This window comes from Melospiza melodia, chromosome 14 (genome assembly GCF_035770615.1).
Source record: "Melospiza melodia melodia isolate bMelMel2 chromosome 14, bMelMel2.pri, whole genome shotgun sequence".
NCBI lineage: Eukaryota > Metazoa > Chordata > Aves > Passeriformes > Passerellidae > Melospiza > Melospiza melodia.
In genome coordinates this window covers 11,772,246-11,844,334 of record NC_086207.1, presented here as the reverse complement: position 1 = coordinate 11,844,334, position 72,089 = coordinate 11,772,246, and the positions used below count along the sequence as shown (strand labels likewise).

Here is a 72,089-nt window from a genome sequence, read left to right as displayed (position 1 = left end):
CACTCAGATCTCTAGAAATTCATCTCAACACACTGACCACAATGTGAGCCCCTCAGAACTGTGTGCAGATATTTTCTCTGCTTCCCATGACCAGAGACTGACTCCGCCTGACTCCACAGTCCAGCTCAATGGCACACCAGTAATGCTCCTTGAGGTCTGCCCTTCCACGTGGTCCTCTTGGCCTTAATTCAGGTGGATTGTCCCTATATGTGGCTGGGTGAGACAGTTATTCACTGCCTTGGATGGCACTGATGATGCCAGTGAAGCCTGGCCCCATTGTGCAAAGGATGATCAGAACTCGCTCCTCCAGTGCTGTTCTCAGTGCCTGGGAGAGGAAGCCACAGGCATCCTGAACAGTTTAGAGTCTTCATAAAATGAGAGCAATTAATTTTAATCCCCACTAGATGGTGCAGGAAGTCAATAAATGTCAATCGTCCGCTAACACTGGACTTGTCTTTCAAGTGCTTCCATATTCTCCTGAAATACCTCATCAGATGGTTTCTTTCATGAAGCCCTAAGCAGGGTTTGAACCAGAATCTGAGCAGCACCTGAACTCCCTGCTGTGCACCAGAAAGAGTTTTTAAACACCTTCTGGGCATAGCTCTGTGTTCGTACATTATTATTTTGAAAAATAATAAAAACAATATCTATCATTAATAATAATATCCATAGAGGAGTTGCTTGCAAGACTTAGCAGAAATCTATTTAAAATCTAATCTGCTGACATTTAAAAATTCTCCATGGGATTTAATAGGCAACTGCATCCTTATTCTATATTAAGGTGATTTAATGTATCAAAGGACAAGATCTGTTATTTTATAATTCGATTGTGAATGATTTCAAAATACAGACTGTACAGCTTCTTGTACAAATGCTCTAATTCATGGTTAAAGATCTCCAGGATGCTGGAATAACATAAAAATATACATAAAGATAATAAAATCCTGATGTATTTTATAATTATTTCTGTCTTTCAAGATTATAATAGCTTCATACCTCCAGTTCAGTTTTTGGACTCTCAGGCCATAAACCAGAGGGGTCTTGCAGGATCAATATGCAAGTTATTTAGAGGACTGTTTGATGCACATATGATTTTCTGTAACACTGACACATGGCAGCACGTAGATCTAAACCCAACAACCAAACATGCACACATTGGGGTAAGGATGAAAGAGAGAATGAGCATGGCAGATGTTAGTTGGATCACATAATGCTTGGCTGGAAGGCACTCAGATACTCTCTGGTGATGAAGGTGGAATAACATCCTGTATAGATGAGAAAGCAATTTACCCAAGGAACTTGCAAGCAAATAAAAAAATGCAGTGCCATACTCACAAAATGAGCCCTCTCTCTTCAGTCCTAAATTCTGCCACGAGGCAGTGCTGTGAAACATCTAAATCTATATGGATCAGATGAATTTCCAGCTCTGAACACAAATCAAATCCAAAGAGATAACGAGCCAAACAGAGACATTAATTATTTTTTATGCTGTCATTTATTTTGCAACATTTAATTAATGCCATAAAAATATATACTATACATTTTCAATAAAGAATTTAAAGTACCACAATCAAAGATCACATGACCCTAGTCTCATTATGAAAAGTACCTGGATTCAATAAAAGGAGGACATAGCTTTATCCAAGACATAAATTTGGTTCAGGCAGCAATATTGAGAAAGGTTAAATGGTAAAGAAAACTAATCTCTTAAAGCAATATGAATCATAGAAAAAGAGGTGGTGGTAAGGCGCTAATAAAAGTCAGAGCTGTAATTTTCTTCTCACAGGAGCCATGGCTGCTAGGGAATGTGCAGCCCTGTGGGTGCCTTCCCAGCACTGCAGGAACTGCAGGGCCAGCAGGGAGCAAACACACAGTGTTAGGAGCCACACCTGGGAGAGGATGATGGGGGAGAATTTGGAAACACAGGCTGCTTAACAGGGCTGCTTTGCCACCTTCAAAGTGCCACTGGGGTTAAATACCATGGGCATGTTGTCTCCTGGTGTCAAGGGGTGCAGAACTATCATTTGTGTGGAGCTGTGCCAGTTTACCCCAAACAGACAGCTCAGTGCCAAATATTTCCAATTAGTATAATTGCTTATTTATATTTTTGAAGCCAGTTTAATCAAAGACAGTTTAAAACTTCTTTACTCTTCACTGCACACTCTCTTTGCTGTCAGCCTGAAAATGTAACCCCACCAAAGTAAGTTGTTTTCATTGCCATTTGTCCTAGAGGTTTAGACTTTGATGAGTTCAGAACTTGGAGTCCAGCTGAGAAGATCCACCTCCCAGTCAGTACATCTGGCCAGTCACTAAGATTTGTTAGCATCCATTTAGACACATGCAGACCCTTCATGTTGTTCTGGTTTGCTTCTCACTTGTTTCCAATATTTAATGTAAACTTTGGCATGTTTTGAGTTCAAGTTTTTAAATTGTCTTTTTGGAGGGACAAATTTGGTCTGACTTATTTTGGTTTACTTTAGTCTTCCTGAGCCCAAACTGGAAAAACACACTGATGTGGCAAGGCTGTCAAACCACAGTGATTTAAAAGCCTGTGTCTTGAAACCATTGCTTCCTGAAAGGTGGAACTGCAACGTGTCTCCTCAGATTCACTCTCTCATTAGGAAAATGCAGTCTGGTTTCTCTCCTGCCATCAGAGAAAGGCTGATTCTGAAAGCCAGTGCTCGCGAAAGTATGAGAAGAAGACTTGGATTAATTCTGCTTCTTTAACAAACCAGTATGTCCCTGTATTTTCCTGACACCTATCTGAAAATCTTTGCTGCACATTCATTATCCTGCTACCAGCTGCCTGAAACCCTAACAAGTATCTCTGGCACCAGCTCTGTCTCCTAGCCAAAACTCTTTGATGAAAACTTTAGATGCACAGGCTGGAATTGAGTTGGCTCATGAGGGAAGGCTGATACTTCCCAGAAATAAAAATCCCAGCTCTGTTACTCACCAGCTGGATGTAGATAGAATTTGCTCATATTCCTAATAATTTCATATATGGGCATCAACCAAACTGTGAAATGGCTGAAACTTGAAACCTCCTGCAGTGAAGCCTCTCTGGATTGAAAAAGAAAAAGAGCTGAGTGGGTCTCAAGTATTTAAGCTCTTGATCAAACCAGGGAGTCCCTGGCATGCTGGCTGTGCATGGCACATGACCTTCTGTCATGCCACTCTCCCTCTCATCCACCCTTAAACTTGCAGTAAAATATTGGATATGTTCATAATATCTCTAACCCTCTTAGTATTTATTGCCAGACCCTGAGGAAACTGTTCCAGCATCCCTTCATTTCCATTTCCCTGGCAGCTCTGTAGCTACATTCAGGATTTATTTCTTGAAAGTACAGACTAAGTCCTAGACACAATCACACTACATCACTGCCCTGTGCAGAAGTTGTCTTCACATTCTGCTACATTCCCTGCAATTTTCTCTATTATCTTAACACTGAATTTTTATTTAATTACATTAATTCTTCTTTTATAGCTGAAAGCTGCTCTGATAGCCAAAATAGAGATATTTGAGTTGTACATTTAAATGTTTTAATATAGTTCCATGTCTCCTGTATGCCTTCTTAAGAAATAGATTTAGTGTCCAATAGTGTCTGGATAATGGAGTCCAGAAGCCAGGGAGAATGAGCTCCTTCAGCATGTTTTACACAATCCAGAGCACGGACAAATAGCATTATAAGGCAAAATAATAAATACCTCATGTGACACACTGCAAGTACTGCCTAAAGAGAGATACACATCTTTAGGATGCACATCTGACAGAGGCCTTTATTCGATAAAATCACCAAACTCTTTTCTGATGAACCCTCTTGCAGCCTCAACAGCTCAAATCTGCTTATTCCAGCTGCAGTGTTCTATTCCTTTGCTTCCCATGCTATAATCCCCTCCTCGAAACACTCAATAGCAATTCCTACACACTGCAAACTGACCATAACCTCCTCATTTTCATTCAGTAATTACCTCAGTCAGAGAGCAAAAGCAGGGTGCCCTTTGCCTTCTGAACAACTGCTTTCACAGCCGTGGAGCTGATTTAAAGGAAGGAGCGTGCAAAGCAGAGCTGTGTGTGTTTCACAGCAGCCTCCAGCTCAGCCATCTGCAGGGAGCTGCACTGGGGCATGGCACAGCCACAGGGACCACACCATTTGCAGCAGGAGGGGGACATTTCAGCCTGAGGAGAATGCCCTAAAAAAAGCAACAGACCTTGACAAGCTACTATAGGTATCCTGAATGCTTAAAGCTATATGATACGAGAGCAGACTACACAGAAACAATGGTCCTTTACCAAGAAATAATGTTTCCTACAAACCAAAGTGATGATCTCCTATAATCCTCTTCCACGACCATTTCTCCACCTTAGATTCCTCCCTCTTTATTCCCTCTGTCTGCTAGAAGTCAGCAAAGACCTGATATTAATAAAACCCCCGCTGTCTGCTTTGTTTTCAAACTGAGGTGATGGCAAGGATCTCTGCAGAAAACAAAGCCTTGCTGCTGATGAAGTCATTTTAAAACCATCTGTCGTAATTTACTGACTAATGAAGTGAAGGCTTGCTCTCCCCAGCCTCACTGCAATTTGCCATTTTTTGGCACATATATAGAACAACACTTGCCTCCTCTAGCAGTCTCTGTGACAGTCTTGAGGTGACTGTCCAAATATTCCTCAACCCTGGCAAATGTAAAATCACCAAACATTGTTTGACCCTCACTGAAAGTCATTACAATAGAGTTAGTTTTGCAATACTCTAACTGCAATTTTTCTCCCAGAGGCTGTGTGTTGGCAGTGAAGGACAAGATCACACAGAATACACAGCAAATCCAAGTAAAACTGGAGTTCATTGCAGAATTGATTGACTGAGGTTCAGATGCAACTCAAAAGGTGAAACTATGTGTTACCTCACCATCACCTCTTTTATCTTGTACAGCAATTTACCGTCCTTGACTTTGAATCCTTTCCTCTTCTCTTTTTTTCTTTTCTTTTTTTTTTTTTTTTAATGCTTGTTCATTTCTTTTGATGTCTGAAATAAAATCATTCTGCTGGAAATACTGCAGTTAATATGTGGGAATCCAAGCAGCATATTACTTGTGGAATCCCATCTGATTTCAGGTACATCCCACTGACCTCATACCCCATACACTGGCAGTTAGATTTTGTTTAGAAAATGAAGAAAGAAAAATAATACAGAATCATAGAATGGTTTAGGTTGGAAAACACCACTAAGATCATCGAGTCCAACAGAAATATGAGAAGAGTTTATTCAATTAAATAGAAATAGCCTGATCTTGGCAGAATTTTCCCCTTCTAGTTCAGGGAGGTTTATAGCTTGCCAGTAGCTCAGTCTTTGTCCTTTGCACATTTTTCTTTCCTTATGTCTGTAACTGCCTTCGATCCTGGCAGGTAAAATGATGTTGGGACTGTAAGCACTGAGGTACACAAGTATGCTGACACCAGGCATGAAGCATTGCACCAGGAGGCTGAAAACCGTGTTTATAGTGTATCATTTCAAGAGTGGAATGCCATATATTTTCTTTGCTTTTTGTAGCTTTCTTTAAAAAGTCTTCATGGAGTGAGCTGCTGATTCAGCATTGCCTCCTGGTGAGCCATGAGAGGGTGATGATGTGAAACTGAGACCCGAGATCCAGCGCTGGAACAGATCCTTAGATCGGCAGAGTCAGCTTTTTGCTATGGCAGGAAGCACATCATGCAGGCCTTTGGATGGCTGAGGTTTTCTGAGGTGGCAAGCAGAACGCTGTTGATTTTTGCAGTTGGCGAGACAGCAGGAATAAGGCAGGGCAGGCTGTCTGAGCCCACCCAGGCAGGGCTGACCTGGCCCTGGAACGCTTCCCGCCGTTATTTACGACAGCCCCGTGGCCACGGCCGCCTCCTTCTCCAGCATCGGCTGCCAGCTTTCCCTCTTTTGGCACTTAGTAAGGAGAAAATTCTTTTTTTTTGCCAGGTGAAATGTATTCACTGAACTCAGGGTATTTAGTAGTAAATTCTGGCTCTGGCTTTGTTTAATGCTGCTTTGGTCTAGTGCAGTTTGTCCATCTGCTCCCCTGGTGCTGCATCCGTTATGGGTGCTGAGATGCTCATTTTATAGCTCCTGGTACTCCCTTCTCTCTCCTGAGGTGTTCTGCTGACTGATTTCAGAATACTAGCACGTTTTCAGATTGCAAGGATCTGAAAATCATTTCAATGCTTCCAAACATTGTCTGGACATTTTCTAGAAGGTTTTTCCAGCCTGTGTCATCTGCTTTGAACATGATTTTTGTGGTGCTTTGCACCTCTCCTTTGAGTCCTTTGTCACAGGTTTAATGTCACTAGTTCAGGACAGACATGGTTTAGATAAAAGCAGTAGTTTTTCAGTTTTTCTGTAGCCTCTACAACTGAAATTTCAGTCTGTATAATTTACTTCAGTGTTTTGCCTGTAATTCACATTGTCTCTGCAGCAATGGAGCTGTGTCATCATGTGCTTTCAATGGCTGCCAATTCCCTTTCTTCTCCTGCATAGCTCAGAGGAAGTCAAGGTAACCTGGCAGTCCCTGATCTGCCCATCTGGTTTGCTTTCCCTTTCCTCTTTGCATGTTCCTGCCTGATTTGTGTCCAGTAGTACTCTGGATTTTATAGACTCCCTTTTAATGAGGTTCTGCAAACCACTCCTGGCCAAAAGGATGCAACTTTTAAATCACCACAGCACACTGTAACCATTTTTTTCCTTAAAAATTGTGACATAAGGTCTTCCCTGGATGCCAGGTCCGCTCACAACTCTATTAACCAAAGCAATGCCTGCATTGTTTTTCTTCACAGTCTTACACACCTCTTCCTGGATAACAGCAAAAGCTGCCTCCAGAACAGAGTAGCTTATCACAGCAGCATTTACTAAGGAGTTCCTGTCTTTAACCTCAAACCAGAACTCACAGTGCAAGATAAAGCGATGCCAGACCACAGAGCTCATCTCTAAGATTGAGGTATAAGCCTTGGAGCCTGGCTCCATTCCCAGGCAGATGCCAGCCACAGCCATATCCTGCTCAGAAGGGTTGGCCAGCTCCAGTCTCTCTTGCTTGGCTGTTGTTCAGCATTAGGTTCATAATAAAGCTCAGTGACAGATGCAATAAACCTTGTTCTCATCTACCTCCCATTGCTACCAGTGCAGTGTTATGATTTTTGTCAGATACTTCTTGACTCTTCCATCTCTTTCAGTGCTTAATGCAGCTTCTAGTGAAGCACTGCCATCAAATCCTACACTGAACCTATTCTAATCCTTTTTTTTTTTGCCATTAAGGCAAAAAATAAAAGCAGCTTAAATTGGGAATTCAGTTCATCTGAGTCCTCCTTCTCTCCTCATGTCTGTTTATGTATACATAAAAATGACAGATTAATTTATTTTTTTAACACATAATGACAATTATTTAGCACTCCTCCACATTACTCCAAATTTGAGGAAAGCAAGTCAATAAACTGCCCATGCCACCTTCACAGCAGCAATGTGGTCTACACTTAAACAATCTGACAGGCAACAAAACATTCCCAACCCAAAGCTCTTCCAGAAGTGTCCCTAAGAGGCATTTCCAGTAGCACAGTTTCAGATAAACCTCAATCAAAGTCTAAAACTGCTGTTCAAATGCAATTTAAACTCCACCTGCTGGCTGAGCTCCTTAATGGCATCATGTCTGCCCATACAGATGGTAAAGGGGCTTAAGGATGCTCCCCTTCCAGTGCTAAGGGGCTTAAGGAAGATCTATGATACATCCCATTAAGAAAAATACCAGGCAAGACTTTCTAAAGTGATTAATGATCTCTGTAGCTCTGTTTAATAGAAACATGTATAACAGATCTCATTTGCAAAATCACTAATCACATTTGGCAAAACCAACCCTGAAATACTCTGAAACACAAATGGGTCTAAGGAGAAGCAACAAATGTCCTCTCAATTAAAAAAATGGAATGTATTTCATGAAGAAGGCTTGAAATAGGGGTTTGATGACCAGATGTTTTGTTTCTCATATCCAGTTTCCAGAGATACACTACAAGTAACTAGAACACTAACTGTACATACATACACACAGAGAACACAATGCACACATGTGACAATGAGGGATTTGTGCAGAGAGTTCACTTTTAATTCCATTGGGACTCCTATATGCCTGTGTTTTTACAAAACTATACATTGAAAGAAAATTAGGATATTTTTTTATTTTAGTACCTTGAAATCAATTTCAGTGGGAAAACAATCTGTAGAGCAGTTTAAGAATATGAGGTGCATTCGGAAAAATGTTGGGCATTAGTAAATTTTCCATGTGTGATAGGAGTAATTTAGCACAGAACTATGCATCTTCTATTTTCTTAAAGCTAGCCAGACTGTAGAAAAATGTTATGGCACTAATGAGAAAGAAATCTCTGAGAATTCAGTGCATGGCATACAGGGAAATAAAAAATTAATTTAAGAGGCATATTTCCTAGCTATGAGGGTTATTGACAATACTCAGTACAATCAGGAAGTCATCAAACACTGACTAGATTCTTTTCAAAACAGTGCATAAAAAGATATTCATTTTGTTTCGTGTTCATATTTCATATTAATTTATTATCCAATAAACAGTTTATGTGACAGTATTTATATTGCATGAATTGTTTGGAAAGTATTCACCACAGCTATCACCCAGAGAACATTTTACTTTCCATAGCTCAATTTGTGGGGAGGTCAACTGACACTTGAGACTAATTCAGCTTGCCTGGTTAATCCACAAGCTTCAGAATGACCCTCTAAGCACTTCCAAACAAATACCCTGGCTCATTTCTCTCTGATATTCACCCCAGTGCTTTCCATAAGCCATTTTAATGGATAAAAATGTCATCAGATAAATTAGCAAGAAGCAAGTAGACAAGAATAACATATTCTGACATGAATTGTAGGGCTTTATGTAAACACACATACATAACAAGAACATATATGTTACAGGCACCTGCTGATTCTTACTGTGCTTAGTGACAGAATCTGAACATGACAGAAAGATGGAACTGCTCAGTTGGCAATACCCTGTTATGCTGATGCTGCTTGCCCCTTCAAAAATAGCATGGGAGGACAACCATAGTGCAAAGAAGGGAAGGAAAAAAAGCAAAGCAAGGCAAAACTCAGCAATAATCATAGGGTTTCTCATTAACATGTGTACTCTTTAAAAGCTCAGGTCCTGAGTAGCTGTCAAGAAAACAAGACTTTAGTTAGAAATAATAAGTTTGGTTCATACCCTCAGCATCTGCACCCCATCAGCCCACCCGGCCTGTTGGAATTAGCAGGAGCAGCAGAGGCTTGGCCAGACAGGTAAGGCACTGCAGGGGATTTCAGCTGCCCAGAGCCCGGGGCTGCAGTACAGGTGATTCCCATAGAGGGAGATGTTGCTTTGTTTCTGCCTTACTTCAAAATTTTTCTGTCCATGTCATGGGAAAAACTCCATGTGCTCCAGTCACAGCACAGACACTTCCCAATATGTAGATTTTTAAGATGAGCAAAGCATTCATCAGAACTTGCCAGTCATGTCTATTACTGAATTAAATTTTTCCATTGTCCTGCCATGTGGCTTTTTTGAGTCAGCATTCCTGAATTTACAATTCCTGATTGTTTTCTTAACCTGCCCAAAGGAGCCCATGAGGATGCTCAGAGGGCTGGAGCATCTCTGCTACAGACACAGGCTAAAAGAGATGGGGCTGTTGAACCTGGAGAAGAGAAGGTTCCAGAGAGACCCACTGTGGACTCTCAGCACTTAAAGGGAGCTGATTAAAAATGGATAGAAACTTATTTCAAGGGCAGATGTCCTATCCTCAGTGATAGGACAAGGGAGAATGATTTTAAACTAAAAAAAGGGAGATTTAGATTGGATGTTAGGAGGAAATTTTTTTCCTTTTAGGGTGATGAGGCCATGGCACAGGTTGCCCAGAGAAGCTGGAATTGCCCCATCCATGGAAGTGTTCATCTGGGCTGGATAGGATTTTGAGCAACCTGGTCCTAGTGGCAGGTGAGTTGGAACGAGATGAGCTTTCAGGTTCCTTCCAACCCAAACCATGCTGAGATTCTATGATTCCTAAAAAGGGATGGAGATGGAAACTGTTCTTACAAAGCAATGAAGCAGCTACTGCATTCCCAGCACTCTTTGGATCCTTCAGCAACAGACAGGCTGACCACATCACTTGGCACTTTTGCCATGAACATATTTCTGTGTCCATCACAAATAGCTGGCACCATCACTTCCTCATTCTGTACCTCCACACAGAGAACTTCAAAATAAGCAGAAGGAATAATGGGCTGTCTCTGATATAATGAATTATGAAACTCAGGTTAAACTGAGGACATCACCCTCTGGTAAGCGATGGTTTGCTATGACAGCCAATGATCTTTGCATCTTCAAAAGAAGTTTTGTTTAATTCAAGGAGTAGAGTTTGTCTGATGAGATGGATGTGAAGGCACCTGGTTTCACTGCTGCCTGGTATTATGGTGGACTCTAGTTCTCTTGCCTCCTTCATGAACCATATTCTATATAATGTCTGCTGTCCAGCACAGGAGCTTTTTTAATTAATATTCCTCAGAGAGGTGATCTGATTTTGCTTTTTCAGGAAGAGAAATGGGTCTGCTTTAAAAATAACCTCTTATATGAAATGATGCATCATAGCAATCCCATGCAGAACAGCAGCAAGGAAATTATTCCATAGCAATGGCCACATCTTAATAGAAGATCATCTCCTGGACATCTCCCCCTGCATTTCTGCAATTATCAACTATGTCTCCTACCATCTGCAATTATATAAAATCCCTCTGGCAAATACAGCTATTGCTTACATGGAAAATTAATGTAGTGGAGCAATGGGACCTAATAACTAAATATAAGAAATGTGAGTTATTACTACATTACTATCTGCCAAGCTTTACACCAGCTACCAGGAACCATTGAGATGATCATTATGTGAAGTAATTTTGAATTCTTTGACTTAATAATATAAATCATAGCTCTTAGATTTAATATTTTCTTTGCACCATAATGCAGAACTTTCCCCTGCCACTTGCCATTAAAAATGCAGCAATGCAAGAGGCTGTTTTCAAAATCAGGCAGGCATAAATTGATCTGCTCAAAGGACAATGTGGAGTCATGTTATGTTGGCAGCAGCTGTGACCACAGGAGCAATGGACAAGTGTTCCTGCTCCCTGGTACTCCAGGGTGCATCAGGCTTGTTTCAATGCACACTTCTTCCATATTGCTCAGAAAGAGGCATTTAAGTTTCCTGATGCCCCTGTGTCCTACTGCTGTTGGGCTATCTGTTTTATAAATCAAAAAGCACTTAGATTCTATTTAGAAGAAGCAGGTTTTGAGGTGTGTCATATTGCAGGTTAATATTATCCCTAATCTACAGATTAATAATGATTTTACAAACTTTGGCTTTTTCTTTTGTCCCAGCATTCATTAACTCTGTGAATGACTTCCCAATCTTAAAAAGGTGCAGTTATTATAGTAGCTCTCATTTTCATCTTAAAAATGTAAGACATTTGCCTTCTTTTTTAAAAAAGTGACATTTTATTTAAAGTATTTTCAAAGCAATTAAACATTTTCTGACAGTGGGTATAAACATTGATAAAAAATTTCTGTAACTGACATTTTTCTAGAAGAAAGCAATGACAAATGGCATACATGTTTGAAAATTTGCACAAATATCATCTTGGGGAAAACAGTAAGAGATCGCCTGCCTGAAAAGATTTGGAACAAAGTAAATTATTGGTACTAACTTATCTCTGTCTACCAGCCTAGGAAAGAAATCCTAGACATCCACTTTTTGTGCCCTGGAAGTATTAATCTCACCATAACATATCAGCACCAGTCAGTGCTTCTGCTACAGAACAACATGCCTGGCAAATTAATAGAGTCACCAGTGCCTTGACAATGTCAAGGCAGGAGGAAATGTTCTGAAGAGGGAGGATATCCCAATTGTCATTACTTGGATGTCAAAACAAAGATTGACTGTTTGAAAATGGAATTAATCCTGTTCACCTGTGGCAGATACAGAAAGGCTGAGTGTAAAACAGCAGCTCAGTTCAACAGTCAGCTCTCAGGTTTTGAACTGTGCTGAAACCAAACTGCAATTCTCTGGTGGTCTAGATAGAGATAAAAAGGGATCACTAAAGTCAATGGATGTGACCCTGAACCAAACAGGTATCAAACATACCATGCTTCCAGCACCAGTTTGTGGGCAACCTTAGCTGCAGAACTTCCTGATCTTGATGGGCTAATTTTGAATAACAGGGAAGCTGAGTTTCCTCAGAGGGGCTGGAAAATAGAGGGAAGTGAAAACAAAGGCCTGGCCCACTCTCATTCAAGTCCTGTGGTGTATCATTCCTTGGGATGGTAACGACACCAGTGGATTACAGCAATCTGCTGGAAGGCCAGGGGCAGCCCTCTGGGAGTCACAGCTAACACTCCCCAGGGAGCAGGGGAGCTACTCTGCAAGTCACAGCTAAGGCAGTAGGTCTGTGGGTCACATCAGGAGCGTGAGCACTCAGCGGATTCAGTACAAAGTCACTGTGCCCCTCTGATGGTGAAGGCAAGAATGGCACTAGCATGATGCACAGCACAGGTATATTTATCTGTGTCACTGTAACCTGAAGTTAAGAAGCATGGATTAGTCACGTGGCCTGCAAAGAGAGAGGAGGCTGAGCAGCTGAAGGAGGTTCAGATAACCCTTTCTGAGAAGCAGGTCATGTCTGAGGAATCTGTACTTTCTTTTCACCATGTGAAGGTTGAAGGAAAAGAGCAGGGATGTGCTGGTTAGGCACATAACATCCTGAAGGGATATTTCAGCAACCTGCAGTAACCTAGGACATGTATTCTCACTAGCCAATAAACATACACAACAAATACCACCGTCACAAAGAGGTGGCACATTTAGAATTCAGATAGCTATCCCAAAGCCAAAATGCTTACCTAAATTTAAGAGGATTACCCCCAGCAACAGCCCTTCCCAGCTGCTCTGCCCCCTCCCAGGTGATATTTCCTTCTCCACCACCTCTGCTGCATAAACAAGTTAAGTGTTTGTATTCTCAATCACTCAGAACTGCAAATAGTCCCTTGAGGTTCTTAGAATTGATTATCGAATCAGAGTGTCAAAATAAAATAAGAGTAAATAAATGTAAGAATATGAACTGTTTATATTAGAAATAAAGGCAGTGGAACCCTGGAAAGGTGCTTTTTATCATTTTATAGATAAATAAATATATCACAACTGGCAAAAAAAACCAAAATCTAAGCCAAGGTTTATTTTAGTGAGGTAGTTCATGTAGTGTAGTTTCACAGACTTTTGTAGAAATTTCTAGACAGTCATGATACATTGTGTGCTTTCAAAATGGGCACTCTGTAGATCCAGCAGATGTTCCATATTATAAACCTGTGTTTGGGTGGGAGGTGAGCCAGTCAATGCTAACATTACACATTATCAACAGCAGTCTTCATGCTAGCATCCTATTCCATGGACAAATTGTTCATGCCCTCTGCAAACTCAGGCAACTCCCACTCCCAAAATTCTCACCAATTGAGAAAGTTTTGAAAGATAAAATTGAAAGTTCTGAAGGCTTTCTTCAAAAGTATAAAATCCATGGACTCTCTTTCAAACCAGACCAAATGAACAAGATTAGTAGAACAGCATAGAAAGCAACCTTTGGGTTCTAAGGGACCTCAAAGATCATCTAATTACAACCCACAAGTCCCTATCCCTTGCAGCCTTCCATCAATCCCATTAGACAATGTTCTTTAATTTTACACAGGCCTTTGCAGCTCATATCAACAGAGATATTTGGGGGAGGGTTGGTTTTGTGGTTTGGGTTTGTTTTTTTGGATTTTCCTTTATTTAAATAAAGATTGTGTGGGTGCCAGGAAAACAAAGAGTGAAGAGCCAAGCACTGGAGGACCAGTTCTGTTGGGTGCTTTGCACAGCATAGGGAAAAGGCTACTGTGTGGGCAGCACTACCAACAAGGAAAAAGGGAGTGGGGGAGGAAGAGGAGGAGGAGGGGGAGGTGGGAAGGAGATGATGTGTGTGGATAGAACACAGGGAAAGCAGAGTGTGTCCTCAGCTTCCTAAGAAGAGCCACGGCAGATGGCCTAGTAAGGACTGTATCCATACCCTTGGGTTAAGGGCAATCAGGGTATTTACCCAGCAGGGAGCCTTTGTCAGGCAAAACTGCCCCACCGCAGGACAGGCAGGGTACAAGCAGCACTCAGGGAGTGCAGTCAGGACTAGGCTGCATTTGACAGTGTGGGGCACTGAGACGTAATGAGAGATGGCTCAGGAGACACTGAGTTTAACTGTGTTAAAAACCAGACCAGGTCTGGCCATTTAGATGGACCACAATTATATTTTTTTTTATTTTTGAAAGGATTTTTTCAGACCAACCACACATTTTACATAGGCTGTTGCCACTCCCCTGTTTTTTCTTTTCCTTTTAAACCCCCTTCTTCATTTCTGCTTTCTGTTTTGTATGACAAAGGCCCCGTGATGATATGCTGATATTCAGCAAAATAAGGAGAACTGGAGCTCAGAGTGGTTGATGAGTAGAGCAGGAGAGAACCTCCTTGTAAACCAGTAGTAATGGCATTATGCCCCTTCTCACCTAGTACAGTTCTACCCATGAAAGAACAGCAAGGGACACTGGGGAGGAGGCTAGGGGCTGGCATTCTGCTTTGGGTACTGAAGAAATAGGATGCTCCTTTCAAATGGCAGTGGCAAAAGTCTGGGAGCATTAGCAAGCCAGGAATATTCCAGGACATTGAAAACTCCAGCTGCTTCTAGTCCCACCATTGTAAACACAGAGGCAGTCTGTTGTGACTTGTCTGTCCTGCAGCCAAGATCCGCTGTGGCAGCCGGTGAGCGAGGCAACTGGGGAGGCAGGAGAGGAGAGGTGGAAAAGGGAATGAAGCCTCGGTCTGGCACAGGGCGTGGGGGCAAGGGGCAGCAGCCACCCAGTGATACCAATCCGGCAAGGTGAGCTCAAGGACATCCGTGTGGCCCATGCACAAACGCCTCCAAAGGCTCCATCTGGGGCCTTGCTAAAATGGCACTGAGCCATTTTTGTATAGCACGAAGAAGAAGGTGCGTGCCCCTCACGGGTCAATCCAGCTGCTCGTTCTCTTCCCTCTATAAACTTCATTCTTCGGTGAACACAGCGCGAACTCCTCGTTCTGACCTCCCCGTCCTGAAAATGTGGGAGCGAACACGTTCGAACACAATGGCTCGGCCGGCAGCAGCTGCGGAGGCCGCGGTGCCAAAGCCCAGCCCCACGCAGCGACCGGGCTTTACAACAGCCGGGCCGGGCCAGCTGCGCCCGGGGCCGTGCGGGCGGGAGGAGACCCAGGAGAGCCCCGGCAACCTCCGGCATCGCGGCACCCGAGACCCAGCCGTGAAGGATCGTGAGGGGATCCGTGCGGGGATCGTGAAGGATTGTGAGTGGAGCGTGGGGAGACGATGAGGGGATGGCGAGGGAGCGCGCCGGATCGTGCGGCATCGTGCGGCGGCCCCGCCGCGAGGGGCGGGCGGTGGATGTGACGCGCGGGCGCGCGGGGCATTGTGGGAGCTCCGCCAGCCCGTCCAGCCGATCCCGGTGGCCCCGCGGGCGGAGCGGAGCAGCGGGAGCGGCAGCGGCGACGGCAGCGGGGACGGGAGCGGGGCCGCCGCCGGCCGACCGGAGACATCTTGCCCGCGCCGTAAGTCACCGCCGCGGTGCGCCCGCCGTGCGGGAAGGAGGGGGCGCGGGGGGCTCTGTCGCGGCGCGGTGACACCCGGCGGCGGTGGGGGGGGGGCCGCGAGCCGGCCGGGCGCGCCGTGGGACGGAGGGTGCCGGTCCCTTCCCCCGAGGGAAACCGGGAGTCGGTTCAGCTGCTCCTTGCTGTGCCTCGGGTGAAGCCGGGAGATCCACCCGCGCCCCGCGAAATGGTGGCAGCGGGGCTGTGTTTCCCTGGAATCCGCTATGGAATGACGGTGTGGGGCTGCAGGCAGCCCGGCGGGGCTGCAGGAGCGGCCCGGGGTGTGGAGCCGCGGTGCCCCGCGTCCCCGCCGTTCCACGCACGGACGGGCTCCGTCCTTGTTCCCACCGCGGGTCGCCGAGCAGGGGAGGATAATCGAGGGAGACTGCGAAAAGCACAAGGCAAAAAACCAGCAGGACTCGTTTTCCGTGTGTTTCACTTCGGGATGAGGAACCCGCGGTGTAAAAGTTACCTGCCTCGTGTGAACGACTTGATTTTAAAAAAGCCTAATGATGTATTTTAAACCGTAAGCAGAGGCTGCGGAGAGCTGCAAAAATAAATGTTTGTCTGGAAACGGGGCTCCTTATTCTTTTCGGACTGTCACTTCTCGTAGAGGCTGCAATATGTCTGCCTGCGGGATTGGAGCAGCCCGTGGGGACTGGCTGGGTGTGGGTGTTCTCCGGGGGCACTGCGAGGGCTGCAGGTGAATGCAGCTTCCCGGGGCTCCGCGCCGGCCCCAGCACGGCAGCGCTGGGACTCACGCTCAGGCTGACGTGTTTGTGCCTGTAGGAGACACTGAGGGCAGCAGACTGATTCTGTGGCTCGCATCTCCCTCTAATCCTTTTGTTTCTTCTGTAATCGTTAAAAGTAAATTGTAGAAGCCCCGTGAAATTGTGTCTGAAGCTAGCAGTTGGGACTAGCTCCTATGCGAGCAGGGTGGTGTAAAGCTGAGGTTGTTTCATTTGTAGTGGTGGAAAGAGACTTGTTTTTGAAATATACTTGGATGAGACTTGTTATTTATCTCTTGACCATGCAAGTGAACAACCATTTTTTCCCCAGGACTGTGTGTGGCTGTCACTTAGCAACAGGTCTGTAGAGAACTTGGCAGATCCACTGCCTCCCCCATTCTGAAGAGTAAAAGAAATAAATTAGCAAAGGAGCAAGAGTGCCATTAATAAAAACAGTACCTGGGTTCTCAGGGACAGCCCAGAGTTGAGAGACGTATGTTGGAACAAGACAATTACAGTTGCTTTGAAAATTATGTTTTAATGCAGTGGGGTATGAAAGATTTTGCATCACTAGAAAACTACCCAGTGTATTTGGGAGTTTGGGGCTTTTTTTTTTAAGTGTTGTGAAAGAAAGGTATTACATTGTTTACTTAGTAATGGTGCGAGGTTATTTTGCTGCATTATGTTTTGTAACCTTTTGCACTGAAATCTAGGCCTCCTGGGTTTCTGAACAGTAACTTTGTTTTGCTGTGTGTGCTGTATACCCTTCTGATTGCCAGTAAAGCCAAATGTTGACAGTGTAGATTAAGCCATAACTGATATAAAAACTAGCAGGACTAGAAGTTGGCTTAATGACAGTAAAGTCAGTAAGGTGCTTAAGAACTGCTTATTTTGTAGATCAGCATGAGCAAAAAGAGAAGTCCACCACTGCAAGCTTAGTTTTAAAAGAAACCAGTGTGTTTAAATTTGTTCTTAGGAGTTGCCTAGTTCTGCCAATACGTAGCAATGAGCTTTGATTAAAGGTATTCTCTTGATAAGGTAGGTGATATAATCACAGTCTGGAAGAATAATCATGAACCTTTGCTCTCAGAGAAGTACAGACATATTTTTGTGCAACACTGCCAGCTAGGATCAAAGCCTGCTGTCTGTTCCACAGAAAAGGTAGTCTTACCCCAGCAAGGTTATAAAGCAGGAATAAAGGGGCAGAAATCTGTAACTGATGCCACAAGTGGAGAAAAGAGCCTCCAGATAGATCCTCCATTGGGAGAGGAAATGTTGGCCCTGTGGGCAGTGCTGAGCATTAGGTTTTGTCATCTCAAGAGGTAAAATTGGAGAAGAAAAATGCAGCAGTTGTGGAAAGACTGCAGGGCTGGCTTGTTTGCTTGCTTGGGAAGGATGCTGAGAACACACAAAGAAGCCACAGTTCCTTACCCAGGCCCATTCTAAAGACAGGATGGTCAGGATTCAGCTCAGGGTCCTTGTTCCAGGAGTGATGCAAGAATCACACCATTCATGACCTCCTTGATGGATCAAGTTCTTGCAATCCATTCTCTCAGCAGTATATTGTCTATTCTAAATTTTGTTCTGCATTTGAATTTTGCCTTGGAAGCATCCACATGAATTCTTTATTATGTTTTTATTTTCCTACAGAAATGTTAAGGGACAAAGTTGTTTTCGAAGTGTTATTTAAAGCAGTTTTTCTGCATTGATTTCACAAATGGTCCAATGACTTAAGGCCCTCTGTAAATTATTATGCTTTCTATCTAGCCTACAAAAACCTGTAATGTATAAATAGTTATTTCAGGCCAGTTCTCCCAGCAGTGGTCAGTGAAGACAATTGTATTTACGTTTTCCTGGCTATTGGTGGCAGGATGCCCAGCAGAAACTCTTGTCACACTCCCAGCACTGTTCTTAATGGAAGTTTGCACATTAAGGGGTATTTGTTTTGGTGTTTCAGACCCACTGTGGGAGGGAGGGACTTCTGCCAGTTGAGTACAATTGTGCAGCAGTATTTTGTTTAGCAGACAGATTTTGTGAAAATGCTATTCCTCTTTGTTCCATCCTTTATGTCACTGCTATAGGAATTTTAATTGTCTTAATCTTCAACAGAAAGTACACCTATTGTGCATCCCTAGATTGGGAGTGTTCTCTTGGTTTTCCACATGAAAATAAATGTATGGTGCTACCTTCTCAGATGAGAAGTTCATGGAGTTATGGAACAACTGTTTTACAGCTGTTTTTCACTCTCCTGTGTGTTTCAGACCTCAGAGAGTTACTGCTTTGATAAAGAGCTTGAGCTAAAGTTTGAAATCACATCAGATCAAATATTAACTGAGTGATTGGCTCTTTTTAGTTCTGTTGTTCCCTGAAACCACAGTCCCAGGCAGAGACACTGTTGTGCCAGGCAAGTATTATTGGAGACCATTCTATACCATTTTATAACTATGCCAGAGTAGCTTCTGATTAACTAAGAACAGAGCAAGTTCATTGTCACAGCAAAGTTAAATGCCCATTTTCAGCAAGAGTTCAGTGAGTGGCTATTATTATGGGACACAAATAGATTTAAGAGAGAATGGCAGCACTTACATTGTTAATCTTTTGAAACAATGGAAAGAAAATAGTATTGCAGTTAATCTCTTGTGATACAAAATGAACTTTCCAGCTTAGTCTTTGTACTGAAAGAAAAATAATTATTATATCTTAGTATTATTCTTATTGTAGTTGTGATCTTCTGGATTCCACTACTTACTGATCTGATGATGTAGACCTAAATTGAATCATCTCTTTGCTAAGTGCAGTTAAAACACCAGTGTCAGCCCACAATCAGCACAGTCTTTATCTGACAGCAGTAAGAGTCATAGTAATTTGTTTAGTCATTAAGAACCAGTACCTGAAAACTGTTAATAACAGACTGGGTTTATTACTGCTGTTTAATCAAGGTGCCAAATCAACTGAACTAATCAAGTGCTGGTATTTGGAATTTGGGTATCACTTTACCAGGATGTTCAGGCTGTACTTTAAAAAATTATGTGATGTTAAACCTTTCAGAAAAGCAGATGCCTTTGTGCATTTGAAGAAGATGGTATTTGAAAGTGTAGTTCAGCAGAGTATCTGTCTTCACACAGGAAAATATGGCCAACCAGAGTTACTCCAGCCAATTTCAAAGACAAAAATGTTAATTATGCTGATTTCATCACTACACCTTAAGGTTGTTTCTTAGGAAATGTATTTCTGACTTGCAAAGACATGACAGCAGAGGAGCCTTGCAGCTTGAATCCTTGCTGTGACCAAATTAATACATCATCAAATCTTATTTATGCATTTGGAGATCTTAGAAAGCAGTGTGAATCTTTCCACAGTCTTTAAGGAGTTTCAAAAGGCTGTGAATCAAGTGTTAAATTCTGTATCTGCATCCAAGCATGGCAGAGCCACTGAAGAATATAGTGTTAAATTTGATTTGAAGTCAAAGGTGAACTCAGATACTTGACTCCTCAATGATATCCCCTAATTATCACAGTGATAATTTTGTGAACTCTCACATTGAAACAAAAGCATTTTATTATCAAATATTTGGAGAGACTTTGCAATGTATTTGGTAAAATTCTCAAAAATTCCATGACAAAGGCAGGACAGAAGAAAGAAAGGAAAGTACTGGTCCATTGACTGTGATTTATTTAAAAATATATTTACTTACTTTTATTACACTGCTCCAATCTTGTCTGAACTATGATGCGTGTGATAAGGTTGCCTTCGGTTGCCTCTGATCTGTGGGCTCCCAGTGACTCAGCAAACAGCTCTAGTTCATTGGTGTTGGCAGCATTCCAGAGTTTCTGGTGTTACAAAGATAAACCATTTCAGAACATGGAAGGCATACAGCTTTCTTTGGTTTTTGATCTGTTGCCATGCTCTTTGCATTTCACCTCAATGCATTTTCTTGTGGCTTTTGCAAGTGAAATCTCTTTCTGTTCTCTTTTTTGGTGGAGAACTAGAAATAGGGAAGAGGCATTTGAGAGTTGGTTGGGCCATCCTGCAGCTCAAAGGCAGGACAAACAGGTTCTGCAAAGTAATGATCCTGAATGCACAATTAAGCTCTGAAAAAGGTTTCCATGCCAGGCTCTCGCCTTCCAAATGGTTACATGGTTGGTAACAGTAAAAGTGGTACTTGAAACCTAATTGAACTTTTCTTCCCTCCACCTCCCAACATCTGAGCAATCTGAACATACAGGGAGGGATGAGATCCTTGAGATGGGAAGGTCTGAAACTCATCTGTATCACATTTTACCTTTAATACTGAAAGTTTCAGAAGTTCTTGTTTTTTTCATTATGCAGCTCTGTGCACCAACACCTTTCAGATTCAGGCAAAGTTTCTCCTTAGAAATAAACTTGCAGCTAGAAAGTTCTTTAATTTTCCATATAAGGGGGGATCAGGTGAATTGGCAAGCTGGTCACATTACTCACACTAATATTTAGGATACCCTGGACCTAAGTGCATAAGATGCAGGGAAAAAATAGCTGTAGAACTTGCAGAGGTGATAAAGTAAGCTTATGAAAGAAAAAAAAAAAAGACACCATTTTATATATGGGTTGGTGTTATTCTGTATTACTACCTACTTTACTAATGCTTTGGTGCAGTTGTTGCAGCAGCTGATAGCTAAAATTACATTCTCCCAAAGAAAGAAAACATTAGGAAGTAAGGATTTCCATATTCTCTTCCAGCTGTTCTGATATCCCATAAACTCACTAAATGATTAATAGAAATTTACTGCTTAAGGCTTGCAGGCTTTCTCTAGAAAAATTATGGTTGTCATCACTGACCTCTCAGTTACAAACCAAATATCTTGCAGGGCAGCACAGATATTTCTTATGCCACTTTCCATGGTGTTTGATTCAATGAACCTCTTAACATTTGAGGTTAAACATCCCTAGTCCTGTTGATGACAATGGATTATGAAATATGAAAATAATTGCTGGCAGAAGGTCTATAGACAAGTCAAAGCCCCACCCAGCCTTCCTGCTAACAAAGACAGAGCTAGCTAGATGAGAAAATGCAGTTAAATGGATGTTTTTAAAATCATTGGTGAGCTGCATTTGGGTCATTTCTCAAGACAAGAAAATTGGCTTTTGTCCTCTTCTTCACAGAATAATGGCTGTTACAGAGCTGATGAAAGGAGAAGGAGCCCTTTTGATGTCTTCCCCTTTCCAAAGATTCCTATCTGTTTCTGGACATGAGTTTCCTAAACATAGTGTGATCTGATCTATGAAGATGGGATTATTTTGTATAGCTTTTAAAAAGAGTAAACTCATAGCATTTAATTTACTTAATGTGCTGTGCAGGTGTAGATTCTGATGAATGGAATGTGGAAGTGGAAAGGAGAAGAAAGCTCTGAGACTCATGTTCGTTTGGCTATTCTGATGGTATTTGTTTGGCACTTATGTAGCCTGAATCTTATTGACTCATTGAGAATTGAAGGGCTGCAGGATGTGTCAGCACAGAGCAGAAATTGCAAAACCTAGAAGTGGGGTTGATGAACCTGTTTTGCCTAATTCTGAGATCACTTCATTGTGGATTCAGGCATGTGGAAAATACAGTTATGTTCATGAGGGCAAGGAGAGAATTCAGGATAGAAAAATTGGGGAAGTAGAAAAATAGTGTGATGGGAAAGCAGGACTCAAGGGGGCTTCATTGTGGAGGGTATAAACACATCAGTGAATTTGCCATGTGTGTTAGGTAGGATTTGTGCAGCAAGGGAAGAAGTGGGGTGCACAGAGACGTGTCTGTATCCCTGGTGCATTCTGTTGGTTTCCTTGGAGTTCAGACATGAGGGAGGGGAGAGATGGGAAGATGGGCACTCTCTCTTTTCCTCTGAGGTAATTTCAAAACCCAGTGAGTTGCCTAAACCTTCAAAGACACCTTGAGAGCCTGTGAACCCTTCACCTCTTTGGATTTGTCAGTTTCTATTTACAGTCTGAGCAGAAATCAAAGAGAGGACAGAATATGTTTGACAGCTGTATCAGCAGTAGGTTTCCTCAGCGAGATAAACTGAGATACAGTTGTCAGCTACGTGCTGGGTGTTCAGAACACTGTGCTGTCAGGGAAAGGTGGCAGATAGAAGATTGTCAGGTTCCTGGAGGGAATGTTGAAGCAATATGGTCTTCAGTGTAGAGATGGCTGAGTTTTGGTAGGTTCAAATCTCAAGGGGGTTATTTCGGATCTTTCTAAAAATAGAACATTTACTGTACAGGAGGTGTATTTTGCCATCCATAGGCCTTTGTTCTGTCAATTCTCACACATATGGAAAATTGAGGTTTTTTAAAGGCAGTGAATACACTTTATGAAAGCTTTAGTGGATATGGTTTCTCCTAGTTTGGAAGGTAATTATGCATGAACCTAACTGCCCTACCAGAGCTGTTCAAATGCCCTACCAAAAGGTTTTCATGGAGATAAGGGGGCTGTGTCAGTCTCCTTGCAGAAAGCATCCTCTGCTTCAATGCAGAAGTTCTGTTTTAAATTCAGTACCTATCACTCTGCTCCATTAGTAGTACTGGGTTTGATCTGCTAGGAAGTTCACAAAAGTAGATTCTTAGGAAATAACTTGTTTTATATGTTTTCTGTATAAAGTTATGCCAAATTACAATGGGAAGTAACATTCTGGAGGAAATTATTTTAGGTTCTTGTTGTGTATATTTTAAAAAGGCAACTTGTCTGTATGTTTTAGACACTGTAATGCATTGCCTACCTCAAAATGCTGATTTGCCTTGGAATTCAGTGTGTAGTCTTAAAGCATCAGCCCTTACTAATAACCTTTTATCTTTTGTTCCTTTTTTTTTATTTCTTTCTAAATATAGAGTGCTGTTTCAGACCTGATACAGACAAGATGTCCAGCAGGGGTGGAAAGAAGAAGTCAACCAAGACTTCCCGCTCTGCGAAGGCTGGGGTCATATTCCCGGTTGGAAGAATGCTCCGCTACATTAAGAAAGGCCACCCCAAGTACAGAATTGGTGTTGGTGCTCCTGTGTACATGGCTGCTGTACTGGAATATCTAACTGGTAGGTTTTGCTGAGTTATGTGAAATAGTAGCAGTAAAAGTTAAAGACAAACTGAATTTCCACAGAAAAAAACCCAAACAAGTGAAAAAAGTTACAGCTGAAATGTGTGTTTTGCATCACACATCTAAGCCAAAATCAGGGTACCCTCACCCCTGCCTCAGAGCCTTGATGACTTTTGTTTACTCCAGTATAGAATTTGCTTTCACCACTCGTAAACATACTCTTTCCACGTAGTCAGGGTTCCCACTGCCATCAGTGTGTGTGGACTACATTGTTGCAGTTCTCCTCGCTTTGATTTTGTGCCTGATGAGTTTGTTTGGGTTATAATTGTCTGGTAAGCATATACATTAATTTTAAATAGAGAGTTTCTCCATGTTTACACAGGGCTGAGACTGCTTACAGCCTTGTTTAAACATTTTTGTTCAATTTGCAGATTTCTTTTCAGACTGTTTGCAATTGCAATTTGTTTGATTGAGTCTGTGTATACATGCAAACTCTTCATCTGCCCTAGATCTATGTAGCTTATTTGCTTACAGTTGTAGTTCTAGTTCTGTTCCCTTCATCACATCAGAATGAGAATACCTTAAATAACTATCTCACCTTCTCAAGAACAAAAGTATTATTTTTCCTCCATTTAGAAATAAGCTTCAAAGGAATAAAATGCTTTGCCCAATGACATAAACAACCAGACGTGCAAGTAAAGATCTTTATATAGCTGATTTGTTCTCAGACAAAACTTGAGACATTGCAAGTTTACCCACTCCAAACAACATTGCAAAAGCAGTCTTTTGACAGAAAACCCCAGTAATAGCATCAATATATGGGCTTTTTGCAATAATGGTTTGCTTAAAATAAAAATGGATAAGAAGGCTCAGTCACCTTCATGTGGCCAGACTGATGTCTAAGTATATATCTGTGGTGTAGGGATCTAGCAAAAAACTCAGGTGCCAGATAGATGAGTGTTTGGAGCCAGATTCTATTAGCATGACTAAGGAAAAGTTTAAATTGGATTTTATTTCTCAAAGCAGTGTTTCTTTTTCCAGTGCATCTGCTTGTGTCGGTGTTCTTGCCATAGGTTCAAGTGTTTCAATGAACAGGAGACTTTAAGCTGTATTGGTGTGCTGAGCCTCTAAAAGGTACAGGTTTTTCTTTGACTCAAGCACAAAGTTATAAAGTATTGACTTTTCTGGGAGTATTTAAAACTGAAGCAACCTGACCTTGCCACAACATTAGATATGTTTTATAATGGCTCTTGACGTTGAAGGACAGAAGATTTCTTCCTATAAAGTTTCTTCTTCCCCTAAAGATGAAGGCTGGTAATATTACCAAATAATTAATAGAGTGCTTGTTTTCTGTAGGGTATTCATACCATCAAATATATATTTTTTCCACCTTCACTTGTCAACATTCAATATTCTTTATTTGGGCCTTTTCTTTAAAAGAATGCTTTTAAATTTCATAGATGGCCTTAAAAATTAATATTTCCTTTAGCTAGGTTGCTACTTACAGCAATAACAATTCAAATAAAAGGCTTCTTAGGGTGAAGAGTGCTTTGAATGCTATCCTTTTAAAGAAACAGAGCAATACAGGTGAGCTTAAGGCTCGGCTAATGAGCAGCACATGTTATGGGTTAAATGATTTAGTGTTGACTGAGGCAGTGATAGTTTAGGCAATTAAGAATAGGCTGGGGAAATAAAGTTGTTTCTTTAACTGCTGTGCATCTTGGGAACTTGTCTGAGGACATTACCAGCAACAAGAAAAAAAAACCCAAGGAAAATAACATATATCACTTTAGGAAAAACAAAAGGCAGGAGGAAAGAATAGCTGAAGGAAAAAGTACTTTCCTTCTTTATCCCTTTAACTATTTTTAGGCAGTTTTGCTGTGGTTTTTCTGTCTCCTTGGAAGGCTAGGTAGATAATCCTAGTAACCTGCCGAGTATCTCCTGGCTGTCTTTCATTCCTGTACATTAGATGCATCTCAAAAGCGCAGATACACCTTTCTTTCCAGAGCTGGTACTGGTTTTATCGTAGAATTATTTGGGTTGAAAGGGACCTTGAAGTTCATTTTTTTCTAATCCCTTTTCCATGGACAGTGGTACCTCCCACTACACCAAACCACATCCAGTCTGGTGGCCTTGAACCATCTTGGCCATTTCCAGAGATGGGGCAGCCACAGCTCCTCCAGGCAACTGTGCCAGTACCCCAGCACACTCACAGGAAAGAATTTCTTCCTAATATCTAATCTAAATCTATCCTGTTTCAGTTTGAAGTGATTCTCCCTTGTAGTCCCATCACTACAAGTCCTTCCCTCTCCAGCTTTCTTGTAGACCCCTTACTGTTTCAGTCTGGTGGGATTTTTTCTCCTTTCTCTAAGTTTTTCACACAATGTATAGTATAATTTTTAAGGCTTTAGTGCTCAGTATGTTTTCTGAACTTCAGGTCATTCATCTTTTTCAGTGTAATTCAGAAACAGCCCCTTGAAATGGAATGCTTGGAGATTTTTGGTTTGTGTTCTTTTTACCTCTTGGCAGTTATTACTTCACAAAACCAGAGAAATCCTGACTTCTCTCCAGGAGAGTTTTTAAAGAACCTTATGTTAGCACATGGTCTGAGACCAAATCAAAGCATTTCAACCATTTCAAAGTAAAACCAGGAACGTGACATAATAGGAAGGAGACCATGTGAACTGGCATGCTAATAAATTGGCTAAATCAAAAGGCAATCCTGTGTATCCAGGAAGGAGAACTATAAAATATCAAAAGGAGTCATAGGAAAGAGAAACTTTAGAAACAAAAATGGGAGTGGAAATGACAGAGACATGACCTAATAGAAAGGAACCTTCAAAGGTTTAAAAACTGGTTCATCAGGGTGCAGAATATGGAACCAACTTTATTTGTTTAGAAGGTGAGGTGCTAAATTTTGCTGGCCTTTTCTGAGGTTTAACCTTGATGTAAATCTGAAATTAGCCCTTAATGTGGTCAGATCTGGGATTTTCTGTTCAATTTGAGATTTGAAATTCTGAAATGCTTCCAGCTGTTCAGACTTGAAGGTCTGTTCTGGATTCACCTGAGTTATGACTTACCACTTTGGACTTAGCACTTGAAAAGTAGCTTATTTTTATCATTTATCTACAACTCCTCATCAGAAAGTAAGGGTACACATTCTGTGATTTCACATGTCCTTAGATTTCAATATACTTCACATTTAAACAAGTTGCACAGTGAGTATCCTCCTTTTCTTACTTATTCACTAAAGGTTCTTGTTACCTTGAAGTAACATTAGAAAATAATTCTCTCATCTTGTATCTTGTTTGGTTTATTAAGCCAAGTTGCTTATTGCTTCCTTTTTTTATTTATGGAAATAATGTGTTATGTCCACTGCAAATAGGATGCAAGTGTGTCTTGCATGGGTAAATGTGCAGAAAGTACCTTTGAGTGTTACCAGTATTGAGGGAGGTGGATATGCTTCCTTTCTTTACACTGGAGGAATAAAGTGGATGCCCAAGAACTATAAATGCACAGTTCTTTCTTTTCCTTCTTTGAAGCAGCAGTTCATGCAGTGCTTCCTGCCTTGCAGGGAATAGTCAGAATGGTGGATCAGTTCTGCAACATAAGCAGAAATTAATTTTAACCATTATCAACAGTTTTCAGTTGGTACATTCTGTGTTGGTGATTCCTATTGTCTTCTTTCCTTATTGCACTTATTTTCCAATGGCTCCTTGCCTATTTGTCTTTCCAAACGTGGACTTCAGAAAACTGCAATTCCCCCCATAATTTCTCTGCAAAGTAGTTCATCAGTATCAGTTTATGTCAAAAAAGAGCTCTAGGTCAGTCAAGAGAATGGCCACAGACTTCATCTGAGGCATTGCAGCCACTCACATGAATTCTGGTGGTTTGTATTTGTCAGAGCTGGTCCTGCCATACATCTCATCAAGTATGGTCTTTGCAGGCAGGAGAGCTTGCACAAGTTACATTATCCAACCTTTCTTGCTAATGGAAAAAGATACTCCTTTGCCCTTGAAAAACAGAAATCTCTTGAGCATATTTAAAGGCAGAAAGAGCCAGGCCTGCAAGTGATTTCTGCTCCCCCCTCCCCCATCATCTGTTCTACACTGTAAATAATTTTCAATTGCCAAAATGTCATAGCAAATGAGGAGAAGGAGAAGTTTATAAAACAGCAGGAGCACAGGAATACAGAAGAAATGAGACTGATTTATATTTGTTACATACATATGAAGGTAGGAGAAAATGTTAAATACCTGGTTTCTCCATTAGATCTTTTTTCAGCTGTGTTTTTGGGGTTTTTTTGCACAGAGGTACTGTTGATCATATATTTTCTTGAAATGTAAATTAAGCACTTCTTGAACCCCATGGTTAGAATTGCATCTGAGGCATTCCTGTGTTTACCCAAGTTTTTGTTTTCAGGCTTTCTGATGTCACCAGAATCAAATAATGGGAGTTCATGTGCTGGAGCTCAATTCATTGCATTTTTATCTTGATGAATTTTCAATGTGGGAGACATTTTTGATCCAGCTGCTGATTGGCTGCAAAGGAAAAGTCCTTCCTGAGAGCAGTAGGTTTAACTGCTCGCTTCAGATGCTCATTTTACAATGTCCAAGCTGAGCAAATTGAACTGCTGTTCACCTCTTGTGTTCTGCTCACTGGCCAAAATCTTCACAGGGTCACAGAGGAAAACAATTATTTGCCCTTTTTGTCAAAGCAGATGTTGCACTGAACTCCTGCTTGGAAGCAGAGGGAGCTCAGGGGTCCACAGTAAAAAAGCATTAGGTTAGAAGCAGATTCAAGTTCCAGGCAGTCTGAGACTCCCATAAATAACCATCCTTGGAGAGTAATGAAATTTAAGAAGATAATTAATTGACAATATCTTTTTGATACCGTTGAAAAGTGCATTCACTACCAAGATGCATTTCTTCTATTTAAACAGGCAGCTTTAGAAACACTACTTCACTTTATGGTGGTGTACCACAAACTCTGTCCCAAAGACACCAGAGGTAAATTAGGGGCTCGTAGGACCTGTGCCTTCCCTGAGCAAGCAGGAAAAAATCTTTGTATGTAGGGTGCAGCAGGGTTGTTTATGGCAATAACCTCACAAGCAGAGACCTTTTGACTGTATCAGCATTGGAAAACTCCTTTGTAACATTATTTCTACATAAGACTTGTGCCATGCTCTCAAGTGAAGTGTCATTATCCCAAATTAAAATAGCTCTGCTTGTAAGAAGTGCAACTTCAGATATAAAACTTTGCACTGTTATCAGCTGAATGACCAACTTTCTGAAATATAAATGCATGAATCAGTGTCTTTTGAATGTATATAAATTAAGAGTTTTCTTTCACTGATAAGCCAGCCCTATAAGCACTTAGGTACATGTGTCTGTTTTATTGTGTAGTCCCGTAAACTTCCATGGATCTCTGAGTTACAAAAGCTCACTCAGTACAAAATTCCTCACCTGATTACGGTCCTGATGTATTCTCCAAGCTGCACAGGTCAGGTTTGATGAAAAACTGTAAGAACCACCAAGTGTGTTTTCTTGTAATAAAAGCTCTAACAGTGCATACTGCTATGTCAGCATAGTTCAAAGGGGTAAATATGCAACATTGTGACATGTGTCACAATTTATTTAAATTTTATTTTTATTGCAACAATGTATAAGATGCTGGATGGGGCTGGTTTAGTTTTTATGACATGGTCAGTGAATATTTCCTCCTTTGAAAATGTTACATTTTTTGCTATATTTCAGTTATATTTTAACTAGCATGAAATATTTCTTATTCTAGTTAGTGATTTCATCTGTTTATTTGGCTAAGTTACAGCAGAGTAATGACTTTGTCTATATATTGCTGCTCAATTTAATACTGGTATCAGCCTTTGGCTGATTTGGTTACACAGTTTTTTCCTACCCATACCTTTGTCTTACATGGAATTCCTTGTTGAGAACAATAAAAGACTCTATAAAGCTGAGGTATTTTCTTCTTTAGCCCTTTATTCTTGGAATGACAGGTGTAGAACAACTGGGTAGAAGCAGGAAGACATTCTGATTCTACAGTGTATTTATCAAGCAGTTTCTTTCCTCAGATGTTCTCATATTTTAGAAGTTCTTGCATCAAGTATTGTAAGCATGATTTTTTTTCACCTTTTTTCCATGAGGATTATTTAGAATGCCTGAGTTCAGATAATGTTCTGTCTTTGCTCTTCAGTATTTTTCCGAAGTATATTTTTCCCTGAATTACCTTTAGAAATGAAATTCCATGTGGATTCTTTTGTGCCATCAGATTAAATGCTCCATTCTCAGTATAAACTTCACTGGGGAAATATAAATTTAGGGGATATAAAATGAAATACAATATTTCTAAACCTTAGAGGAGGTACTTTTCTCCCAAACTGCAAAAATGTCTGTGGTATAGCAGGCTTTGTTAGTGCATGATGTTATGGTTACTAAAAATGGTGCTAAACCTTTCTGAATGGGTTCAGAAAACAATTAGACATCCATAGAAGTGAAATGTATTGGGGAACTAAACAAAAAGATAGCATTTCTAACTTGGGCAACCTCTCAGCTGCACAAGGCTGAAATCAGAGGGAATGTTCTGGAAAATTTTGTTGCTCCTTTAGTGCTCCAGCCCATCTGCACTTGGGCACTGGCTGAGGACTGGAGGTCAGGCTGGATGTGGGCTTTGCTCCAAGGAGGTTACAGCAAGTCCTCTTGATTTCTTTAATGTTTAGAAATGCAGCATTAAATCTAAGCCAGGACCTGGTCTCAGGATGTGAGTAGTCTCCCGTATTCTTTAACAGCCAGACCAAAGCATACATGGAATCATTTAGATTGGAAAAGCCCTCCAAGATCATCAAGCCCAACTGTTAACCTGGTGCTGCCAAGTCCAGCACTAAACCATGTCCCCAAGTGCCACATGCTGCACTTGATCAGGTAACATCTGGCAGCAGTTACTTTAATCATGTTTGAGTGCATTTCTAAAGCATATGTAAGCTGTTATGAGGAGCAGCAAAGTGAACTGCCAGGTAGAGGAAGCTCCACTGAAAAAGAATAAAGGCTGATTTGAGTTAGATCAGGATTCTTGTGGAGAAGAGCTAGGCTATCTCTTCAAATTAGCACTCAGGGTGTGGCCTTGTTATAAATTACATCTGAGTTGAAATTCAGGTTTCCCTGAAAATTGAACTCTCATATCTTTTAGAGATCAATAGTAAACAAGAACTTAAAAACTAAAAAAAAAAAAAAAAAAAAAAAAAAGGAAGTTAAATAACATTGGATCTCTTACAAAAAAAAATAATGGATGGTATTAAAATGTAGAAAAAAGCTGAGGAGACATGTAAGTCAGATCAGAAGGCTCTAAGTGGAAGTGGCTTTTGTGGCCTGAATTTGTGTTTTATGTAAACAGCAGTCTGTCATCTGCCTCACAGAAATGCAAAACTTATAATAACTTGGCAAAGTTAACAGTTTTTCCTTTAAGAGGCCTAGTTTTGATCCAGCACAGACACTCAAGACTGAAAGGATTGGGGTTTTTATCACATCCTAAGAGAACGATTGCCCTGCTGAGAGTTAAGGTTTCATCAAGGCTTGTTCAAAGCAGTGAAGTTTCTTGAACTGATTTTCACTGCATCAGATTTCCATGACTTTGAACCAAGGCTGAGAACTGTTTTATTGGAGTGCATAAGAGGGAAAGTGTTGTTAAATGATTCTACCTTCACTCTTGCAACTGCAGATTCCAGGGGGATTGGGTGGAATAGATGGAGAGAAGAATGCAGGAAACTCTTAACAACCTTGGTTGATTGGGGTTGATTGGGTTAAAACCTTCTGGAATCATGTAAAATGAATCTCAAGTCAATAAAATGCTGATGGGAAAGATGATTAGTTTGAAGTACAATAAGCAGACTCTTTGTCATTTGGTTGACTCTGTAGCAAGTACATATTTTTCTCAGTGGAATTGTATCAACATTCATTTTTCTTTGATTTCTGGATATTGTTTTCAATTTTCTTTTGAGGAGTGGCTTCACAATTTTTTTTGAAACCCCTGACTTGTTCCTGTTGGAATTTGTGTGTTCAGAAATTGGCCTTGTATCAGCACATCACCTGTTAGTTGTTAAGAGTTTAATTTTCAAAGATATGATTTCATCTCCCTGAAGACAAGGTGGACAAAGGGATTCGGTGCAACAGCAGTGATTTAGCTTGCAATGTAAACCAAAAAAAAAGAAAAAAAGAGAAAAAAAAACATTTTGGGGATGAAGTCAGACCAATTGAATTTACTGTTTATGTTGAGAAAGATTACAGCCTGAAATGCTTGATAAGCTAAAGGCTTTGTTATTTAGGCTTGAGAGGAATTTTAGTCAATAATGACCAGTAATATTTTGTTTGAAAACTAGTGATAAATGAACTAGAGCACTCTCCAGGAGTGGGAGGAGAGTGCCTTTGCTTTTGTAGCATCCAGGTCTGCAGTTTCTACTGTGCTTTTGTTCTGGCCTAATAGTAATTGGTTTCATTTTAACCATGTGTTGTGTTCTGTTCCAGAATTTGCAAATGTTGTGAAATACCAATGTAACAATACTCAGGGCAGAGAGCAGCCCCCTGTGAAACAGGGAAATGCAAGCAGTGAAATTGGGAACTTAGTGTGTCCAAAAGATGACCAGGGTCTCTGAAAGTAAAGGATGAGGCAAACTGACATCTGAGTCCTGAATCCTGAAAACTTCATCCAGGATGAGGTTTCTGTGGAGACTTCTGACACTTTTTGTTTTGTTTGAGTAGGAAATGTCTTGAGAACAGCTTTTCCTGTGGTCTTATCTCAAGCTTAAATATGAAGATACACAACCGGTTTGCTTTTCTCCTTTAAAAATATTTAACTGAACTTTTAAAAACCTCAGCTGAAGAAAAGCAGTTTTGGTCCAAGTGCTGAGAACAGGCTTAGACCAGTTTTCACTACCCATATCCCAGTTCTAACTATTACCAAGAAGTTTTTCAAGTGATCTAAGTGAAAACTGCCTTGGTGATAAATTTTAAAGAAAATTTCTTAACTTTTAGGGTTTCCCACTCAACACTTCTACTTTAATAATGACTGAAAAGAAGAAAAATACTAATCATAACTATGTCTTTTAAATCAAATTGATGTGCTCATGGTGTAGTCAGATTTCTGAGGCATCCATGCCTTTTTTGCTGTCAAACAGCTGTCCATACATGAATATATCATATGCTGGCATTGCATTCCTAATTAGTTTTCTTTTCCTAATTATACAGCTCTCACACCTTTTCTGGTTTGTTTTATATCTGTACTTGAAGCGGTAAATGTTGGTTTGCATTTCTGTTTGAAATTATTCAAAAGTCATTTGTGCAGATGGAGTTTCTCTTCATATTAAGCTGATTTCAGTATGTAGTAGTTGAAGGATACCTTCCAAACCATATAATATTGAAAAACTTGGGATTTTTCTTCATTTTTAAAAAATAGAGCTTTTCATGTTCTGTAGCTCTGTAAAGTGAGTCTTGCAGTTGCCTGCTGCCTGAGTGGTAGTGATGTAATTATTCTCTAGGGGGGAAATGCCTTGAGTAAATATATGAAACGAATGGAATAGACATTATGCAACTTCCATCCTTTTTGTGAGGCCTCATTTTTGTAAAACATTTTTGTTTTGGTCTTCTGGCTGAATAAATACAAGCTGAGTGAAACCTGATGTCATGGAAGCTCTTAACACTTTCATTTACCTCAACAATTCTAAGCAGAGCTTTCTCTCTTGACCCTGCTTGGTTGCTAGAGTTGATTTTTAAATGTCTGTTTTCTCCTACTGTGGGAAGATGGCTTTTAATGAAACAGAACTCCTCAATGACTCAAACCTTTGAACCTGGTAGAATGACACTTCCACAATGATGGGTTGACCTAACAGTTCAAGTCCAGTCTCAATTTTAAATACTTTTTCCCACCTACTCAATTTTCCAGGTAAATCCACAGTTACTTTTCTGAAAATCAGAGAGATCTAGATTTTCCTCTAAGTTAAAATTGATTTTTTAAATGGGCAAAATACCATTTAAATCTCCAGAATTAAAGCAGCATTAAACAGATATGAAAGTAGTGCTGTCTGCAAGAAAAATCCAGGCAAGTAGTCTGAATCCTGTCTGCATCCAGAAAGTCTTCATTTCCAGCATTTCTAAGTGCTCTGATCTGTTGGATTTGGATTAGGTTTGTCTCTTGTCAGTTCTAAATCAAAAAGCTGTTGCCTATGTTGGCTTCAGTTTGAATACCCCCTAATCCTCTGTTTTTAGATGGGAGAGTCCCCCTCTGACCAGGCTTGTGTACATAGCTGAGTTTGGCAGTTCTCAGTGCTGTGGGTCTCTCTGCATGTACAAGCAATACTTGATTGTTGTTGGAGCACTCAGGAGAAGGCCAGAAGAGAAATTCCACCCTCCATGGCCTCCTCCTCTCTCCCTCTCCCCAAGCTCCTCTTTTGTGGTCCTCAACAGCAGTGCAAAGCGTTCCCTTCCTGAAGAGGAAGTGGGGTACCTCAACTTCCCTAAAGGACCATTAGAAAACTGTAATTTCAAAATGAGTTTCCTGTCCAAGGAAGAGGGCTTAGCACTTACAAGAACAGTTCTCCACTGTACGAGGCAGACATTTTAGTTTTATGAGGAACAAATAAAACATTCCTGTGTGCTTTACAGGCATAACACTTTCTTAGAGTCTTTAGTTGCAGAATGGCCTGTCTGCATAGCTGTGCTGATCAGTCACAGGGAGTAACACGGCCTGACTGTTCAGCAGGGCTGGAAAGCAGCAGAGGTGGGGGAGCAGAGGCAAACCAAAAAACAGCAAAGCCTTCCCTTGCTTTTCAGCTGGGATTAGGTCTGAGGTACAAACAGCTGCATTCCTGGTGGGAAGAGGTGGAGGTGGTGGCGTTACTCAGTGACAGAGCCTTGCTGAGGTCAGAGGGGATTTCTGGGGTGCACCCAGGGTTTCACTGCATCCACTGTGAGGTGATGCAGGGCTTTGCCATCACAGGCTGCAGGCAGCAAAACCTCACATGTCTGAGCTGGGCTTGCCAGAAGTATGTGAAAGGGATTATGCCAACTTAATTCAGTGCTTTGGAGGTGTGGAAAGCATGGGCAGGTTGACCTTACCCTGCTAATCCAGCTTTAAAAATAAATTAAAGCTATTGTTGTCAGCATGAAATGTTGAGTTACTTTGGGGTTTAGATTTAGTATTCTGCCTCATGCTATAATGAAGTTAATTGTGTACTTTGAAGAACACAAAAATGGTGAAAACACGCCAAAATCCTCAATGAAGTTTAGCTGTAGAATATCCAGAAGCAGCTGAAAGTTTTCCAGTAAGCATCATAGCTTACTTGTTATGGGACTTAGGATGAAAAATAATCGATGAATCATGTTAAATTCAGTCTAATGAGAGGCTGTAGTCTGAGCTGTATATTATTACTGAAGATTTACTGTGTCCTATGGTAAAGGCATGTGGTCACATGAACTTTGATTTTAGTCTTTTTTGTTTCCAGGTTAATGCCTTAATTCAGTTCTCTTTGCCTCTAAATCAGGCTTACAGGAGAGCTCTCATGGTGTAGTCAGTTCTTAAATGTGAAATCAAGCTCATATATTACTCTAATGTTACAGTTTAATGTAAGTGTGTATTAGATGCAAAAAAAGACATTTCCCTTTTATTTCTCCTCTTTTTCTCCACATGTTACCAGATATGCAAAAGGAAATCTACCAAGTGCAATAGTGAGACACAGATTGTAGAGAGGGAGATGAAAGGTTAGCTGTAATGGAGACAGCAGTAGCACATAATTGCTGAGTCTGGTAAACATGTTATGTCATTTTTTTTAATTGTTCCCTAGACTTTCTTGTAATTAATTGCATCCTTGCCCAAGGTTTGTTGAGCTGCAGATAAATCAGTTAGCAGGTAATGCTCTAGTCTTTCTCTTCAAAGATCCTTGCATGGGGAGCAAGTTCATCTTTCCTAATTCAATAAAAGCCATTAAATGCCTGGCTGTTAAACATTATTTTGTCAGAACTGGAAACATCTTCTAAGGAATAATTTATGAGGAGCAAACAAACATGATTCATCAATTACTTTTTCTGGTTAAAAACTTCTTCTCAGATAGAGAAAAAAATCTTTTAATGAGTGTAGCAGCAGAATTTGTATTTTTAATATCCTAACTTGGATGTGTGCTTACATGGTTCCCTAATGCTAAAAATGAGTCACTGAGAATAGTGTCTTTTCCAGTAATAAAAAAGTAGAGGTGATACAAGCCAGAACTCACATTTGACAGATCTGAGAAAAAGACCTATAGAATTTGTGTTTCTGCTATACTCTGTCCTCTGATAGGAGAGGGGTCCTAAGAGATGAGCACACAGAAGCCTTGAGAAGAACACTGAAAAGTGAGGAATCTGGGGAAACTGCTTCAAAAGAATAAAGAAATTAATTCTAGTTTACAGCACAGGACTTAAGTGTACATTTGTTCTTCAGTGATTAGACATATAAAAACAAAATTATAATTTTAGAGATAGATGTCTATTGCAGGTATCTACAGCAGTTAGGAGTGACATGATGTAATTCCCATACCTTAGGAGTAACATGATGTAATTCCCATACCTTTTTGCATGGATGCTAAATAACACAGTGACTTTTCTTAATGACCACACTGTAATTAAAAGGAGCTTGCTTTTTCCCCAGCGGAAATTCTGGAATTGGCTGGAAATGCTGCAAGGGACAACAAGAAGGGTCGAGTCACTCCTAGACACATCCTGTTGGCTGTAGCAAATGATGAAGAATTAAATCAGGTAAGAGAAACCTCTGCCATGTGAAGGCCAGAATTTCCTTTTAGGGCTTCTTAAATTGTCTTTTCATATAGCTGACTTGTAACTCAAGACCTGTAACTTATTGAGCAGCACACCAGGAAACACTCACTGGTCTGCTGGCTGTGTAACTAACTGCAGCACTCAGCTTAATTATGTATTTCAGCACTCCTAAAATGTGTAAAAATGCAATGGAGACGTAAAATGGTGTTTGCTAACACTATTACAACCACTTCTGTTGGACTGGGGAATTGTCATAAATTCTTCAAGGATGCAGAGAAAATCCTGCAGATGCTGGTTTTTTGTTTGTTTTTAGTTTCCCCATTAACTGAGGACTCAGTGGGACCTATCCTGTTCTCACTGAAATATGTTATTGTGACCACAGAAGAGCTCTAAAGTCTTGCAAGTCTGTGTCCTTTGCAGACTTAAAGATGCTTTTAACCTGGCCATAAAATATTGGGCATCATTATTACAGTGCTGTGGTGTCAGCCAGAGGCAGTGGCTGGGATCAATGTATCTTTGTGTGAGGAGCTGTAAAAACCCCTCTGAAAAGATACTTTTTCCAAATCTGTGTATCATGATGGAGCAGGAAAAAATAATATTCCCCCAACCACCCTCCTTCTGGTTTTGTCTGAAATTTGGTAATACTTTCCATTCATTATCCCTTTGTAAGCTTGGAGCCTCTCTGGGTTGAGATTAGGGAGCAGTAAATACAAATCAGAAGGTGGGAGTGCCTGGGGGACTTTGATGTCACTGTCTGTATCCTCCTGAATAGTGAATTAGTCCCAGTTAGATGTATAAAAATTAGTTAAAGTGGTTTTAAATACAGAACATTATATATTTCACCTCTGCTTTTAAAGGCTTGAATAAACTGCAGCTTTTGAATATTGATCTTCAACTGCTTATCTTTTGAAGAAAGACGGGTATAGAGATTTGTATAAATGTTGCCCTCTATTTTGAAGTTTCTTTTTCTAAGAAAAAAAAAATCCTTTAATAAAACAATTGCAGGAAAATGCAGCACTTGGGACATATACTGGATTCTTCACAGTGTGGCACCTGCTGTAGTCTCACACCCTGGACTTTGGGGTCCCATTTTTCTCTCACAGACTGCCCTGCTGGGCCCTCAGGTGTGTGCCTGGGGCTGTCTTGTATTTCCTCATTGGGTAACATGCTGACAGTGACAAGCATGTGTGCAAGAAGAACACATGCTCCCTTTACAGTTGAAATCAAGTGTGTGGTCAGCTCCATTTCATGCATTTCTCATCTCTTCCTCAAGGATACTGGTGGAGAAACTCAAGGTAGTATACAAAATTTGCAGTAAATCCTATTTTCTATTTATCAGATAGTAAATACTGGAATTTGCCGTGTACAAATTTTTTTATTTGTTTTTGATTAGCTATTGAAAGGGGTCACCATAGCCAGTGGTGGAGTGTTACCCAATATTCACCCAGAGCTGCTGGCAAAGAAGCGGGGATCAAAAGGAAAACTGGAAGCCATCATCACTCCACCCCCAGCAAAGAAGGCAAAGTCTCCATCACAGAAAAAAACTGTATCAAAGAAAACAGGTGGCAAGAAAGGAGCAAGGAAATCCAAGGTAGAGTAATGTGTTTATTTTAAACCCAAAGCTTGCCAGCAGTAGCTGTAGGGTTCTTCACACTGAGTCAGCTCTCCATTGCCTGTGTTGTTACCAATGGTGATTTCAGCCACAGTGTGAGCAGGGAAGGACAAGCTCTGCTCTTCCCGTGGTGCATCTGGAGCCTGAACACCCTCAGGAATGGCCCAGGTGTGCAGCACAGACAGATGGGCCATAAATACTCTGTTCTTTGTAAGAAACAGTCAGAGGTGGGCAGAGGGTGTGCCAGGAGACAAGAGGAAAGTGTCTGGGGGCTGTGCTGGTCATGCCTTACAGGTTCAGTTTGTAGGAGTAGGAGATCTTTCTAATGTGTACATGTGTAGCCAAGGATGTTCTTTCTTTTGCAAAGCAGCTACAGTTAAGCAATAAGTTTGGCAAGTAGGGAGAAAAGTACAGGAATTTCACATGAAATGGACAAGGAATGTGAAAGTTCCCTCTGGGTCAAGCAAAGCTTCTTTATTTATCTGTTTCTGTTTACTTGGTCTCTCTTCCAATTATTTTATTCTTTTGGTTGAATTTAGTTTGCTCCCTCAGAACACCTATTAGTGCACATTTCAATGCAGTGCTTCCAATAACCATGCACTAATAATTCCCCTAAATCTGGAATTTTTTTGTCCTGCTTGATTACAAAAGCAGGAAGTCTGTTGTGGGGTTCTGTTTTTCTTCCACACAATAAAATGTATTGTCTGCTTACTATATTGGTATTTGGCTAACAGTAAACTCCTAGGGAATTGAAATAAGACCCATGAAAATCTAATTTTCAAAACACTTGTGTAAAGTAAAGCGTGGTTACAGCTTCTAAAAGCACAATGTACCCTTGCATCAAAGTCATTTTAGTTGTTCAGCCTCAGACTTAGTTTATATACTTTGGAAAGGGGCAATAGGAGAACAGTGGCTTGCTCAGTGTTCCAGGTGTCCTTTTTTTGCTTCAACATAAATATTTGGTGCCTCAGCAATATCTGTATGAAATCATAAGCAATAATTTTATTGAAAATGCAATTGGTACCAATTGAGTTTATAACCACAGTCTTTGTGAATTGATTTTCCTTTTCAAAATGTTTGAATCCTCCTTTTTGTTCAGTAAACCAATTAATTCCTGAAACCTGTTATTTCACAGCAGTAATAAAGTTGAAAAAAAGAAATGGTGGTTGAGGGGAACTCCTCTCTCCTCCAGCAGTTTCACTGGGAATGAAAGTAGGTGATGATGGAAAATTGTTCAGCCCATTTCCTGCAAGCAGGCAGATAGAAACTAGCTGTATTCTCTTGACACTGCTTCTAAGGACAGCCACATTACAAAGGAGAATTTCTAAAAATAAGTCTGTGAAATCTGGGAGCACCTCCCTTCACAGATAAAATTTATTCTCTGACAAGTCAATTTCTAGTTTACAATGTGTGTCTTCCCACACACAGAAATCTGTAATCTTTGTCCACACAAGCCATTAGAAAGCTGTTAAAAGTTTGGGGCTGTTTATATGTTTTCCTGCAACATTTAGGACAACTGCCATCTCAAGTGTGTGCTGTTGTGGGCAAGAGGAGGTGCCTGTAGATCTGCAGACGTTGAGGTCGTTTTTCCTATTGATCCCTTCAGCTGTTATCAGGCGCTTTGCTTGGACTACAGGATAAAATCCAGCACCACTGTTTGTACAGGCATTTTATTGCCTGCTAAGCATTTAGTGCATGTCATATATCTTAGTGTCATTAAGCTGTTTTTCTCAGAGCCTTGAGTTAACTAATTAACTGTATTTCTGGAAGAAGAAGCAGGGAGAAGTGAGCAAATCAGCCAGTGCTGACAGTACAACGGAGGGAACTCCTGCAGATGGTTTCACAGTCCTGTCCACCAAAAGCCTGTTTCTTGGCCAGAAGGTATGATCCTGCATTTTTATAAATTAATACCTATTTTTCTGTGCTGCTCAGGGAACAGCCCCCTCCTACTCCCCCATTTTCCACAAAACATCTAGGTACAATGGACATTTCCCCACTGAGCAATCAAGGAGATGTGTGATATCAGTTTTTCTCATCAAAGAAATTCTCTGAAACAACTTCTAGAGCATTTTAAACAGTACATAAATAAGTCTTCATGTGACTACATAATTAAATACTTAATTAGAAGGAAAGCCTGCGTGCTTGTAATCTATCTCTTTCATAAACAACATAATTGTTACAGATAAGCATCTGCCAAAGAGATTATTCTAAGCATAAAATGTATTTTTTCCAACAGTCAGCCCACTTCATTGCTGATGTAAATGATTTACAGGTTTTTATCAAAACCTATTTTAGACATTTGTTCATAATAATGTTCTTATGCTGTGTTCTGCTTTGTGATTTACAGAAGTTAATGTTGTGTAATAATGAATGATGCTTTTATGAAAAGCTAGAAATCAACAATTCTTTTTTTCCCTGTGAATATGATTTGGGATGTGGGTTGGTTTAATACAAATACATATCTGCTTAAAGAGGATCCATTTAAAGAGATGAGTCATTAAATTAATTTGGTCTTTTATCCTGAAACCTGCCTTTAATATGTGATGCAAAATTTTCTTAAGTAAAACTGCATCTTTCTGCTATCATTCAATAATCAGATCATTGTGTTGTAAGCCATAAAAGATGAGCCATTGTCCATTGTTTAATGTAACTCCTCTGACTCATTTTTATTTCATAATGAGGTTGTTCTCCATTTATCCTCCCGTTTGTTTGCCAAGTAACATGCATGACAGTAACATTTTTTTCAATATTTCTAATTTTCCACGTTGAATTTTACAGCTGCAGCTACGTGGCTGGTTTGGTAGGGTTGGTTTTTATTTTACTCCTATTAAGGGGGTAGTTTTTCAAAAACATTTTGATGACTAAATTAGAAACCAAAATTTATAGTCTACATTACTGTTTCAAGAAAGCAAGTAATGTCAGACCTCTGGAGCTGATTTTGAGCTCATTTTAGTTACCAAACCTGTAATAAGACCTAGTGTTGTGTTCCAGCAAGACTGACCCAGCAAATCAGTGGGGCTTTGCTGTTGGGCTCTGTGGAAAAAAATCATGAACTCCAGGACTGCTTTAAGCTGTGGTGGGCAAAGCCAGTGTCTGTGGTACAGCTTCCCAGTGAGTCCCAGCACTGGGGAATGGACTTTCTGGCTTTCTCATTCACTTGAGTCCAGCCCCCTGAGGAAATTGCTGGTGTGACACATCCATCCCTGCACCGGGTCCTTGTCAGTTAGCCTGCACATGAGAGGGACCAGGTGTCAGCATTTTGTTGTAACACATAATGAAAAGAGAAAATAAAAGAAAATGCAAACTTGTTCGTCTCCTGTGAGGGAACACTCCAAATCAAACAGATCATGTTCTGAGTGTTAGGGAAGGCATTTGAAGGATTGCTGCTGAGATCAGTCAATCAGGATCTTTCAAACCTTCTGTGACGTTCTTGAACACCTTTCCAGCACATCTGTTTGGTTTGCAAAACCATTATCTGCCAAATCAGAAAATCCTTTCCTAAGTGCAGAGATGGAAGAAAACAATCTTGGTTTTGATATCACACCATTCATAAGTGTTTAATGGAAAAAATGTTTTTCTTAGCTCCATGTTTATAGAAGGGAAGGAACTTATTTGCAAGAGCAGCTCTTCATCCTTCTAATAACCCTAAATTTAATTCAATGCAAAACCCACAAATGAGAATGTTGCAAACCTGGGTATTGTTCAGTTTTTAAATTACAGTTATTGCATTAAATGTTTAGGTAACTGCTGCCATTCAGCTGGAAATTCTTAGAGGTCATGAAATGGCAAAGAATCCTTCAGTTATACCTGTAGAAGTTTATTAGTGCCACATTAATTATTAAAATCTAGGTAATAAATATGTAAATGATTGCACATCCACAAGTGTCGTCCCAGTGGAGATGTGGCATTGTGCACATTAAGTAGTTTGTTTTTCCTGAGAGTATTACAAAATAGAGGCAGAGTTGTAGGAACTCAGACCTAGGCTTTAAGGTCTGGAACTTCCAAGAGACCTCAGCTTTTGGTCTGCACTGAGCATCTTCAGTTTTCAGTATGAGACTCGCACCAGAAAAAGCTTCAAGACTTTGAAGATAATTTTGTCTGAAATTAGAAATGCCAGGCTTAGCTTAGAAAATATTCATGGATGTGCTAAGTGCCATCTGCATTTTATCTAACTAATATTTAATTGAAATGTTACCTCAAGTTATGTCCATTCTTTGTTGCACATGTATATGCAAGTTGTATCTATTTATTTTTTTAAAGTGGCCCTTTAGGGGATCGCTTCTGCCTAATACATGCTTCATACTGTTGGGTAGGGAAATTGAGCAATTACTCATTGGTGGATTTAATTCCACAGGAAAAATTCTGATTAATTTTTTATTTGTTTTTGGCAATTGGATAGCTAACAGTGCATTGAGCAGTAAATGCAGAATTTAGTAAAATAATACTTAGCTGCCAACACATGCTATCAGTCATGGGCAGCTTTTTAAGCATTTTCTTGTTGTTGCTAAATTGAAACTTTAATTACCAGCTGGCTGTTATGTAAATCCCATATATGAGTAGGCTCATGGATAGATTTAAGGTCCAAAACAAAAACAGTCTGCAGCTGATAGATCTGCGGTAAAAACTTGTAGAGCACAGAATTAGGAATCAGAAAAATCACTTACAGAATGAGCAAAATATGTTTAGGAACATACTATAATTCCACAAAACAGTCGTGTTGTGTGCATGTGTTTTGCTGTTGTTTTTTTTTTAATTTAAAAATTCATTAAGTTTTTTTAACATTTTGGTTTGATTTGATTTGACTGGTTTTTTAAACAGCAGTTGCTTGTAGTCAAACTCAAGACTCAAACTCCAGTATGAATAACTCACCACGTCTGAAGTATTAAAGGATTCCAAGCTATTTGGGAAGGAAGCTTTCTTAGATTTTATTACAAATTCCCAAACAGACACATACTTAAAACAGGGCTGAATTACACTCATTTTTAGACAGTCACCCTAGTTTGAGGTAACTCATAGTTTACTCAAGCAACATATGCAAATTATATGAAATTGCAGGCTTTTGAAAAGAGAAAGAAGGTCAATTCATAGAATCAAATTAATGAAATGGAAATATTTTTTTCAGAAAATTTAAATATAGGGATGGTGGCCTCCTTAAATGTCCCATTCACTTGTATGGGTTTCATGGACTGGCTCATATTCCCTGGTAATAAATTAACATATACAAAGAAATTATTTGAAGAGTTAACTTTAAGACTGTGGGCTACAACAAACAAGAGATAAAATTCTGATATGGATGATATAAAGGGCCATGCCTGAAGATGAATGTTATGCTTTGTAGGCTGAGGGCTTTGGATTAAAAGGAAAGCCTGGCCTAACTGCAGCTGGTTGCAGGAATTGCATAAATAAATGAGAGCTTTCTCCTTCATGGTTGTTCTCCATATCACCCAAACAGCTACAGGAAAAATAATTTAAAATACATATTGTAAACTCAGGCATTGGTTATGCTGTAACTAATGTATTTCCCCAAATGAAAAAATCTGGAAAATCTTTTGCACTTTTAAAGTATTTAAAGTTTGTCAGTAGTAAACGTGGTTCCTGTGAAATCAGATTTCCAACAGAAGCTATGAAGCAATGTCAAACCTGCTCAAACCCTGGTTAGAAACTTTCCATACCTGCAGTTTTGACCTTTGCCAAGTTTAGCATTCCCATTAGGTCACATCAAATTTTAGAGCTGGTTTTGTGTTGTGGGTCACATCTTATGAGGAGACCCCCAAACTGTCTCTTAAGAGCACACAGTGCAGATGTGAGGCCAGTCTCTAGAGCTCTGTGCTGCCTTCTGCAGTTCCCTGTGTGCCTCAGGAGAGGAGAAATCTTCCTGTGATTGCAGGAGAAATCCTCCTGATTTAGAACAAGAAAGAAATTCAAGACATGCTTGAAATATATGGGGATACTTAGAGGAGTAAATGAGCATTAATGGTTGGGTTTAAAAATCTCCTTTAAAAGGAAGTAAAGCAAACAAAATAAAAACTAGAAGCGATAAGCACGTAATATCATGTGCCTGCTTACGATACCTCACCAGACATTGCCAAAGGCTGCAAAACTGTAATGAGGACTGAAGTGCTGTAATACAGAACATGGTGACTACTGATAAGGAAAGAAAAAAAACCACATCCCCTTGTTGGGATGGAGGAATTGCTGGAGACAAGTGTCTGCTTTCTCAGAGATAGGCCCATGTTTGCTGCCTTAAAGAAGGAGCAGCAGCAGCTTTGATCCTGTTTCAGTGCAGAATAGTCCCAGCACATCCCTGTAACTGATGCTTAAGGGATGCTTAGGGTGTCCTTCATCTCTATACTTGGGGAAAAAACAAATACTCTCATTTGATAGCAAAATTGGAATCACAGAATAGTTTGGAAGGGACCTTAAAGCTCATCCCAGTCCAGCCCCCTGCCATGGGCAGGGACACCTTCCACCAGACCAACTTGCTCCAAGCCCCATCCAACCTGGCCTTGAACACTTCCAGGGATGGGGCAGCCACAGCTTCTCTGGGCAGCCTGTGCCAGGGCCTCAGCACCTCACAGGGAAGAATTTCTTCCTAATATCTAATCTTAACCTCCCCTCCTTCAGTTTTAGGCCATTCCCTTTGTCCTGTCACTCAATGCCCTCATGAAAAGTCCCTATCCAGACTTCTTATAAGCCCTCTTTAGATCATGAATAATAATAAGAATCCCAAATAGTGATCAGTGTAAAACCAAAATAGAGCTTACTAGCTGGTACATTCATATTCTCCCAGTATGAGCAATGTTTGAGTCTTGTGTTTGAAGTTTTTTGGGCTAATATCCCTTGATGACCTGCCTTTTATTTTGCATATTTGTTTGCAGTGATGCTATCTCCATCTGTGTTGCAAAGCTCACTTTTCTGCAGCTTCTCTGTGATTTCCCAGCTGTCCTGTTATTTCCCACCTCATGCTTTTCTTTTCAGCTGAACCTTATTCACAGTGAAATCAGTAATTTAGCCGGCTTCGAGGTGGAGGCCATTATCAATCCTACCAATGCTGACATTGACCTTAAAGATGACCTAGGTAAATGGGGCATGGGTTGACACAACTAACGGTCACATGGAAATTATGGAACCCAGAATTTACTCCCTAGGGCTTCATACCTTTAATCAGAGCAGAAATTCAAATCTTGCAGGTCCTGCTTTGTTGAAGAACTATATTCAAAACACTTTTTGACCAATTCTGAACACTTGCAGCTATTGCTAGTCTTCAAGCTGATTTCAGTTCAAAAAATTTAAATTCTTTTCCATAATGATCATATGTGACTGTTAGCTATTTTGGGGGGTTTCTTATTTGAATACTTCAAGGACTAAAATACTTTTTTGTCAGGTTTTTCTCAAAATAAGCAGTTTCTCCATTCTACCTGCAATCTTAAGGGTTTTATTTCAATACTTAGAGTAGGCATAAAATTTTTGGTAAGGGTTTATTACTTTATTAGCTGTCTCCAAATCTTCCATATCTTGATTTGATGTTTAATTCAGTCAAGAATTTGTTTCCATTATGTTTCAGTTCTTCCCTGTCACTTTTACATTCAGCTGGAAACAAATACTGACATTATACCGAGAGTGAACTATCATGGGTGGAGAATCACTTTTGAAGCTTTTCTTTTCAGATTGATAAGAAATCAAAAAATCCTTCTTTAACAGAAGTTTATTCTTCAACAAAACAAAAATTGCCTTTATTGCATTATGTACTGCTTTCCCTTCTTATTTGAGTAGACCTGCTGCTTTTTTTGAAACTTCCTTAATGGAATACAACCCATAATTCTAATACTGCTGCATTTCCTATGGGAATGTAGAGAAGTAACTTCACAAGAAAAAAGGTCTAAGAAGGCTAATTTTTATATCAGCATTTCTTAGAAATACATATCTTTCTGCAAATGTCTTAGCCATTTCAGCATATAATTAAAAGATATGCCTTACTTTTAAGCTATACAAACAATTTGTATTTTCTAAAGCAAATTCTGTACAACCCTGGCTGCAAATACATAGTTTCCTACATGTGAAGGAAACTGGTATTTTTAGAAACAAAATTATTAAAGACTTTACATATGAAAATCAGTGGCTGTCAGCTTATTAGTGCTGACAAAATGGAGAAACTAATTATTTTGTTTGTCTTGATGATCCTGAATTTCTCTTTTTTAAACAGATTCCATATTTTAATGTCATGCTCTGTGGGGAACTGGTTGTTCTAGGTTTCTGCAAAGTGAAATGGGGCATTTAGCTGATTTTAAAACTTTGGAAATGATCTCATGTGATTGCTCTGACTTGTCATTTTAACATTTATTTGATCATGTCATACTCCTCCTCCTGCTCCCTACACCCCTTTCTCTACACACACCTGCACACACAACTCAGCATACTCCTTTGGCGCAAGGTTTGGAGATGTAAAGGTAGGAAAATATGGACGTTGGTACATGTGTAAATGTAGAGCCTGTGCTGGGTCTCTGTCCAACGTGGTTGATATACATCTGTTTACCTGTTGTAGTTGCAAGTTGTACAGGCTGACATTGCCACGATCGACAGTGATGCTGTCGTTCACCCGACAAACTCTGACTTCTACACCGGTGGTGAAGTAGGTAATGGCGAGTTCAGTGCTGCAGTTCGTATGTGTGTGCATGGTCAGCAGCCACCAGCTTGTTGTAGCTATGCAGATCTGCATTCATTTCTCACTTCCAGCAGTCCCCACTGATCCTAACAAGAACTGAACAATTACAAACCTAGTGGGCATTTTTGGTTTTTGTTGCCAAATCAGCCTTTCAGAAGTAACCGTGGAGTGCACCACCAAAATTTAAATGCAGGCACTTGACCAAGGAAAATGAATTACGACATTGTTGGTTTGACAAGTGCCTGGTTTCAATGTGGTTTGAGTCTTGATCTTTAGATTTTAACCAGTTCCAGTGCACCCTCTCCATGCCAAGGTTCAGATGTTCATATCTGGATTCACGGGCTGGATCTAACCTGTTTGTATTTTCCAAACTCTTAAGATTATCCTTATGGACCGATGACCTTCCTAGCCCTGCTCCACGGTCCTCGCACCCACAAGCCCAGCTAGTGCTGCACACACATCAGTCACCTGAGCTACAAGACTGAGAGAAGGCATGACAGGAAACAGGACAGACCTCTTAATTCAGCCATCTGAACTGTCCCTTGAGTAACTCTTCTCCTAGCCCTTCTCTTACTCCTCTCATACACAGAATTTTGAAGGATTTTATAAAAGGATAGGAGCACTTCGATTGAACTGCCTTGGTAATTTGAGAAGGCAAATCAGAACTTGGGCCAAATGTAGAAGTTGCTGGCAGTGCTTAAGAACAAGTCAGCTGATCCCAGCCTCTGTTCTGCATCTCATCTTGATCTTACCATCGCTGTGAGAATGGGCTCCCCCCATGCCTGAGGCCTTGTTTTCAGTACTGCCTTGGAGTGACACACATCCTGCACCACCTGTTTTTTCTGAAAGGGCTGTATTCTGAGTAACAAGCAGAGAAATACAGCTCTGGTTGACCTGCTGGGGCAGAAGCACTGTGACTTTGCTGGCTAAATAATATGCAGAGTGTCATAGTAGCCTGTACCTGAAGAATATGCTTCCAAAGTCTGTCAGACCCATTTAGCCAATGTGCCTATCTCCTACCCTGTGACAAAGAAATGCTTTTCTACTCTGCAAAGAAAATTGTGTCTTGAAGTTGGACTGCTCATTCCTTAGTGTAGGTTCCTGTTGCCTCTGACTGCTGTAAGAAAGAATAGAAGTGCACAAATGCTTAGCTTCCAATGATTAACTTTTACCCATCTAAATTTTTTTTTAATTTTTTGTTGGTTTTTTCCCTAACAATTTAAGTGTATTGGGGGCTTATCCTGAGAATTTTAGAGCCTAAATTTCTGCTAACGCTGTTTTCAACACTGATACCAATGCCTGCTTGGAAAGCATGAGATAATGATCTTATTCTCATGGGAGTGACACATATTTATGCTTGTGAGCAAATAAGCTACTAACCTTGAAGCTGTGAAGCAAGACTTCCCTCAAGAAACTTGCTAGTGTAGTGGAAAATAGTTAAATAGAGTCTGTCCTTTGCCAGATTAAGCTAATTTACAACATAGATGTCAAGTATGATTTCAATATAAACCCTCACTATTAATCAGAAGAAAAGCATAATTGAGGAGTAAATGCAGAATATTTCACTCATTCATACCAAATATCACTTTTTCTCTTCTTTGTACCAGATCTGCTAGAAGAGAGCTGAGTGGAATAAACTGACATGGTTGTTCATTGCTTTTAATTATAAATTAATTCCCACTAGAATGGAAAAAGCTGATCCTTCTGGATTGAATTAAACCAAACTAGGCTAAATTCCATTAAATGTACAACAGCTCTGCAATGGCAAAGAAATGACCTACTTAATAGAACTTTGCTGTTCCTAGGTTCTGCACAAGGCTTAATTATGTTTCCCCTTGAAACAAGAGAAATTAAGAATTATGAATGTCATGGGTTTTAGGACTGATCAGAGTCCATGGACTCATGGGGAATATAACTGGCATATATATAAATAGGAATGATATGGAAATATATACAACAAAAATATAACTGGAATGGAAGGCTGTTTCATTCCCTCCCCATCCCTCTCAGTCAGAGTGGTTTTATAAGACCCTGGAGTCAGCCACATCTGCTGGATGGGCTCAGCAAAGGGCACAGAGTGTTGTGCTTTACTCACTGCCTTTGAAGGGCAGAGTGCTTCCAAGCACCTGAGTGCTGCTCTGGATCTCCTTTCCCAGCACTTAAGACACCTTGCTGCTACCAATAAAGCCATTACTGTCTTTTCTGAGATTTGTGAAGTGATCCTCCCACTCAGTTCCACTGGCAAAGGCAACTTTAAGTTCAGGAAGACCTTAGGAGTTTGGCTGAAGTATTTATATTTAGAAGCTTAAATGAGCACAAACAGCAAATTACACTCTGACCTACACAGTCTGACCTTGCAATCCAGTTTTTGGCAAACTCTGTTGTGAACTGGTTATGAAAAAGCCAAAGAAAAGGCACAGCTTTTTTAATTGTCCTCAGCTTTTGTACCCCAAAAGCAATAAACTCCCACAAACAGACTCAGGGTCACAGAGTCAGTTTTTGAATGGAAAACAAATGCATTGTTTTCAGCTTTTCAGTTTGGAAGAAATTTAGCAAAACCAAACAAAAGCATCTTGCAGTCTTCTTGGTTCCTAGAGCTATATAACCTGATTTAGTAACTGGAATCTTGGAGGAGGGACTCTGCTTCCTGCAGCATATAGTATGTGCACTTCCATCAGAAATTGCATTTTTTTTCTTTCTTCATCAGTGGAAGTAAGGGGTGTCACCAAATAAATGTCTAGATCTTTAGAGATCCTAGTTCTGAATTTTTGGAAATCACTTTTCAAAGCAATTTCTCAAATCAGAGCCTTTATGATATCACTGCTTTTTATTTATCTACCTTTATAATTAATATGCACAGTGCAAAATTATGTGGGATGCTTATGTAGTTAGGAAAATGCTTTCTTGGGCTGTTTTTTCTTTCATTAATATTTAAAACTAGAGCTGCAAAATAAGATCTAAACCATTTAGTGATGGACTGCCTTTGTAAACAGCATACCTTTTGGTTGCCCTGACACACTGCACAGCTCTTCTCCTCCCAGAATAACTTTGTCCAGCTCCTTAGTTGTAGTTAGAGAAGTTCATTGGAGGAATGTGTTCCTTAGAGATTCTCCTTATTTCTGAGGCTCTTCCTCTTGGTTAAAGGTGGCTCAACAAGCTGGGCAGTTACCAAGTAAAGCAGCCCTCTGCACTCACGAGACTGTTTCATTCCTGGGGCCACCTGTTGGGGTCAGGGACCAAGATCAGGTGAGTTTCAAATTCTTATTGTGGCAAATGGCTCTTTAAAACAATTTGTAAGAGAAGAGGGGAAATGAATCCTAGGGGAAGGAATTACAAACCTTCAACCACTGTTGAGCTAGCACATTCTTCTGGAACATTTCACACTAAGAGATACTCATGAGAAGGAAGGAGGTAGGGATGTCATGTCAGATGTTTCATGACAGTAGATTCAAGTCTGAGAATGTTAGCAAGGGATACCAGTGTGAGGTTTTTGGGTTGTTAGGGTTGTCTTTTTGTTCTTTCTGTTGTTGTTGTTGTTGTTTTTAATGACTAGCTAATTCTCAAGTCCCAAAAGGTTTAGATCTTACTTTGCAGTCCCCAAAAAGTGTTTGGGCAGAAAACTCTAGAATGATGTAACAAAAGCAAATGATGAGTCACATGTCTGCTGAGATCAGAGGAGTAAACTAACAATTCTCTGTTCAGGGAGCACTTTGGAAAAGAAAGGTGGCAAGGAGTTTGTGGAAGCCGTCATTGAGCTCCGCAAAAAGAACGGGCCGTTGGACATAGCCGGAGGTGAGGCTGCGCTTCGGGACCCCCACCCTGTGCCACTGGGGCTTGGCTCAGCCAGCCCAGCTCCCCCTGCAGCCCTGCTGGGGCTCTGCTGTCTGCAGGCAGCTCCCAAGGGCTGTGTGTTTGTATTCTCCACAGTTAAACTGCACACACTGCATCTTAAGTAACCTTTACCTAAGCACCTGGGAATTGGGCAGTGCTGTAGTGTTACAGTAGAGCCAGGCTGTTCACAGGTACGTGCATGCACACTCAGTGTTGATCATTAAGGGCACAGTTCAGAAAAGCAATTAATGAGATGCTTATTTTTGAGTCCAACTCTGTTAAACATCTGCTTTGCTGAAATGCTGCTGACTTTCACTGAACTTAAGCATGTGCCTAAAGTTCAGCATCTGCTTGGGTACTTAGTTTAATCAGTGCCAAAATCATCACTATAAAAGCTTATGACTTTTTGATGCCTAGTTATCAAAATTTATGTAATCTCAGAGAAAAATCTACTATGTGAGTAATAAAGTTTGATAATGGCAATATATAATTTTACACCATCTGTGAAATTGCTGATCCATGTTGCTCATATAGAAGGCTGATTCTGCCATCTGTGTTTATGCTATAAAAATAAATACAGTGTGCACAGTTTTGTAAACGAATCCTAACTACAGCCGAAGGGGAGATGTAAGAATTCAGCTCTGACAGGAAAAATTACAACTGTTTACTTCTGGAGCTTAATACTTTGGGGGTTTCTCCCTTGCTTTTTAAAAATTTTAATAAGTTTTTCTTGGAATTTTTGTTCTGCGAAAATATGCAGAATCAATTACGCACTTTTTTCTTTTTACTAACTTCAGTACAAGATTGCTTACCAGCCCAGACCAAACTGCTCCAAATAGGTGGCAAGTTAAAAAGAAAAGTTTCTTTTTCTCAGCTATTAGTGCATCCCTCAGATCTGGGCGTTGCTCCAATCTTACTCCAGGGCAGCTCTGCACTGCACTGGGATAAACTGGCTGTTAGGGACTTGTTGGAGGACTCTGGAGCAGAACTAATACATCAATTTTTCAATCCTAAATGTACCCAGGGTTCAGATTTCTCAATTCTATGGGCATCCCTTTAATCTACCCATAACCAGAATGCTTACCTGGAATGTGATTAGCACAGAATAAGTCCATAGTTGGCTTTATCGTTCTTACTTCCCATTTCAGTGCATTTGCATTTGAAGTAAAGGACAGCTGCTCTTGATAATGAACAGTTGTCCTCATCAGAATTCTAATGTGTTAATTAATGACTACCCTGGAAAACACTCCCTGAGAAATATTAAAGTTGGTCATGTGTATCAATACAGTACTTTATTCTCTCAGGGTGAGGATGATATCCATATTTCACATCTGACTAGAGATATGTCAGCTGCTTTTAATAGATTTTTCTTGGATTTATGATGTATTCTGAATCTGCCAACATTTTAGTTGCACATTATGACAAATTAACATTGCCTAACACTGAGGCTATTCAACATGTTGGGACTCTGCAAAGCCATAAGAACATAAATGCTTGTGCTTCCATTGTCCTTCAAAATGTTCTGGTTAACCCCTGCTCAGGATCCATATGACAAAGTCTATTTTTCTCTTTCCTGCAGCAGCCACGAGATAGTATCCATATGTGATAATCATGTGCCAAGAGTTACCTCTGCTATACTTAAATAGCAAAATGCCTCATAAACATTCCAGAATAGAATAGAGGATTTCTATAAGAATCTCTGTAAACCTGGTTTTTTAATTTTTTTAAAAATTTGTTGGTATTTTTAATATGGTTTTGTGAAGACATAAGTTACCATTTTATACCAATGCTTTTGTCAGGTATTTTAGGGGCTGACTCTCTGTAAAGGCTCACTTATGTTCTTGTGAGATTTCAGATAGATGTTTTTCTTCCCTCAGCTTGTGATTAGGGTGGCTTTTTCCCCCCAACCTTTTTTTTTCTTTTTTTTTTCTTTTTTTTTTTTTTTTTAAACAAGCCAAAGTTACAACTTTTTATTTGCAACCACAGCCCAGTGAGTTCAGAAATGACAGAGATCCTCCTCCCCTGGCTCCTGGCAGGCAGAGCACAGTCTGTTTTTGCTCTGTGATGGGAAGTGGTGAACCCAGAATGTGTTCTCCTGCAGAGAAGTAGGCCTCTCATCTGGAGAATCCCTGCCTGTCAGCAGTTTGTAGGCAGGGTCTGCTGCATCTTCTTAGTCCCCACATGTCCATGGTAATATTGTGGTGATAAGATATGATTAGTATAGTAAAATTCTTTTTCATTTCTTTGTACATACAAGGCCTGGCCTCCTGTTCCACAAACAATGTGAATCAAACACTGCAAATCTGTAAATGCATCCTCTACACCCCTCTGTCAAGAATGTGATGAAAGAGGGAAACTAAGCCCAGCATTGTTCAAGTGATCTTGTATGACCCATACAGAGAAAAGCTAAAATAAGGCCAGGCCCAAAGTCTTGAAATCCCACAAAATGTCTTCATTATAGTTGTTCAGAGACAAAGCTGGAAATAAAGCCAGAATCTTAATTCACCTCTTTTCCCTCCTTCCTTTGGGGTTTGCAGAGCACTAGTAGGTCTGAACTGCTGCAGTTTGGGCTGGGGTATGATCAGAAGCCTGCTGAACACTGTACATTTAGCAGGAGTAGCTGAAGGTCACCAGTGTGTAAGTCCTTGTGCCTGTCCAGCAATCTGATATTTAGTGTATCTCTGCAGTAAACCCAGCCAAAGCAAGATCATCCCTTGTCTGGGTTTGGGTTCCAACAGATACTGCCCTTCTCCTTACCCAATCCTAAGTATGAATGTGCTTCCTTTGATGTCAGCCACGAATTCTTGCTCTCTCTCAAAGAAGCTCAATCCTAGCTATGATTTATAAATTATCACAGCAAAATGCAGCTGGAAATGGAAAACACAAAGTCTCTGTAATCATGTTATATTTTAAGGCTGTGTGATTTGTGATTTATAATCTAAAACATTCTCAGGGGCTAAGGGAATGAATGTTGATTGTTTGCTATTTTAATCACATGTACACTCCTTTAATCCTAAAGAGAGGAAGGTAATTATGTTTCATTTTCAATTCTTCCTAGCTGTTGTCAGTGCTGGCCATGGACTGCCTGCAAAATTTGTGATCCACTGTAATAGCCCAGGCTGGGGCTCAGACAAATGTGAGGAGCTGCTGGAGAAGACAGTGAAGAACTGCCTGGCTCTGGCTGATGAAAAGAAGCTGAAATCAATTGCATTTCCTTCCATTGGCAGTGGCAGGTAAGGTTGTCAGGCAAGCCTGATGCCAAATAGGTCACATTCTCTGGGTGCCATCTGGTGTTCCAGTCCCTTCCCATGTACAAAACACATTGCTACAATGCTGGCTCTTTTCTTCCTTGTTTGAATCAGTGCTCTAAAAGAAGAGTTTCTTCTAGGTGTGTTCAGGCAGTGCTTGGAGCCTGCAGTGTTTTCCTGAGTGCTAGTTTAGTGTTGGCAGATCTCATAGTGATCCCTGCTAATCTTAAAGCATGCAAATGGGATAAAGAGCATAATAAACTTTCAAGAGAATGTTAAAAGAATTCTTTCAGACCATCAATTCATTCATATAAATTGGAGATGTGGAAAAGAACATGAAGAAAAGAGGTCTCTTTTGCCTGATTTTAGTGCATCATGAAACTTACCTGTCTTACAATGGCCAGAGGACATGGCTTAGTGTTTGTTTAAGCTGCAAACCTAAAGTGCCTTGATTCTCAGGATTTGCAGAGTCACTTCAAGCCTTCATCCAAAATCCATAAGCTGAATTCCATAGAGTTTACATCATGGGACTATTTCATTAAAAAAAAAAAAAAAAAAAAAAAAAAAGACCTTAAAACCCCTTGCCAAGGTCTTTCTTTGAAAGCCTCAGTCTAAAGTTCAGGTCCTCTGGCTCTGTACAGTGTGCTCAGTGTTGGATCATGTTCTTAAGAGTCTCAGTGCAGACTGACTGCACCTTTAGTCTGAGGCTCCTGGGTTTGGGGTGCAGAGGGAGGTTGGGAACACCTGGCCCTCACTGATGGCTCAGTAGGAAGACCAAGGGCCAAATCTAGGCTGAATTACACAGTTGTGTGTATTAACCCTGAACAACTGACCATCTTGAGTTTGCCACAAAAGAAGTTGGCTGGTGTACAACAAGAATATTCTTCCCATTTTGCTGTGTTGCAACAATAAATTAATTCTTGCATATTCTGTGGGCTAAGGCAGGAAACTGTGTTTGAGGTTTTGGGTGAATGACAAGAAATAAAAGTTTCATGAAGATGCTAAATTTAAGCAACTTGCATCATAGAAATCTCCAGCTAAGGTTAATTTGCATAGGTGTAATTTTTAGGAGATAACTTGAGCAAACTTTGCAGAACAGTAGAGAAATACAGCAGGGGATTCATAGTAACTTATTGGATTAACTGTCAGGGTCATAGGCTGGTCAGTACAAAGAGAAGCTCTGAATCACTGTCTGGGAGAAACTCTTCCTCCACGGAATAATGTGGAGAGTGCAGTGTCTGTGGAATTGGTTATGTAAAAATGGGACCATGTAAAGTATCTTCCACACAGCCCTGTCTTTTCTGGATAGCTCCCAGCAAAGAACCATTCCCAGCCCTTGTTGTGAAGTAGGTGATTGGTACTGGAAGATGATGAAGCCTTGAACAATCCTCAGGATTCATATTCTGTTCTGAAATTTGGTTACTGACAAGCAGGATCTGGGGCAAGTCCTCCCCTTGGTATATACATATTCTTACTTGAGCCAGTTAAAGTGGTGCTTTTAAAAGATGGAGAGAAGTCAAAAGGCCTTGAGTAATATATGAGCTTATGTATTTTTTTTTCCCCCCTTAATTAGAGATACTCAAGCGTAAGTTAATTTTGGAGAGAACATAATATATTCTGACAATACTCTCTACTTGTTTTTATGAAGTCAAAAGCATTAAAAAAAGAAAAAAGTAAAGCTTTAAAGATAACAAATGCCAAAGACACCACATGTATGCAGCTGTTCTAGTACAGGCATCTGTCAAGCAGACATCACCCAATAAACCCACATAAACAGTTTCATTCTCTTTTATAGTTGAGGAATGGGATTACATGAGGGCAGTTCAAATAAATCACGAGGGGAAATAAAATAGCATACTTGTAGCATTCATTGGGCCAGATGCTCAGCTACAGCCAACTTATGGAAAGCACAGCTTGGGTTCTGTTCAGAGGTAGCCTGGAGTTCAGTCTGGTAGGGCCAGCAGGAGAAAAGGGAAAGGAGAGTTAGGGATTGAACATGAACTCATCCTCTGAGAAGGGATTTCATTCTGATGCTCTGACTTTGATCTGAATTGACACTGGTTTGGCTGAAGTCCCAAACTGCCTTTTCACAAGAATTTAACTCAGACCCATAGATCAATGCATCAGGCTTCTGTTTCTTGCAGCCCACACATGGCCATCAGGCCAGCACCTTCCTGCTGATTTTTCTGCTCTCTCTTGTTTCTTTTGGGAGAGGTGTCCTGAGCAGTGGATCATTAGCAGCTGGCCAAGTGGCCTTCCTTTCACCTGGCCACTCTTCTTTCATGTGCCCTGGTGTGACCACCCTGCCAGAACGCTTGGAAGCTGTGTGACTTCAGAGGCCCCTGAGAACAGCTCAGAAACAGTGTGTGTCCCTGGTTTGATGCTGTCTTGCATGACAGTTCAGAAGCAAAGTTCCTGGAAGATCTCTGCACTGTATGCCAGGATGCAGCACTCAAAAATAACCTGCAAGTGCCCAGGTGTGGAAGCTGCTCACTCCTATGCAGCTCCTGTGTCAAAACTGCTCTCATTTGATTAACTTCTCACACAGCTGATTATCCCTGACCAGCTCATTTGGCTTTGGAATAGTACCAGCTTTGCTCACAATTCTTTTTCCTTTTTTTTTTTTTTCTTCTTCAATAGAAGAAAAAAATCAGGCATTTTCAAAAAAGAAAAAGAAAAAACAGTGTAAGTTATTTCATGCCATAATTTTTGAAATACCACAAACATTATCTTCAAGATAGCACGTATAATATCACATTACAAGCAGGAATGACATGGAATTGCTCTCTGAGAATGTTTTTTGATAAGGCAATGTGCAGCAAGTGGGCCATGACACAGGCAGTTGCCCTTCACATTTGGTGTGTTGCAGCAGAAAATAAGAGGGAGATTATAACAGCATTTTACTACCAGTGTGGTGCTTCAGTGAGCAAGTGCTGAGAAATGTTCACCTGTTAGTGCCAGAGGTGGATTTAGCCCAGCTTCCTTGAACTGCTCAGGAAATGCTGAGAAACTCATCCATCTGTGTAATCTGTAAATTATTTGTAGTATTAATAGTACACACTTTATAATGGGGAATATTAACTACCAGGTATCTGTAAGTGCACGCCAAGGAACCAGGTGATGTTCAACAGGCTCTTCCAGGTTCTTTTTGGGTGCTACCCCTAAGAGAGTGGTCATGTCCCATCACCTTCAGACTGACTGTGGAGTGCACATCACTGAGGCTGGGGGAGGGCTCAGAATTTGGCAGGTAGACCCTGGTCTGGGTGAGTAGCAGTACTTCAGGAGTAACACAGCAACAAAGTTCAGGTCAGGTTCCAAGCAGTTACCAGGTGTAATTCCAGGAGTTTGCCATGATCTATAAAATTCAGATCAAAAAGTTCAGGCCATAGCTTTGTTCAGATCATTCTACTTGTGCTTGACTTGTTTTAAGAATAGATGAATCTTTCGGGCAAGGTTCCTAGATAAAAATGTGAAGTTTTAAGAAAGGTTGTCAGGTTAGGTCCTGTAAAATCCTGTGCTTAGTTACTGTTAGTAGTGGTAAGACCATATTGTACTTTGGGGTTTTTTTATGTTTCATACTCCATATCAAGTTCTCTGTCCCTTTTTACTTTTAACAGTTGCCTTGCTTTCAGGACAGGTTTGATTTTGCAGCTCCAACACATACATTGCTTTCCAGAACACAGCAGGCTCTTGGTTTACTTACCTGTTAAATGAGAATAATTGACCCATCAGGTATCATGAGGTTCAACCCAACAGTATCTGTAGACTCTGTAGTCATATTTTAGGAATGTTTTTCTTCTGTTTGAGCATTTTAAGTCTTGCCTAAATCAACAACTTCTAATTCACACTGTAAACCCTGGCTTTGCAGCTTTATTTGCTGTGAGGTGTTGGGAGAAAAGCTGGAGCCTTCCCTGGGAGGTTAAACCATCAAAAGTTGGTTCAGCAAGTCTTGATTGTCTTTCTTTTTTTTCTTTCTCCTTCTAGAAATGGCTTCCCAAAGCAAACAGCTGCTCAGCTGATCCTGAAAGCCATCTCCAGCTATTTTGTGTCTACAATGTCCTCTTCAATCAAGACGGTGTACTTCGTGCTCTTCGACAGCGAGAGTATAGGGATATACGTGCAGGAAATGGCCAAGCTAGATGCCAACTAAGCCTAGAAAAAAGCTACAGTACCAGCCCCCTCTTCCACCCATCAGCATCCCCAAATCCTTAAATCATTGTGAGGCAGAGCATCCCTTATTTTAAATTTTGCTCATCTAGGAAAAATAAAGGTGGGGGTTTTGTTGTTTTGTTTTGGATTTTTTTGTTTGTTTTGTTTTTCCTCTCTAAACTGTTTTATGTTGGCACTGATAGTTGGCATTACTGCTGTTAATGCACTGTTATACCAGGCATTGTCTGAAGTTAGTGTAATCTAGAAGATTTTATAGTTTTATTTTAATGAAGTATGGATTGAAGCAGGAAGCTGTTAGGAGTATGTAGTCTTTTACTTGTGAAAGAAACAGGCCAACCCTATTTTGTAACTGTGTTGTGGTGCTTTATCAATACATCAAGTGGCGTTCCTTTCATTTTTTAAAAGAACAGATGCTATAAACCTAATTTGTGTTTGTTTATTGTCTTAATGATTCTGGATGAAAAAAAATACAGAAACCCTGTTGTCCTTAATTATATTTACAATTTTGAAACTGTGTGAATTGATTTAGTAAAATGTTTGAACTGTTGCTCTTGGTGTACTTGGATTGATTTTTCCTTTAAGCCTTTATTTTTTAAGTTCTGAAAAGTTATCTCTGAGAGGGATGAGAGCAGACCAGAATCAGTGACCTGGAAGCTTGTTTGGATATGCTGGGCATCGTCCCTGTGCTGGCTGCACGTGAGTGGGCTCAGTGCCACTCACAGCAGGGATTTCTCCAGAGTGTTCACCCTTCCCAGTTACTTCAGATCCTGTTCAGAATCTGCCCTAATTGCCTCTTCAGTTTGGGAGGTTGAAGCCTTTTAGATCAAGCAAGGCCTAAGATTTTTTGAACTCTTTCCAGTCATCTAATACTGGCCTGTTTGAAGCTACTTTGTATTTTTTTTCCATATATTTATGAGCCCTGTTTGTAGTGGTGGCCCTGTCCTTTGCACAGCTGAAATCCATACCAACATAGACTTTATGGAAGCCACTTGGGTTTGTACTTTGAGAAAAAGAAGTTACACTGTTAAAAGCTATTGCATGTGGATGCTGCTCTGAGGGAGGCAGCTCTTCCTTTGAAGTTTTTAGCTGATTTCTAGGTAGGAGGCATACGTTTTCCATCTCTGTTGAAAACTTCATTTGCTGATGAAAGAGTATTTCACATCCAGTCTGGATTGGCCCAGAGCAACAAGCAGACCAAATCTGACTTTTCAATAAGTTCAGGAACACCAAATATTGAAAATGTGTAGCTTGAACTCCTGCAAAAGTTTGGGGTGTTTTTTGTAGAAGTTAAAATACTTGGAGTCTTCAAGTGTAGAGAAGCAATGGCAGCAATAACAGAAGGCAAAATTTAAAATATAAAATAAAAGTTATTTTAAATATATACCCAAAGTTAAAAGGAGCAAAGAGTACATTTTTTTTTGTGCTTCAGATGCATAAAGTGTTTGACCAGAATATGAGCTCAAACTTTAAAATTTTTTATGGCCAAAATGGACTTTGTGCATTTCTTAGACAGCAGCTTAAGGGACAGTAAATTAAATAAAGTGCAATACTTTGGGCATTTAATTGTGAAGCATCTGCTACTGCAGTTGGATCGATCCTTGTAGTTCAACTGAGCTTGCACTTTCCCCAAGATTCACTAGATGTCAGTAAAAGAATTGAAAAATACCAAAAAACTCTCATGAGCAGCTACCTTGGAGTGAAATGGGCCTTGATTTTTTCAGTACAGGATGGGATTTTTAACACAGGAGAGCCCACATCACACTGACCATTCAGACAACAAAAATCCTGAGCTGGTAGCAGTGTAGAATTTACTATACTGCAATGAATCTCACTATTTTAAATTATGAAGGTTTTAAAGTCAACTAAAGTGTTTATCCAATTTACTTTCTAGGTGGTTGAAAGTACAATCTCCATTTTAACATTTAACAGATCTCCCTCACACTGCTCCAGGCTGGGAGGGACAACTTTTGACTTTCAATTAGAAAATCCTAAAGCAAACTGAATGGTAATTCAAATCAAATGAACTTGCTTCTTCTGGCCTCACATCTCAGCTTCTTATTTAGGTGTGGGCTCCATAAGAAGCTTGGCTGATTTCATTGGGCTCACCTGTGATGTGCCATCTTATTTGCTGGGATTTTGGTGCCTTTGTAAGGAAAAAGCAAAACCAGAATCATTTGCAGTGTTGAAGCTGGTCTCATGTGGGGCATTGCCATATTCTCTCTCCATACAAACATCAGAGCATCCTCTTCTTCCTCCTCCAACATCCCAGAGCCAACTGTGCTCACCCACCTCTCCCACAGCCCAAGGAGTGCTGCTCCAATGTCCCAAAATCCAGCAGGCTCTGTCAGGAGAGCCAGAGATCCCAGAACAGTCTTGACCTCAGGCAGCCTGAGCAGATTATGGCACCTATTCAAGAACCTAAAAAGTAACATATCAGGTTACATTCATAACAAGGAAAACGAGGAGAAATTCCTGCTAACGTGCACTGGGGCCAGGATGTTACTTTGGGAATCTCTGTGGCATTTTGCTTGTTGGAGCTAAACATGCAAGCTTCACTTGCCAAATAAAACCGAAAAAAAAAACCCAAAATAAAAATCACACTTTGGGAAGACCACACATGGAAAAATGTCAGTGAGGTGCCTTTACAGCTTCTTCTCTTACTGGTTAGTTCATTCTGTTTTTCACCTGAGCACATCAGTTAAAATAGACATTCTCTAACTTTTCAATACTTTCAAGGTAAAAAAGTAAAAGAGTTTAAAGCCTTTTGTAGCCAATAGCATTTTCAAGTCATGTCAGTAGTAGTCAGGTGGCTGAGCAAGGATGCCTGACAGGAGGTGCAGACACCTGGCACAGATTTTGCCTGTCCTGATCCCTGTTGCATCCTGGAGTTCCCACTGCTCCCTATTTTCAGGCAACCAGGCCAAAAATAGGTGGGACTGCATTGCTTCCATGTGCTTGACTCAGAGATTACAGGTCTGACACTACATTTTATCATCAGCATTTAAGCTTACAGCATAGCTGAGAACAAATTGTTCTAATTGTTTAATGAATTATGATGGATTAAAAAAAATATTTAGATTAATAACTCAAGCCCTCATAACCATAATATTGGAGAAGCAGTGGGCAGCAGGGTAAACAACACACCAATAGGACAACATCAGGACATCTCCCGAGATTTGTTACCAAAATTGCTTCCATGTACAAGATTTTATCACAATTGGGAAATGCAATTCAAGGGTCCATAGGGAGCAGTATCAACATAATCATAAGGATAATATGGAAATACGAAAAGATAGGTGTTAATAGCTAGATAAGATTGGGTAATCCTTCAGCCACAAAGTATGCTAAGGAAGAGTCACTGGAGTGACTGTAGTTCTGTAAAAATGTGAGGAAGACTGGAACTGGAGTCATTAGGTGTGAGCAAGGCACTTTTAGAAATGCTTTTTTCAGTAAAAAGGTGAATCAGGAACCTTCCTGTTTGTATAAATGCTAAAAACCAGAGTAGAATCAGTCCTAGGATGGTTTGGGTCAGAGGGACCTTAAAGATCATCTCTTTCCAACTTCCTGCCTTGGGCAGGGACACTGCATTAGAACAGGTTGCTGAGCCCAGCCTGGCCTTAAACATCTCCAGAGAATTCAGAAAAAGAACTCCAAAAGGGAAAACAATTACACACAGACAAAGCATCAGAACCATACTCAGACTGAAACAACCAGAGAGGCAGAAGTTTACAGAAGAATAAGGCTCCAGGTTTCCAGCATTCATTAGCACCAAGTTTTTGTGAGCTCCCTTCCCCTTGATCCTAGCTAAAATTGGGGTTTCTAGCCTGAGAAACAGCACTGGCAGGAGCTGCAGGTGCTGGTACTCAAAGATGAGGTCTGCAGCCTGTGCTAACCAGTCACACACTCTGCTCTGGGCTGTTTTACAGAGGACAGTAATACCTCAAGTTGTAACTGCAACTCAGAAGGAGCAGCATAATTGATAGGCCTGAAGAGTGCAGGTAAGTAGGAGGATTGTATTTATATCCCTGGCATGAAACCCAAAGGGAGCCAGGCTATTGCACACTGGCTAAAGCGCTTGAAAATTGCCACCGATCCCTTTTTGTGTCGAGTTCTTCAGAGATTTAGTTTGCTCCTCCATAGAATCCCACTTAATGCCTCCACAATTCATGTTTAACCATTATCACTAGCAACCTGCTCATAAATGCCTCTTCCTTGTTAGATTCCACAAGCAGGAATCAAGGGGAGATGATGCTGCTGTTTCCTAATACAAAGGAAGCAGCGACGACGTTTCACAGCACAGCCCATAAAATCCCAACTCTTCCCCACTTTTTCACCAGCCTGGTTAACGGAAGAAATTTGATATTTTTGTACCTTGAAATGACTAACCTTCTTGGGCTTAGGAGAATAAATTAAACTTGAGTCAAAGTATGCCTCAGCTGCAGCAATGGGCAGATTGATTTGCTTTCCATCTGGGAGATTAAATTCCACTGCCAAAAAAATGGCACCAGCATAATTAGCTGTCAGTCAAGTTGCAAAGAGACAGACTATGTGGGATAATTGAAAGCCCTGCAGCTTCTCATTACATACTACAGTAGCCCTATTTGCAAATTTCCACCTTGAGGAGGTTCTCCCAATGTGGTCAGGATTGTACTCCTTCCTCCTGGCACATTCTTGTGAAGTGAAACAGGAGTGTTGTGCGGGGATGGATTAATTTTAAGTAACTCGCTTAACCTAAGTTGGTTATAATATATTTGTCAACAGCCTCTGACAGCTCCACTAGACTTTAATTGCAAACAAATCCAAACAGCTAGAAGGAAATGGTTTATCTTCCACTCTGGGTACGCCCAGGAGACACCTTTACAGGCACAAAAATCACCCCCCTCCCTTTGCCTTTTTTCAGTTGTGCACTGTCCCTCCCACAGGAATCCTCCTATTCAGCAAATTGTAATTCATAATGCACCCATCAGTATGCAATATTACAAACATGTACCTTTCATAAAATAATGAACTCTCCCTTTCCTCCCCTGTTTCCCGAGGCTCAAGCATGCTTCAGCTATTGCTGAGTGCACAGGAAAGTTCAGAATCACAAAGGAGAACCACAGAATGGTTTGTGTTGGAAGGGACCTGCAAGATCACCTGGCTCCAACCCCCTGCCATGGGCAGGGACACCTTTCACTACGCCAGATTATTCAGAGCCCCATGCAGCCTGGCCCTGAGAAACAAGGAGCTCTGATGATCAGTCCAAGCCTTACTGAAGGGTCTATAGCAATATTGATGATGAGGCAGAAGGCAAAAACAGTAAAATATGTTACAGCTGTCATCCTAAAACTCTAGGGAATATGTAATCCAGATTTTTCCTCTGACTATATTGGGAGTAAGCTCTGCCTGCACTCTCCTTTTAGGGTGAGATGTAATTTCTGTCCCTCTTCCCCAATAAACTAAGGAGAATTGGGTCCATCACCCTCACCAAGCTGCCAGTTTCAGCAAGGCACAGCTCCCAGCAGCTCCCTGGCCATCCTTCCCTCCCCAGGGGAGGAGGCAGCCGTGCTCCTCCTCACAGCTGGGCATTGCCGGATCACATCGGCAATAATGTGATTTATAGCAATGTCCCGAGGTGGGAGGGATGGGGGTGGGGAGGTTTGGGGGCTTCATTTGCTGGTGGCAGCTCCGAAGTTGTCCAACCCAGAAGAGTTTCTGGTTCCCACAGAAGAGGGAGCCAGTGTCACACCTCCCGCATGGCTCTCAGCCCTCCGAGCTAATAAAGCCCCGACTAATACACTAATAACTCTTCTTAAACCAGAGCTTTCATTATAAATGTAATTTATGCTCACCTTTAAGAGCACCACAAACCTGAGCGCTCTCACGGGCACGGATTTGCCTCTTGCCTCCCTGCAGCACTTGCTCAGCACTGGGAGGAACGAGCCTTCCTCACTGGTGTGAACTGGGAGCCAAACTGGGAGCAGAGCAGGTGGTTCCTAAAAGAGTAAAGCCAAAGTAATGAGTTTGCTGCTGTGATGTGGGAGCAGATTGGGTTGGCACGACAGAACAAGACAGAAACTGCAGAAAACAGAGTGAAACTATTGCTGATTATTCAGGCTCCATCAGCAATATAAACACGCCAATCTACTCCTGTGTCTAGAGGGAGAAAGTCAGGATTTAGCTCACAGACAGGTCTCACACTGGCTTATCCTCATGTATGCTAGGAATGGGAAAATTGCCCCTCTTGTCTGTGAACAATGCCCCTTTATGGTTTATTAGACAGTCCTCTTTTTTTGCCTCAATTACTCACTTCAAAAGAGGGTGGAAATGGGACATTCCTAGCCCTAATACTAAATGCATGTAGTCAATAAAAAAGAAAAAACACTGAAAAATGTTTAAAGGGAGGGTGCTTAAGTTATTGCAGCCCTTGGGAGCATTAATGTATGTGCCAACAAGTTACTGTATGTGGCTTTAACATGCTTATTTATTCTGCTGTGCAATAAAACTCTCTCTTAAATAGTGCCAAAACCTGTTTGCCATGGCAACCCCTCATCACACATGTGCTCCAGTAGTACTTACAAGCACCTTCTTAAAGAGAAATACACAGCAGGATGAATGTCTCGTGACCTTCAGGGCATTTTACAAAGTTTTAAGCACCCAAGTAAATATTGCTTTGGACTGAAATATTTATTCCAGGTAATTTTTTTTTCTTTTTGAGCAACATTAAGCAGTGAAGCAAAGCTTGTTCCTTGCTCACTTCTCTCCAAGTGGAGCTCTAATGAGTTGGACAAAGCACAGAGCCTGGTTTTTACCTGGCAGGGCTCAGGTGTTGCCAGTTGGCAGGGGAAGCTTGGTAGGGATCAGCTGATCTTCTGCAGTTTCAAGTGCACTGCAGCTGTTCCTGGTGTAATTAGTCATCCTTTGTACTGCCACAAGAAAATAGATGTTTTCCCTGCTCCCACCCACACAAATGTTTGCTCAGTGCAGCCACTGGCCTGGAATCCAAGCATGCACATGTCCATAACAAAGCCACTGACACTGGTGTTACACTTCCAGCCCTGCAAGCACCCAGGAGGGTCAACCCTGGTTCCTTTTACCACTGTTTAATTTACTGCTGTGCCTTAGCATCAATGCAATGAGCAAGCCCAGTCATTTCCACATTTCCTGGGTGATGCATCCATGGAGCAGGTCAGGGTTACCCTGCTGAGCCATCCTCCCATGTCAGGACATTTCTGTTCCCTGTCTAGCCAGCACCCTCAGCTGAGGCAGCACTGAACAGAGGAGGCTCCTCAGCCCTTCCAGACACCAATTCCCAGCGACTCAACAGGCAAAACCTGATTGATAGTGGCCTTTTCTTATCATCACTGGCTGTTTGTCCTGTGGTGCACCAGCAGGAAGGAGCAAGCCAGGCAGGTTCTGCCCAGAGAGTGGGGCTGCCCCAGGAAGGCTTCATTGCCAGCAGTTACCCTGTCTGCCCCTCCCTCCCTCCTCACCCGCTTCTCTTTGAGGGGTTCCCACTCATTTCCTTCCCTTTTCATTGCAAAGAACATTATTTAAAGTTCCCAAACGCATCCCAGGACTGTGCAGGATGATGAAGCACCTTTACTCCCCAGGTGTGGAGAGGGCAGGGCTGGCTCACTGAGCATCAGGAACGGCTGGTGGGGCCTCCTGAGGAGTCTCTCCCCACCAGCTGCAAGGAGCCTGCACAACAGCACATCCTGGAGAGCCCCCACAGCCCCCAGGAAGGATTCCCTGTGCCCTCCATCCTGAAGGTGGAACTGCCCAGGTGTGAGTTAGTGCTTGGGGCATCCCTCAGGACGTGTTCACTTCACTGAATTCTGCTAGTAAGATTGCTAGGGTGGAAAAGAAAAGATATTTTAGTCCTCTGGCATAATATCTGATCACAGAATATTATAAGTTTGAAAAAAAAAAGTAAGATTATCAAGTCCAAGCATTAACATAACACTGCCAAGCCCACCACTTAATATAATGAATTTTTGCACAATAAAATTCAGTTTAATCTTTACAGAAAGAAATCCATGAATATTATCAACCTCTCCTGGGCCATGCACTTTCCTCAGAGCTGACAAACCTTGCCCACTCCACTGCCCACCCAAATTCCTGTGCCAGGCCCTGCTGCAGACTGAGGAGGGAAGGGGCTGGTCCCAGTAAGGCACAGGAACATCTCCAGATATGGCTGCACAGACATTCCTTCTTGCAGCCAGCCCCAGGGAAATGCTCCCTCCAGCACCCAGGAAAGAAATCCTAGAAAGCACCAGAAAACAGTTGTTTTAAAAATAAATAGATGTATATAAAGCAAGAAAAGAAAACAGTGTATTCCTAATGCTCCATTATTAACGGTGCTCAGGAAGGGATTTTCTGCTTTACTGGAGCATGTAACAGGCTTAAATAAGAATCCCTACCAGAATATAATTTTGTAATTATGCAGATAAAATTTTGTTCTTGCAATGACAACGTGAACACTCACAAGCTGCATTACTCACACATTTCTGTCCATAGCAGGGATGTCTCTCAGGTTGCACTTCCATGAAGACCACAAGCGTGTCACCCTGACAAACCACAAATCATTTAAGACTCCAGGCATTTAATAGTGTTGTCCTGTTGGTTTTAGTGAGGCTTTCAGCTACTGGCTCCTGGCAGGATTCCTGCAGCAGTTGTGCCAGGCAGAAAGCTGATTTCCCAGCCCTGTGCTATTAATTAACCATTTCAGCACCAACTCAGGTGCATCCTTTAATGCTCAGTGAAGCCTGCAGAGAGCCAACCATCCTGAGGGCTGTTTGGAAATGCCTCAGTTTTACCCTTTATCTCCCAAAATAACACCGCCACACCTAGAAAGAAATAAAACATAGAATGATTTGGGTTGGAAAGGACCCTAAAGACATCCCATTCCACAGCTTGCCATGGCAGGGACCCCTTCCACTGTCCCAGGCTGCTCCAATCCCTGTCCAGCCTGGCCTTGGACACTTCCAGGGATCCAGGGGCAGCCACAGCTGCTCTGGGCACCCTGTGCCAGGGCCTCAGCACCCTCATGCTGAAGAAATACTCTCTTTTATTCTTCTTTATTTTCTCAGTGACTAACACAGAGTATAAACACAGCACTTGCACGCCCGCAGCTGTGACAGGACATAACTCAAAAATTCCAAATGTACAGAAATAAAGTCTAACAGCCCTGTACAGTAAGTGATTCCTTCTGGTAAACTGTGACCCACTTCTGTGCTATCACAGCAAATCTGTGTTTTACTGCTCTGGCACTGGGATCGATCCCTTCCTCAGTAAGTGTTTAAACAGACACAAGCTTTGCTGGAGAACTGGTTTTGGATCAACTCCATGCGAATTCAAATTTGTGCTGAAATGTCTAATTATGAACACTTCTGTCATGTCTTACAGCTTCCTAAATCTCAACTGGAAAATATCTTTATTTTATACTGGTGTCATCAGTTTAGACAAACATATAAAGTTCCATTTATTGAGCTGCAATTTTGCAGTGCATTTGCAAAATGCAGAAAATATGTTAATGTGTGATTCCTCCAAAAGGCAGGCACAGAAAACACACACTGATCTACTTGTGCATGTGTTTATAATTATTTTTGTACATTACTGTGTCCAAATAGCTGTTAGAAAAAATTCCAGGCTAGTGTGGATATGTTTAGTTTTACCCCAGTGTCCATAAATGCATAAGAAATCTCTGCTGCCTAGAGACTTCTGAAAGCCTCCTTCTAGCTGGAATCAAATATCAGGAATGATACCTATGACTGCATCCCCCTTGCCTGTCCCATTATAACTTGGAGGCACTGCAATATTTTGTGTCATTACATAGTGCTGGAGGCATGAAAAATCTCCAGGCTGATTAGCATCCTAGAGTTTCTCACACAAGCACCTAATCCATTGGAAAGGACTGCTGGGTCTCAGCTGATCACTCATTTGTCTCATTGAAACACTATGAGTCCGTTTTTAAGAGCTTTTTTATAGACTCGTATAAAGGAGAAAGTGAACTTTTTAACATGTTTGCACTTCACTAAGTCAATACACATAAAAAGAAGTACAACTGGGGTTCCTACATGGATATGCAGCCCAGAAGTGCTAAGCTGGTAAAGAGATACAGCTACTAGCTAGGCAAGAGATTAACTTTATTTATTTCCTTTCCTTCTTCCTAGAGATGCAAGGGACATCCAGGAATGTGACAGCAGGATGAGTCAGATCCCAGACTCCCCAGACAGATGTTTTATCCAGAACATTTATATGTGAATTTTTTTTCCCCTTAAATCATTTTCCTGGAGTAGTCTGTGTTACTCTCTGAGTTGTTTTGCTGTTGCCTTTCTGTCCTTTGAATGCCAAATCCTAAAGCAGAGCTGGATTCGCAGAGCACTGTCATTCCTGTCTCTACAGAACCTCACTGACAGCCCAGCACACACAATCTCTGTCCCCACAAGCTTTCCTGGGAGCTCTTTGCCCATTACCTGACAGGAGGGTCAGGGAGCAGCATGGAGGGTTCAGGGTCTGTTTCTCCTACATGAAAAACTGCTGAACTTGTCCATCCTGCTGCCTAAACAAGAGTTTATGAAGCGTGGTGGGGTGTTTGACCATCCCAATTCACTGAGAGCATCTCCTCCTCCCCAGCATCCCTGCTTGTTGTCCAGATTGTCCCCACACCAATACAAAGGTCTGAGTCACACAAGAGAGAAGAAAACCAAGCTCTCTGCATTGGTAGTGTTGGAGTCACTTTCCCCCTCTCTGATGCCTGTGAGATGCCAAGGGAAAGACTTAGAGGAAGCAAGACAAAGAATCTCAGCAGCTGCAAGATGCAGCAAACAAAAGAGATGTTTTTTAAATGGAAACCATCAGTACCAATGCAGTTGTCTACTGTGCTTTGCCCAAGTGAATTTTTATTAAGCTCTGTAAAAGCTTCCAAATCTGAAACTTTAAAAACTTTTTTTTCCTGCTTAAAATGAAATTTAAAGTGGCAAGGTTTATTAAAAACTAATGTTAAAGCAAGAGCGTAGCCAAGAGAATCGCTGAGATGAATAATGTTATCAATTATCATTTAAACATCTCCATCTTCAACAGTGATCCAAAACCTGTCAAAGGAAGACAATCAGGGTCTCCCAGCCAGATGGCTGAAGCAACACCAGCCAGCCTTTCCATGGATAAATGCCTCCTTCGCTAACTTCTAAAACATTCACATCTCTGACAAAGTTCAAAGAAAAATGCTTGATCCAAAATTAATGACATTGGTGTAGCACCATTGATTGCTCAGTTTGCAAGAACCTGAGTGGTGTTCAGGAAAGTACCAGAAGAAAGTATGAAAAAAGAAAAGAAACCAAGCAAACAGAGATTCGGAAAGTCCAGTTATATTCAGAAAAGAAGAACCCTGACATCAGCAACACAATCAAAGTGAAAGTTGCAAGTTGTCTTGGATGGTGTTTTAGTTAAAGCTTTTCCAGGTTGGGGGTGGGGTTTTTTGTTTTCTTGAAAAGTACACACATTACCCCAAGCCCTCTGAAGGGTGGTAAAAGCCACAAAACTTCCAGCCATTGCCCAGCATTATCTTTTCCTAAAAATATTGTTCTAGGCTGTTATTTGACCAAAAAGTTGAGAACATTTAAACCAGAGTGAACCACAGGCTAGAGACAATGCTTATTAGAAACAGCCTCAAATTATATATATGTATTTGTATACTGTGATCTTGAAGTTATATAACAATAATTCTTCTTGGAAGATAATTTTCCTGGAAACAAGGGCAGAAATTTTTGCTGCCCTCTCCTTTCTAACACTACATTGAGAAAGGTCCTGGCAATTCCTGGTTTATTGCCATGAAATGAAAGTTTAAGGCATGAGATCTGTTAGGGCGAGCAGACCTGTAGCTGATAAATACAAATAAATACAGAGGAAAAATAAATACAGAGGAAAAAGTGCTCACAGGTGAGTCTAAAACCTGAGGCACCCCAACTCTTTGCCCAGCTCCACAGGTTTAGTACAAGTAACTTATTGTAATAGCCATAAGTGCATCAAGGGCATAACTGCTGCTTAAAATAACCCAGAGAATCAGGCATTCATACTGGGAAAATCTGGATCTTCATGATGCATTTCCATTTATACAATGGGGATGTAACCCAGCCATGGGGACCCACCAAAGGCACGGCTGGGCCCTGCCAGCAGCAGAGGAGGGCTCCTGTCCCAGGCTGGTTTGCTGTCAGGATTAGGGATGAGCAGGGCTGGGCCCCAGGAGCTGCATGGCAAACACAGTGAGAGCAACCCTGACCCAGCCCCCAGTGCCCCCAGAGCATGTTCAAACACACCATCAGCATCAGCATCAAACACACACACAGCATCAGCTGTCAGAGGGAAAAGGGGGCTGAGAGCACTGGCATGCACAGCATTTTCTCCAAGTCTACACCAAGCTACAGTCTTGAAGGGAAATCTTGATTTATGTCTCTATATAGTCCATAATCGACCTCATGACCCAGGAATTAAGGGAATCCTGAAATAATTGCAAGCTTCTTATACAACTAGAGAATTAGTTTTTCATTCCTGCCCTCCAACAAAAAAGAATTTTTGACTCTTCTGCTTCTACATGATCTCACACCCTTCCCAACAACAGGCTCATTGACTTTTGATCCCAAAAGGATGTGGAGAATAAAAGGACATCAAGGCCTTTGGGTGCATGAATGCAGGACAGCAAGCCATATGCAAGCAGTGTTTGAGTTTTCCACTGTTCCCCTGACTCCCAAAATTCTCTGAAAGACCTGGTGGAGCTCATGTTATGATGGGCAATTTGACAACAATCTGAAATATGTCCTATCCAAAATACAGTCTGTGACACAAGTGGTCTAGGCAGCAAGTACAATGTTTGCCCATGTGCTATGATTCTGTGAACATGTGCAGTAGTATAAAATGAGATTTTGAAATGCTTTGGAGTTTAACTCCATTACCTCACTCAGTGCCTCGTTAACTAGGTCTAATTTTAATCAGCCAACAGTCCTAATTGAGCAGAGCTGTCTTCCAAGGGATAGTGGGAACAACATCACTGCCCCATCACATTTATTCAAGGCACAGCATTCCTGGAGTGCCTGTCATTCCGCAGGCTTTGTTCCAGAAACCAGGGCAGTGTGATTTTAGCCAGCTCTGGTGAGTGTGGAGGTTCATTTCATCATAATTCCCACAGCAGGACTGTGGGAGATCCCAGTTTCTAAGCAAGATCACCATGACTGCTCCCATCTCACAAGAAGGTGGGAAGAGAAAGACATCCCAGAGATTTTGGGGCAAAACACTCAGGCCTTTCAGTATTGCGACTGTTGATTGAAAAGTCTCTAATTTTTATTAGCTCTAAGAGGTAATTTTTTCAAGTAGCTCCTTAGTTTTTTTACTCCTTTATTAAGACAACTTAAATTTTCCTTTTAATTAAGAAGCCAGTGTTCTTCTGAGAAATAAACAAAAGGGAGGGAGACCCCCAGCCAAGTGAACAGGATCCACTCTCTGATATGCAGTTTGTGCATGGTTAATGGATGTTGGGCATTAATATTTCTTACCCTTTTGTCTGTGTTCTCTGTAATAGAAACCCCTGTCTAGACTGAGTGGCTACTACAAGTAATCCCAGTAATATCCAATAAAATCACTCTGAAATGTGATAGCTATAGTTATCAAGGAGCACCAGGATTAACTTGATTGATTGAACAATGGACTTCTGGTTTTTAACATGATCTATATGTGTCCCAAAAAAAATTCAAAAATATACATAAGGTTGTAAAACCTTCAATGCTGGGCAACTTATCATAGCCTGTAAGTGTACTGACACACCCTGAAAGGAGAGGGATTAGTGCTGCTCCAAAATTAAAGGGAAAATGGCAATGGTCATAAAAAAATACTTTCACTTAACTTCTGCTAGGACAGGACACATCACCCTCTCACTGACAGCCAGCAAACAAAAACATAAATACTCAATCTTTGCTTGAAAATACTGCAAAAGTCTTCATTTGTGATTCAAGTCCAACCATGAGAACCACCTGCTTTCCCTAGAGTGGCCATTGAAGTGTCTCAATAAATACATTTTTCATTTAACAAGGAGAATTAGGCTTTTCCAAGAGATATGAGAGCACATGGAATGCATTTGCTGAATTTACATAAGTAGCAAAATATCTAAGCCCAGGTGTGTAGCATCATCCACTTCTATGAGCCCACAATGAATTTCCTGCTGGCCAGGTCTGCAAC

The 72,089-nt window shown here is 40.9% G+C and overlaps 1 protein-coding gene across 4 annotated transcripts; it reads left to right on the top strand.

The window, feature by feature from the left end:
• Window positions 1–15,632: 15,632 nt before the first annotated feature.
• LOC134424718 (core histone macro-H2A.1) lies at window positions 15,633–58,431 on the top strand. Of its 4 annotated transcripts, none has more exons than XM_063168706.1 (9): window positions 15,633–15,736; window positions 23,350–23,550; window positions 36,237–36,343; window positions 37,755–37,952; window positions 39,747–39,854; window positions 46,516–46,606; window positions 50,338–50,427; window positions 53,525–53,699; window positions 57,699–58,431. In XM_063168706.1, exons 2-9 carry the CDS (start codon window positions 23,379–23,381, stop codon window positions 57,862–57,864), a joined length of 1,107 nt encoding a protein of 368 aa, XP_063024776.1. In that variant the 5' UTR covers window positions 15,633–15,736; window positions 23,350–23,378; the 3' UTR covers window positions 57,865–58,431. The 4 variants fall into 4 exon arrangements, with proteins under 4 accessions (XP_063024776.1, XP_063024774.1, XP_063024775.1 ...); XM_063168704.1 differs by lacking the exon at window positions 46,516–46,606 and adding an exon at window positions 44,952–45,051; XM_063168705.1 differs by having other exon boundaries at window positions 39,744–39,854.
• The last annotated feature ends 13,658 nt before the right edge of the window (window positions 58,432–72,089 follow it).

Excerpts from the sequence above, each read along its gene's own strand:
- LOC134424718 (XM_063168703.1), top strand. The coding sequence starts at position 23,379 with ATGTCCAGCAGGGGTGGAAAGAAGAAGTCAACCAAGACTTCCCGCTCT. Across the intron at positions 23,551-36,236 it reads TGTACTGGAATATCTAACTG|CGGAAATTCTGGAATTGGCT; the intron begins GTAGGTTTTGCT and ends CTTTTTCCCCAG. Across the intron at positions 45,052-50,337 it reads TGACCTTAAAGATGACCTAG|GGAGCACTTTGGAAAAGAAA; the intron begins GTAAATGGGGCA and ends TTCTCTGTTCAG.